General features: G+C 43.4%; 1 protein-coding gene and 1 pseudogene across 1 annotated transcript; both read left to right on the top strand.

Annotated features, from left to right (window-relative positions):
- The first annotated feature begins 7,306 nt into the window (after positions 1 to 7,306).
- On the top strand, positions 7,307 to 59,134 carry LOC133620485 (myosin heavy chain, fast skeletal muscle-like; annotated as a pseudogene).
- Positions 59,135 to 59,224: 90 nt separating this feature from the next.
- Positions 59,225 to 61,937, top strand: LOC140679805 (uncharacterized). Its single transcript, XM_072916022.1, has 11 exons — positions 59,225 to 59,405; positions 59,486 to 59,651; positions 59,859 to 59,983; positions 60,128 to 60,436; positions 60,499 to 60,702; positions 60,794 to 60,919; positions 60,989 to 61,159; positions 61,236 to 61,340; positions 61,430 to 61,525; positions 61,602 to 61,733; positions 61,839 to 61,937. Exons 1-11 carry the CDS (start codon positions 59,337 to 59,339, stop codon positions 61,854 to 61,856), a joined length of 1,521 nt encoding a protein of 506 aa, XP_072772123.1. The 5' UTR covers positions 59,225 to 59,336; the 3' UTR covers positions 61,857 to 61,937.
- Positions 61,938 to 66,934: the final 4,997 nt, after the last annotated feature.

Genomic DNA, 66,934 nt, shown 5'->3' with positions numbered 1-66,934 from the left:
TCCGATTTCGGGAGGTGGGGGATGGGGGCGTGGTCGGGGGTGGGATGGAGCGTGGTTGGGGGCGTGGTTAAGAGGGGAGGAGTATATTGACAGCTAGAATTCACCAAGTCAAGTATTTCATACATATATATATATATATATATATATATATATATATATATATATATATATATATATATATATATATATATATACATATATACATGTATATATACATCCTGAAAATATGCAAACAAAACTGTGTTTAGATAATTGATACTTCAAACTTGCATAAATAAATATTAAGGAATATAACATTGATTGGCTTCTGAGAGTTTCAAAATGTAATGAATAAAATGCTTAAGTTGTTGATAAACAAGCAGTTATTTTAATAATTAAATATGGTCATTTTAAATTAATTATTATGATAATTTAAAATCAATTATTTCAAAAATGTTTATTTTAATGTATAATTCTATGCCTGGATGTAATAAGGAGTCACAAAAAAATACACATAAAAATACAATTAATTTTGATGTTTTTAGCAAAATATAGTAAAAATGTATTTATTTATTTATTTATTTTAATTAATACATATATTTATTTGTAGGTAAGATAAACATAATAATACAATGTATCTCTAGTCTGGATGATTTAGTTCTTGTCACCCTGTTGTCACCCTGTCCTCACTCAGGTCTGCATGGAGCTGGAGGGGGCGTGGCTTCCAGCTCCGGCTGAAAATCGGGAAATTTTCGGGAGAATATTTGTCCCGGGAGGTTTTCGGGAGAGGCGCTGAATTTCGGGAGTCTCCCGGAAAATTCGGGAGGGTTGGCAAGTATGCTTATATTACATTTAATTAGTGCATTACAAACTAATGTGTGAATGTCTATCTGTGTTGGCCCTGCGATGAGGTGGCGAGTTGTCCAGGGTGTACCCCGCCTTCCGCCCGAGTGCAGCTAGGATAGGCTTCATTCAGCCCCCCGCGACCCCGAAAGGGACAAGCGGTGGAAAGTGAATGGATAATCTTTTAAACACAGAACTGTTCTAGTTAATCTATGGTACATTTTATCAGTGGGATAGAAAATGTTCCAAGTGTCACTTAAGCTGTCTGAAGGCAAAGATCACTTTGGGTCAGACTTAACATGTCATCCGATGGGGGCCCCTTAAAACCACCTGCTGCAATGGACTCTGGTGATGAAAAGCATAAAAAAAGATTTACCCTATCCTTGATTATGCCCTGCACACAAATTGACTATATTATGGAATATTGTGTTTATTGTTTTGCAATTTAAGTATGCCAAAAAAGAAACACAAACAAATGCATGTGAGGAAGGTCCACAAATAGACACAAGAGAGGAGGCACGCCCAGAGACTCACTTGCTCATATTTGACATCCTTTGGCTCCCAGAGTATCACTATCTGTATCCTCTAACCTTGCATTGCATATCAATCATCAGATCTTAATCCTACCTGTCAAAATCAAGACACATACATTAACAGGAATACAATTATTTTAAGACTATGTTGGTCAACAAACAGAAGTTAGAGTGTGGAGTCGCACAAGGCTCTATCCCATACTTGCCAACCCTCCCGAATTTTCCGGGAGACTCCCGAAATTCAGCACCTCTCCCGAAAACCTCCCGGGACAAATATTCTCCCGAAAATCTCCCGATTTTCAGCCGGAGCTGGAAGCCACGCCCCCTCCAGCTCCATGCGGACCTGAGTGAGGACAGCCTTTTTTTCATGACGGGAGGACAACAGGGTGACAAGAACTAAATCATCCAGACTAGAGATAAATTGTATTATTATGTTTATCTTACTTAAAAATAAATATATTTATTAATTTAAAAAAAAGAAAAAACTAAATACATTTTTACTATATTTTGCTAAAAACATCAAAATTAATTGTATTTTTATTTGCATTTTTTCGTGACTCCTTATTACATCCAGCCATAGAATTATACATTAAAATAAACATATTTGAAATAATTGATTTTAAATTATCATAATAATTCATTTAAAATGACCATATTTAATTATTAAAATAATTGCTTGTTTATCAACAACTTTAGCATTTTATTCATTACATTTTGAAACTCTCAGAAGCCAAGTTATGTTATATTCCCTAATATTTATTTATGCACGTTTGAAGTATCAATGATCTAAACACAGTTTTGTTTGCATATTTTCAGGATGTATATATATATATATATATATATATATATATATATATATATATATATATATATATATATATATATATATATATATATATATATATATAAATATATATATATATATATGTATATATATATGTATGTATGTATGTATGTATATATATATATATATGTATGTATATATATATGTATGTATATATATATATATATATGTATGTATATATATATATATGTATGTATAAATATATATATATATATATACATATATATATATATATGTATGTATATATATGTATGTATATATATATATATATATATATATGTATGTATATATATATATGTATGTATAAATATATATATATATATATACATATATATATATATGTATATATATATATATATATATATATATATATATATATATATATATATATATATATATATACATATATATATATATATATGTATATATATATATATATATATATATATATACAAATATATGTATATATATATTATATATATATATATATATATATATATATATGTATGAAATACTTGACTTGGTGAATTCTAGCTGTCAATATACTCCTCCCCTCTTAACCACGCCCCCAACCACGCCCCCACCCCCCACCTCCCGAAATCGGAGGTCTCAAGGTTGGCAAGTATGCTCTATCCAAGTTAATCAAGTTACATACAGTACGAACATCTGACCCTTGTTAAACTGAAATCCAATCTAAAAGATACAAACTTAAACTTTTTTACAACTAGACTAACTCCTAATTAAATACCTGCTGTTTCTAATAATGTAGTTGCTAACAGTTTGTTTTCTCTTCAACTACGTCATCAGCAAACATAAACTGTTCTAAATGTACAAATAAATTGCAGCTTTTCATCTCACTCTCCATTGTTGACTTAGTGTTAGTACATTCAAACACGGCAATGACAATAAAAGCGGATTCTTACTGACGAAGGGGTGTTGGTTTGACGTGTTAAGGCACGAGGAAAAGCTAGTCTGTCGCCAGATTGTTGGATTTACACATAGAGTATCTAATCCAATTTCTAAGCGCAGTCAAGGCGTTGAGGGGATCTGGTTTGGTGGCTGCAGGATTAGGTCTCTGCTTTTTGCAGATGATGTGGTCCTGATGGCTTCATCTGGCCAGGATCTTCAGCTCTCACTGGATCGGTTCGCAGCCGAGTGTGAAGCGACTGGGATGAGAATCAGCACCTCCAAGTCCGAGTCCATGGTTCTCGCCCGGATAAGGGTGGAGTGCCATCTCCGGGTTGGGGAGGAGATTTTGCCCCAAGTGGAGGAGTTCAAGTACCTCGGAGTCTTGTTCACGAGTGGGGGAAGAGTGGATCGTGAGATCGACAGGCGGATCGGTGCGGCGTCTTCAGTAATGCGGACACTGTATCGATCCGTTGTGGTTGAATTTACCGGTCGATGTACGTTCCCATCCTCACCTATGGTCATGAGCTTTGGGTTATGACCGAAAGGACAAGATCACGGGTACAAGCGGCCGAAATGAGTTTCCTCCGCCGGGTGGCGGGGCTCTCCCTTAGAGATAGGGTGAGAAGCTCTGCCATCCGGGAGGAGCTCAAAGTAAAGCCGCTGCTCCTCCACATCGAGAGGAGCCAGATGAGGTGGTTCGGGCATCTGGTCAGGATGCCACCCGAACGCCTCCCTAGGGAGGTGTTTAGGGCACGTCCGACCGGTAGGAGGCCGCGGGGAAGACCCAGGACACGTTGGGAAGACTATGTCTCCCGGCTGGCCTGGGAAAGCCTCGGGGTCCCACAGGAAGAGCTGGACGAAGTGGCTGGGGAGAGGGTAGTCTGGGCTTCCCTGCTTAGGCTGCTGCCCCCGCGACCCGACCTCGGATAAGCGGAAGAAGATGGATGGATGGATGGTATCTAATCCATGTTTGTTCTTTCTTGGACTAAAATGCTACACCACATTGCAGCAATATTAGGAAGATCTTGCTCCACATTTCAACATGCTGTATATGCAATTTATAATCCCTCTATCTCGTCCGTGAAGAGGGTGGAATCTACGCCCTATGCCAAAGCGTTTTGTAAGTCTGGGCCAAATGTACACCCTTAAACCACGGAACAGATGGCCTGTTGATACAGCATTTCATTCAAAGATGAAGCGTCTGTTATAGGTTTTTGAAACATTAATCTCTATTTATTAACACAATACATATCCAAGATATTGGAGACAGCTGGAAATCAAATTGAGAGCTAATCCCAGCAGAGTATCGAATCCAGGGTGGCATATTTTTACAAGGACAGTGACTTTCCACATCAACATCAACATCCTTAGAATCGAATGTATTCCAAGGATGAAGATCTCTGATATTTGAGTGGGACTTAATATAGGTCTAATCTATATCTGGTTGGCAAATGTTCCCAGAGTCCTTTTAAGGGGACGTCTTATAGTCCTTGAACTTCCTATCTCACATTTGATTTGTATTTCTTTAGAGAAATGTGAGATGGAAAAGTGCCCCACAATGATATAACAGGATCACTTGGGCGCTTCGTACAAATTCTTAACCATGTATGCAAGAGAGAAAGGGTTTCACAGGGTAACTCAAGTTGTTAACTACTCTCAGGAATCTTTCTCAAGTAAGTCTAAATTAGTTCCAGTATTTATTGGACCAAAGTAGTGGTTTAATGGCTGGCTGATGGATTTCAAACTATCTATTTTGAGAAATTCTTCAGACATAACCATCACACCTAACATTTTATGGGCTGAGCTCAGGCATTTCTGTACAAGGTCCAGATACAGCAATTACAAATACCACATACTAAATATCTTCTTAATCAAATTAAAGTGTGTTACAAAGTCACAGTAATTGTTTCTTCTCCATTTGGAGTTCCAAAGAAAACTGTTCCGAGACAATGTGTTGGACATATGAGAAACATGGTCAAGGACTGACATATTACACCCGTGACATTTGTGTGCATCTCAATAAGGACAAAGACTTTAGGTGCTCAAAAATCCTGTCAAGGGTAACCCTCTTAATCGTGCTTTTAAATTTGGATGTGTCATCACTATTTATCTATGCGCTCTGTGACAGCCTTTTTCGGTTTACGGTTTAATCTTCAGACACAAAAAGCTTAGCAAAGCTCTGGTGTCAACGGATGGGTCTGAAAATGTAAGAGATACTTGACCAAATCGAGACGTGGACATCTGCTGACATGGCATGTCCCAACCTCTATAAAAGCAACAGCTTCACATCCACTGACAACTGACAAGGCATCTTCCCCAGGTTAGTGCTGTGTGTGTCTTTAAGCCATTGAACCACTTATCCTAATGCTTTGATTCCTCATTGAATGCATACTCAGTTGTAGTCCTGTTTTGATAGTAGTGTTACTAAATGTTAGTGAATAGACTTAAAGTGATTTAAACAATACTCTCATTTGGTGAGATTCTGTCATTTGCAATACGGCTAGACTCTCTCACTCAAGTACAGTACATTTCAACCTGTAACTAAGGTAGCAAATGTTGGAGTCATTAACGCTGAACAAAGTATTAATTGTTGACATTTGTTTAAGTTATTACTTAAAGGGGAACATTATCACAATTTCAGAATGGTTAAAACCATTAAAAAATCAGTTCCCAGTGGCTTATTATATTTTTCAAAGTTTTTTTCAAAATTTTACCCATCACGCAATATCCCTAAAAAAAAGCTTCAAAGTGCCTGATTTTAACCATCGTTATAAACACCCGTCCATTTTCCTGTGACGTCACATAGTGAAGCCAACACAAACAAACATGGCGGAAAGAACAGCAAGCTATAGCGACATTAGCTCGGATTCAGACTCGGATTTCAGCGGTTTAAGCGATTCAACAGATTACGAATGTATTGAAACGGATGGTTGTAGTGTGGAGGCAGGTAGCGAAAATGAAATTGAAGAAGAAACTGAAGCTATTGAGCCATATCGGTTTGAACCGTATGCAAGCGAAACCGACGAAAACGACACGAGAGAAAGCGAGGACGAATTCGGCGATCGCCTTCTAACCAACGATTGGTATGTGTTTGTTTGGCATTAAAGGAAACTAACAACTATGAACTAGGTTTACAGCATATGAAATACATTTGGCAACAACATGCACTTTGAGAGTGCAGACAGCCCAATTTTCATCAATTAATATATTCTGTAGACATACCCTCATCCGCGCTCTTTTCCTGAAAGCTAATCTGTCCAGTTTTGGAGTTGATGTCAGCAGGCCAGGGAAGCTAGGGTCAATAGGGGGTTAAGCTCGCTCGTCTGCGGGAACAAACTGCCGCCATTGCTTCCCGTGCTAGCGAGGTCCTTTGTCCCTGAATTGCTCACACACTCCGGCAGATTCAATGGGGGTCTGGCGGCAGATTTCTTTGACTTTATCGTTGGAAATGCATCTGCTTTGAGTGTCGCAGGATATCCACACATTCTTGCCATCTCTGTCGTAGCGCAGCTTTCGTCGGTAAAGTGTGCGGAACAAACGTCCAATTTCTTGCCACTTTCGCATCTTTGGGCCACTGGTGCAACTTGAATCCGTCCCTGTTCGTGTTGTTACACCCTCCGAGGCATGATGTCTCCAAGGTACGGAAAACAGTCGAAAAAAACGGAAAATAACAGAGCTGATTTGACTCGGTGTTTGAGAAAACGGCGGATTGCTTCCCGATCGCTCCGAGAGCGAATATTAGAAAGGCGTTTAATTCGCCAAAATTCACCCATTTAGAGTTCGGAAATCGGTTAAAAAAATATATGGTCTTTTTTCTGCAACATCAAGGTATATATTGACGCTTACATAGGTCTGGTGATAATGTTCCCCTTTAATGCTCATTTTGATCTGCAGAAATCGATTTTTTACTTTAATCATTCTACTCATATATTGTTTTGCTTGTTAGTACAAGTACTAGAATGGAAACAATCTGTATTATTACTATGTATGAACAAAGAAATGATAATTTCTACAGTGTTTTTACTGCTATTTTTAGACCATCGAAGAGACTGTGCCTCCCATTCTTGATTAACTGAGGTATGATGTCACAATATCAAAAAGATCGATAACACCAATATTATTTGCAGTACATTATACAGAAATGAATATATTGGAAGTAAGGTATAGTCTTTGTTTCAGACCCAACTGAGGTGCCATCATGGGGGATAAAGACATGGCCAGTTTTGGGCCTGCGTCCATTTACCTCCGCAAACCGGAGAAGGAGAGGATCGAGGCTCAGAACACTCCATTTGATGCCAAAACGGCATTCTTTGTGACAGTTCCAGATGAAATGTACCTCAAGGGTAAACTCATCAAGAAAGAGAGTGGTAAAGCCACCGTCGAGATACTTGGCGCTGGTAGCAAGGTAAGCAAATTACTGACAATTAGAAAGTTTGGAACATTCTCTCCTGAGACGCAGCATAATCTGCAGTGGACATTTCTCATTTGTAAATTACACATTACGAGACAAACTATGCAGAACACAAATGTCCACTGCAAAGGGATGCTGGCTCTGGCGAACATATACATACTTAAAATACTCAGATGACACAGCCATTCTCGCACTCCTCTCCAACAGTCAATCCATCCTGGACTATCATAACACAGTCAAACATTTCACAGAGTCATGCACAGCCAGTTATCTGGAAATCAATGTCAATAAAACAAAAGAAATATGGTTCAACCCCCCCTCACCTCAGAACCCTATCATCATAAACATCCATCCATCCATCCATCCATCTTCTTCCGCTTATCCGAGGTCGGGTCGCGGGGGCAGCAGCTTAAGCAGGGAAGCCCAGACTTCCCTCTCCCCAGCCACTTCGTCCAGCTCCTCCCGGGGGATCCCGAGGCGTTCCCAGGCCAGCCGGGAGAGATAGTCTTCCCAGCGTGTCCTGGGTCTTCCCCGTGGCCTCCTACCGGTCGGACGTGCCCGAAACACCTTCCTAGGGAGGCGTTCGGGTGGCATCCTGACCAGATGCCCGAACCACCTCATCTGGCTCCTCTCGATGTGGAGGAGCAGCGGCTTTACTTTGAGCTCCCCCCGAATGACAGAGCTTCTCACCCTATCTCTAAGGGAGAGCCCCGCCACTCGGCGGAGGAAACTCATTTCGGCCGCTTGTACCCGTGATCTTGTCCTTTCGGTCATGACCCAAAGCTCATGACCATAGGTGAGGATGGGAACGTAGATCGACCGGTAAATCGAGAGCTTTGCCTTCCGGCTCAGCTCCTTCTTCACCACAACGGATCGATACAGCACCAATCCACCTGTCGATCTCACGATCCACTCTTCCCCCACTCGTGAACAAGACTCCGAGGTACTTGAACTCCTCCACTTGGGGCAAGATCTCCTCCCCAACCCGGAGATGGCACTCCACCCTTTTCCGGGAGAGAACCATGGACTCGGACTTGGAGGTGCTGATTCCCATCCCAGTCGCTTCACACTCGGCTGCGAACCGATCCAGTGAGAGCTGAAGATCTTGGCCAGAGGAAGCCATCAGGACCACATCATCTGCAAATAGCAGAGACCTAATCCTGCAGCCACCAAACCAGATCCCCTCAACGCCCTGACTGCGTCTAGAAATTCTGTCCATAAAGGTTATGAACAGAATCATAAACACACAAACAGTTAAAACAGTTGACACTTTTAAATACCTGGGCATAACCTTGGACAATAAACTCACCTTTGATCAACACACCACGGACATTCAAAAAAGAAGTCAACAAAGACCGTCAGCCATCCGGAAACTTAAAGGACTATACGTCGCACCTCATCTCCTGTTATTACTTTACCAAAGCATTGTTCAACCCATCCTTCTGTACTGTTCCACGTGTTTTTTCACCATGCTTTCTGTAACCAACCGGACCAAACTCACACGCATTACAAACATAGCAGCTAAAATCATCGGCCTACATTTCAGACTTAAACCACAGGTCCATCACCCGACTGGCAAAAACAATAGTCCAGGATATCACTCACCCACTACACCAATACATCATCCCACTACCATCAGGGCGCAGGTACAGAACTATCAAATTCCGGAGGGCCCGCCTCAGGAAAAGCCTGATCCCTGCAGCTATAGCCGCCCTTAACAGCAGGCCCGGCCGACCCGTCTGACAAGCCTGTAAATGTGTGTTAGTCATGTATGATGTCTTTTTGAGGAACAGTGTGGTTTTCGTCCTGGTCGTGGAACTGTGGACCAGCTCTATACTCTCGGCAGGGTCCTTGAGGGTGCATGGGAGTTTGCCCAACCAGTCTACATGTGTTTTGTGGACTTGGAGAAGGCATTCGACCGTGTCCCTCGGGAAGTCCTGTGGGGAGTGCTCAGAGAGTATGGGGTATCGGACTGTCTGATTGTGGCAGTCCGCTCCCTGTATGATCAGTGCCAGAGCTTGGTCCGCATTGCCGGTAGTAAGTTGGACACGTTTCCAGTGAGGGTTGGACTCCGCCAAGGCTGCCCTTTGTCACCCATTCTGTTCATAACTTTTATGGACAGAATTTCTAGGCGCAGTCAAGGCGTTGAGGGGATCTGGTTTGGTGGCTGCAGGATTAGGTCTCTGCTTTTTGCAGATGATGTGGTCCTGATGGCTTCATCTGGCCAGGACCTTCAGCTCTCACTGGATCGGTTCGCAGCTGAGTGTGAAGCGACTGGGATGAGAATCAGCACCTCCAAATCTGAGTCCATGGTTCTCGCCCGGAAAAGGGTGGAGTGCCATCTCCGGGTTGGGGAGGAGATCTTGCCCCAAGTGGAGGAGTTCAAGTACCTCGGAGTCTTGTTCACGAGTGAGGGAAGAGTGAATCGTGAGATCGACAGGCGGATCGGTGCGGCGTCTTCAGTAATGCGGACGCTGTATCGGTCCGTTGTGGTGAAGAAGGAGCTGAGCCGGAAGGCAAAGGTCTCAATTTACCGGTCGATCTACGTTCCCATCCTCACCTATGGTCATGAGCTTTGGGTTATGACCGAAAGGACAAGATCACGGGTACAAGCGGCCGAAATGAGTTTCCTCCGCCGGGTGGCGGGTCTCTCCCTTAGCGATAGGGTGAGAAGCTCTGCCATCCGGGAGGAGCTCAAAGTAAAGCCGCTGCTCCTCCACATCGAGAGGAGCCAGATGAGGTGGTTCGGGCATCTGGTCAGGATGCCACCCGAACGCCTCCCTAGGGAGGTGTTTAGGGCACGTCCGACCGGTAGGAGGCCGCGGGGAAGACCCAGGACACGTTGGGAAGACTATGTCTCCCGGCTGGCCTGGGAAAGCCTCGGGGTCCCACAGGAAGAGCTGGACGAAGTGGCTGGGGAGAGGGAAGTCTGGGCTTCCCTGCTTAGGCTGCTGCCCCCGCGACCCGACCTCGGATAAGCGGAAGATGGATGGATGGATGTCTTTTTGTTATTTTTTTTGTGTGATGTGTAATGTCTAGTGTTTAAATGTACGGCAGTGACAATGAATTTCCCCAAGGGGACCAATAAATCTAATCTAATCTAATTTAATATATCATAGAAAACTGAACTGAAGTTTACTTCATCATCTGTGCAGACTGTCACCGTCAAAGAAGATGAAATCCACGCCATGAACCCTCCCAAGTTTGATAAAATTGAGGACATGGCCATGATGACCCACCTCAACGAGCCTGCTGTGTTGTATAACCTCAAAGAGCGTTTTGCATCATGGATGATCTACGTAAGTATAGAAGCTGGGCAGTGTTCTGCTTTTCTAGTGTGTGGATTTGGATTTGTCATACACAGTGTACTTTATGGGAGCAATGGAATCTCTTTCCAGACCTACTCCGGCCTATTCTGCGTTGTTGTGAACCCCTACAAGTGGCTTCCTGTGTACGACGCTCAGGTTGTTAATGCTTATAGAGGCAAGAAGAGAATTGAGGCTCCACCCCACATCTTCTCCATCTCTGATAATGCCTATCAGTTCATGCTCACTGGTAATATATATTTATTTATACAATACCGACACTAAGACAATGTAGAAATGCCATAACATAAGTATTGAACATATCTGAGCATTTTCTTAAATATTTATTTTAGATCGTGAGAACCAATCTATCCTCATCACGTAAGTAATCAAAAATAAGTAAAAATAAACGATGAGATACGAAGCGGTATGAAAAAGTATCGTTCTATTCCCCAAGTGGAGAATCCGGTGCAGGAAAGACTGTCAACACCAAGCGTGTCATCCAGTACTTTGCAACAATTGCAGTGACTGGAGGAAAGAAAGCAGAGCAAACATCTGGCAAGATACAGGTAAAATTGGACTTCACTGAGAGAAACTAGGAGAAAAGTGCATTTAAAATGATTTTGCATTTGTATGCAGGGTTCCCTGGAAGATCAAATCATTGCAGCCAACCCTCTGCTGGAGGCCTATGGTAATGCCAAAACTGTGAGGAATGACAACTCCTCTCGTTTCGTAAGTTGTAAAACCAGAAAAATCAACTAAACTGAAAATGTTTTGAGTAACAAAAAAACTAATAATCTACCTACCGTCTGATTGTGCACCTAGGGTAAATTCATCAGAATTCACTTCGGAACAAGTGGCAAACTGTCCTCAGCTGATATTGAAACATGTGAGTTATTTCTTTTGTTTGCTTCCTTTGTTTATAATTTACCATCAACATGACACTCTAAATGTTACCTTGTGACTCAATTTAATTTGCTACTGTTAGATCTGCTGGAGAAATCCCGTGTCACCTTCCAGTTGTCTGCTGAGAGGAGCTACCACATCTTCTACCAGCTGATGACTGGACACAAGCCTGAGATCCTGGGTAAATTATTGACAAATCTTGTAAAAAAAATATATAAATTCCAATCATATAGCCCCCCAAAAAAGTCTGACTTGCAACTGACTGATCTCTTATAGTATTTATTACTTTTCACAGAGAATCTTCTGATCACCACCAACCCTTATGACTACCATATGATCAGTCAGGGTGAAATCACTGTCAAGAGCATCAATGATGTGGAAGAGTTCTTGGCAACAGATGTAAAGTGTTGATCAATGATCTTCGCAAAACATATTCTTTAACAAAATATTATGATTGAAATTATTTTGTGTTGTATTCAAGAGTGCCATTGACATCCTGGGCTTCACTGCAGAGGAGAAAGCTGGCATCTACAAGCTGACTGGAGCTGTGATGCATCATGGCAACATGAAATTCAAGCAGAAACAGCGTGAGGAGCAGGCTGAACCTGATGGCACAGAGGGTATGTCTTGAAATGGAACAGTAACATATACAGGTAAAAGCCAGTAAATTAGAATATTTTGAAAAACTTGATTTATTTCAGTAATTGCATTCAAAAGGTGTAACTTGTACATTATATTTATTCATTGCACACAGACTGATGCATTCAAATGTTTATTTCATTTAATTTTGATGATTTGAAGTGGCAACAAATGAATATTACTTAAGGCTAGAGTGGACCGACACCAGCAGATGACATGGCACCCCAAACCATCACTGATGGTGGAAACTTTACACTAGACTTCAGGCAACGTGGATCCTGTGCCTCTCCTGTCTTCCTCCAGACTCTGGGACCTCGATTTCCAAAGGAAATGCAAAATTTGCATGGTTGGGTGATGGTTTGGGGTGCCATGTCATCTGCTGGTGTCGGTCCACTCTGTTTCCTGAGATCCAGGGTCAACGCAGCCGTCTACCAGCAAGTTTTAGAGCACTTCATGCTTCCTGCTGCTGACCTGCTCTATGGAGATGGAGATTTCAAGTTCCAACAGGACTTGGCGCCTGCACACAGCGCAAAATCTACCCGTGCCTGGTTTACGGACCATGGTATTTCTGTTCTAAATTGGCCCGCCAACTCCCCTGACCTTAGCCCCATAGAAAATCTGTGGGGTATTGTGAAAAGGAAGATGCAGAATGCCAGAGCCAAAAACGCAGAAGAGTTGAAGGCCACTATCAGAGCAACCTGGGCTCTCATAACACCTGAGCAGTGCCAGAAACTCATCGACTCCATGCCACGCCGCATTAACGCAGTAATTGAGGCAAAAGGAGCTCCAACCAAGTATTGAGTATTGTACATGCTCATATTTTTCATTTTCATACTTTTCAGTTGGCCAACATTTCTAAAAATCCCTTTTTTGTATTAGCCTTAAGTAATATTCTAATTTTGTGACACACGGAATTTTGGATTTTCATTTGTTGCCACTTCAAATCATCAAAATTAAATGAAATAAACATTTGAATGCATCAGTCTGTGTGCAATGAATAAATATAATGTACAAGTTACACCTTTTGAATGCAATTACTGAAATAAATCAAGTTTTTCAAAATATTCTAATTTACTGGCTTTTACCTGTATAACAAATATATATAACTGTACCAAGAGTTGTAATGAATTGTATTTTATAGGTGTTCCAGTTCCAAATAACTGACAAATTATTGTTGTTTTTCCATTAGTGGCTGATAAAATCGCCTACCTTCTGGGCCTGAACTCTGCTGATATGTTGAAAGCTCTGTGCTACCCCAGAGTCAAAGTTGGAAATGAGATGGTGACCAAAGGTCAGACCGTTTCACAGGTCAGGAAAATATCATTTTCATTCAAACTCTAAGCATTTTTTTAATATAACCTGGAGAAATTTTAATACGAAATTCTGTTTTTAGGTTAACAATTCCGTCTCAGCTTTGTGCAAGTCCATCTATGAGAAAATGTTCTTGTGGATGGTCGTCCGTATCAATGAGATGTTGGACACAAAGCAGCCGAGACAGTTCTTCATTGGAGTGTTGGATATCGCTGGATTTGAGATCTTTGATGTGAGTTACAAGACAACATTTAAGGTTGGACTAATCACATGTATGAATAAATTAATGATGTATCTGTATGATGTAGTTCAACAGCTTGGAGCAACTGTGCATTAACTTCACCAATGAGAAACTGCAACAGTTCTTCAACCACCACATGTTTGTCCTGGAGCAAGAGGAATACAAGAAAGAAGGCATTGAGTGGGAATTCATTGACTTCGGTATGGACTTGGCTGCCTGCATTGAGCTTATTGAGAAGGTGAGACAAATCTCTCAGGCCTAAGATCAAGCTTAATTTTTGGGCAACCTAAAAATGACTGACTTTTTCCTTCAATCAGCCAATGGGCATCTTCTCCATCCTTGAAGAGGAATGCATGTTCCCCAAGGCCTCTGACACAACATTCAAGAACAAACTGCATGATCAGCATCTTGGAAAGACAAAGGCCTTTGAGAAGCCAAAGCCTGCAAAGGGCAAGGCTGAGGCCCACTTTTCTCTGGTCCACTATGCTGGCACCGTGGACTACAATATCTCTGGCTGGTTGGACAAGAATAAGGACCCCCTGAATGACTCAGTTGTCCAGCTCTACCAGAAGTCAGCAAACAAATTGCTAGCCATGTTGTATGTAACTCATGGTGCGAATGAAGGTATGAAACTCACGCCAGTTGCTAATGGTAATATGTTTATTCAATAATTTGACTTTGGAAAACAAAGGCTGTTGGTTATTTGAATGGAGTACAGAGCATACCTACTATGTTTTAATCTGCAGATTCTGGCGCAAAGAAGGGAGGAAAGAAGAAGGGTGGTTCTTTCCAGACTGTCTCCGCTCTTTTCAGGGTAATGTGGAATATTCTATCTGATGGTTCCATGATTTTCCGTGGATATTTGTTGAAATTATGCTATTTCCTATTCTACCTTCTATTATACTGCTCTTAACACTGAAGAAGCAGTAATATCTATGAATGCTGAACAGGCATTTGACCGAGTGGAGTGGAATGATCTACTTCGTGTCCTGGAGAGATTTAGCTTTGGTAACAGTGTTCTTCCATTGATTAAGCTCGAATATTCATCTCCTGAGGCCTTGGTCAAGACAAATAATATTAAATCTGAATATTTTCGCTTTTACGGTTCCACGCGGCAGGGTTTCCCACTGAGCCCATTGCTTTTTGCTCTTGCTAGTGAGCCTCTGACAATAGCGCTTAGCACCAATCCGCTTATTACAGGCATATGTAGACACAATATACAGGTGAAAGTCTCTCTCTGTGCAGATGACCTCCTTATATATGTCTCGGACATCTCCATCTCGGTCCTGGCTGCCTTAAGGATTCTCCAAGATTTTGAAACATGTATCTGGTTCCAAATTGAACTTTCCCTTTTAAATTGCATCACAGAGTGTCACATACGTTGGCGTCCAGGTCACACATACGTTTGCACTGTTCCACTGTTGTCCAGAATTCAGGGAGATTTCGATCGCCGGTCCTTGTATCTATAGTGCGCCGCGTCAACTCTGTTAAAATGAATGTACTTCCGCGATTTTCCAATTTGTTCCAGTGTATACCACTTTTTCTCCCTTGGTCCTCCTTTCGTAAAAACATTTTTTGACAAAGACTCACGGGGATATATTTACAGAGACCCAAATCATTGGGAGGCTTAGCACTACCAAACTTAATGTTTTACTACTGGGCCACCAACATTAGAATTCTTAAATATTGTCTGCATTAATGAATCATTTGATCCACCTTCTGTTATGGCTGCTTATGGAGACAAACTCAACTAAACCAGTATCTCTTAGGGCTTTAGTCCACTCTCCCACCCACTCTTTTACTTCCACTTTTACTTTCTTAGATATCTAAAGATCTGCAGTTTTGTTCGTAATAATTTTCACAGGTTTCCAAACTTACCGACTGACACAGTTTTAGATACTTTGACACCAGTTCCGACTTTAAAAGTATCAATTACACGTATTTACAATCAAACTTTTCATTTACGCCCTGAATCTCTGAATTCAATTAAGTCACTGCGTGAAGTGAATTAGGATTGACCCTACCTGAAGAGAGCTGGACAGAGATTTTAAGTAGAGTTTATAAGTCTTCTATTTGTGCTAGACACAGCTTTATTCAATGCAATCTAATACATCCTAGTTATTATACCAAGGTCCGACTGGCTAAGATGTATGACGGAATATCGGTATTATGGGATCGGTGTCAGTCTCCAGCCAATTTAATACATATGTTTTGGCTTTGTCCATCGCTCTGCAGTTATTGGACTGAAATGTTTTATAATTTGTCTTTGGCGAAAAGTTTGAACCAAATCCTCAAAGGGGACTATTGAGTGTGGCTCCTCCTCATCTTCTCGTAGCAAATCCAATAAGAACTTGGTAGCATGTACTACTTTGTTGGCTAGAGGACTCATTATGCTAAATTGGAAAGCTGCAGCACTTCCCTGCCAGCCACTAAATTAGAAATATTATTTATTTAATTAAATTGGAGAAAATTAGGCTGACATTGAACGGTTGTTCTGTGAAGTTTTGGAAAGTATGGGGTGGTTTTCAAAAATATGTAAGAGTCTCATTTCAAATTTAACCATGATTGAAAAGTAATTGAAAGGTAGATAATTGATTAGGCTTTTCTCTGCTTTTGTGTATTGCTGCACAGCGTTGGGGACATTCAGTGCTGTTGTCTGTGGCTTCATGTCCATATTTGCCTGTACTTATTTGACTGATGCATGTTTTTTTCAGTTAATTATTATTGTTTTTTCAGTTAATTATTATTGAGTATCTGCTATGAAAAACTGCTCAGAGAGTCTGGGGTAACGGACTGTCTTATTGTGGCAGTCCGCTCCCTGTATGATCAGTGCCAGAGCTTGGTCCGCATTGCCGGTAGTAAGTCGGACACGTTTCCAGTGAGGGTTGGACTCCGCCAAGGCTGCCCTTTGTCACCGATTCTGTTCATAACTTTTATGGACAGAATTTCTAGGCGCAGTCAAGGCGTTGAGGGGATCTGGTTTGGTGGCTGCAGGATTAGGTCTCTGCTTTTTGCAGATGATGTGGTCCTGATGGCTTCATCTGGCCACGATCTTCAGCTCTCACTGGATCGGTTCGCAGCTGAGTGTGAAGCGACTGGGATGAGAATCAGCACCTCCAAGTCCGAGTCCATGGTTCTCGCCCGGAAAAGGGTGGAGTGCCATCTCCGGGTTGGGGAGGAGATCTTGCCCCAAGTGGAGGAGTTCAAGTACCTCGGAGTCTTGTTCACGAGTGAGGGAAGAGTGAATCGTGAGATCGACAGGCGGATCGGTGCGGCGTCTTCAGTAATGCGGACGCTGTATCGGTCCGTTGTGGTGAAGAAGGAGCTGAGCCGGAAGGCAAAGCTCTCAATTTACCGGTCGATCTACGTTCCCATCCTCACCTATGGTCATGAGCTTTGGGTTATGACCGAAAGGACAAGATCACGGGTACAAGCGGCCGAAATGAGTTTTGGGGGGCTCTCCCTTAGAGATAGGGTGAGAAGCTCTGCCATCCGGGAGGAGCTCAAAGTAAAGCCGCTGCTCCTCCACATCGAGAGGAGCCAGATGAGGTGGTTCGGGCATCTGGTCAGGATGCCACCCGAACGCCTCCCTAGGGAGGTGTTTAGGGCACGTCCGACCGGTAGGAGGCCGCGAGGAAGACCCAGGACACGTTGGGAAGACTATGTCTCCCAGCTGGCCTAGGAACGCCTCGGGGTCCCACAGGAAGAGCTGGACGAAGTGGCTGGGGAGAGGGAAGTCTGGGCTTCCCTGCTTAAGCTGCTGCCCCCGCGACCCGACCTCGGATAAGCGGAAGAAGATGGATGGATGGATGGATTATTGTTATTTGTATTATTATTTTATAATTTTGGGGGTTATTTGTTTTTGGGGTGAAAAAGCACATTTGACATGTGTTTAATTGTATTTCTGGACTGTATATGTCAAAAATTCCATAAACAACTGTTTAAAAATATATATATATACTATTTCTTCTCACAGGAGAATTTGGGCAAGTTGATGACCAACTTAAGGAGCACTCATCCTCACTTTGTGCGTTGCTTGATCCCCAATGAATCGAAGACCCCAGGTTTGTCTTGATTGACTTTGTTTTTCTGAACTGTACGTGTTAAAAAAAAAAAAGACATAATCAAAACGGCTCTATTTACTTGTGTTCAGGTCTTATGGAGAATTTCTTGGTCATCCACCAGCTGAGATGTAACGGTGTGTTAGAGGGCATTAGAATCTGCAGAAAGGGCTTCCCTAGCAGAATCCTCTATGGTGATTTCAAGCAAAGGTACATTTCTGAATTTTAACAGACTATAATTGGGTGATGGGGTAAAGCATTGTAGATTAGAGAAACTTTTCCATTACTTATATTATAAAACATTTTATCTCACCAGATACAAAGTCTTGAATGCTAGTGTGATTCCCGATGGTCAGTTTATTGACAACAAGAAGGCTGCAGAGAAACTGCTGGGTTCCATCGATGTGGATCACTCTCAGTACAGATTTGGCCACACGAAGGTGCATTCCCATAAATTATGTGATTTATTTTGTGCATTCACTCTATGTGTGCGAAAATACTGACTTGCAAACACAGGTGTTCTTCAAAGCTGGTCTCCTTGGTACCTTGGAGGAGATGAGAGATGAGAAACTGGCTGAGCTGGTGACCATGACTCAGGCTCTTTCCAGAGGATATGTTATGAGGAAGGAGTTTGTAAAGATGATGGAGAGGAGGTATGACTACGTGTCATGAAAAATGGTAGTCTGTATTTACTTACAACCACATGCTAATGCTAAAATATTATTGTAATGTGCATCTGTCTTCCAGAGAATCCATTTTCAGTATTCAGTACAACCTCCGTTCCTTCATGAACGTAAAAAACTGGCCATGGCTGAAGCTGTACTTCAAGATCAAGCCTCTCCTGAAAAGCGCAGAGACTGAGAAAGAGCTGCAGCAGATGAAGGACAATTATGAAAAGATGCAGTCAGACCTGGCTAAAGCTTTGGCCAAAAAGAAGGAGCTGGAGGAAAAGATGGTCTCCCTGGTGCAAGAGAAGAATGACCTGGAACTGCAAATAGCATCGGTACGGCATATGCCACATCTATATTACCATTGCTTATAGTTTGTATGTACTAACTATGAAAGCAAAAGCTATTTTAAATGGCACAGATATCTTTGTGCTCTGCAAAATACTCAACTGTAAATGCAATCTCTAATCAAATGGATGATTTCTTGAATATATAGGAAGGTGAGCACCTCTCAGATGCTGAGGAAAGGTGTGAGGGGCTCATCAAGAGCAAGATCCAACTTGAGGCCAAACTCAAAGAGACAGCCGAGAGACTGGAAGATGAAGAAGAAATCAATGCTGAGCTGACCGCCAAAAAAAGGAAGCTGGAAGACGAAAGCTCTGAGTTGAAAAAAGATATTGATGACTTGGAACTCACCTTGGCTAAAGTAGAAAAGGAGAAACATGCCACTGAAAACAAGGTTCTACTTTTTCTATTATCTTTCCATCGCAATTATACATTTAACATATATGAACTAAATACACAGCGCTAAAACTAATACTATTTCAGGTAAAAAACCTGACAGAGGAGCTGGCAACTCAAGATGAGTCCATTGCCAAGTTGACAAAGGAGAAGAAAGCCTTCCAAGAGGCCCACCAGCAGACACTGGATGATCTCCAGGCAGAGGAAGACAAAGTCAACACTCTGACCAAGGCCAAGACAAAGCTGGAACAGCAAGTGGATGATGTAGGAAAACATTTTACTTAAATCTAAGTATTTTGACAGATTGTTACCTTCTACAATAATAAATCATAATTTTACAATAGCTCGAGGGCTCACTGGAGCAAGAGAAGAAGCTCCGCATGGACCTTGAGAGAGTTAAGAGGAAGCTTGAGGGAGATCTGAAGCTCTCCCAGGAATCTGTAATGGATCTGGAGAATGACAAACAGCAATCAGATGAAAAACTCAAAAAGTACGTAAGATACAAAATCATGTACCTTCCTAGCTTCGTTTTTCTCATTTAAAAATGAAACTTAGCATGTATTTTTCTCTTGTATTCAAAGAAAAGACTTTGAGACCAGTCAGCTTCTCAGCAAGATTGAGGATGAACAGTCTCTTGGTGCTCAACTCCAGAAGAAGATTAAGGAACTCCAGGTAAATTGATTCATTTATTTGATTTAAGATAAACGGGGTAATCATTGTGTTTCGGATTGTTCACTTTCTGGTTCACTCTATCATTAAACCCAGGCTCGTATTGAGGAGCTGGAAGAGGAGATTGAGGCTGAGAGGGCCGCCAGAGCCAAGGTGGAGAAGCAGAGGTCTGACCTCTCCAGAGAGCTGGAGGAGATCAGTGAGAGGCTTGAAGAAGCTGGTGGAGCAACTTCTGCTCAGATTGAGATGAACAAGAAGCGCGAGGCTGAGTTCCAGAAGCTGCGTCGTGATCTAGAAGAGTCCACTTTGCAGCATGAGGCTACAGCAGCTGCTCTCCGCAAAAAGCAGGCAGACACTGTTGCAGAGCTGGGAGAGCAGATAGACAACCTCCAGCGTGTCAAGCAGAAGCTGGAGAAGGAGAAGAGCGAGTACAAGATGGAGATTGATGATCTCTCCAGCAACATGGAGGCTGTTGCTAAATCTAAGGCAAGTATATTTTACTGGGGATGACTTAACATTTTACTTAAATGATCAAATACTAAATATTACTAATACATTTATATTTTTTGGTGACAGGGCAACTTGGAAAAAATGTGCAGAAGTCTTGAAGACCAGTTTGGAGAGCTCAAATCCAAAAATGATGAGCATGTTCGTCAGCTGAATGATATCAATGTACAAAGGGCAAGACTCCAAACTGAGAATGGTATGCCAGCAAAGATATCCACAAATATAGTGTATTGTGTTTAGGTTTTTATCAACCTATGGTCACTTTCGTTTATAGGTGAGTATTCACGTCAGCTTGAGGAGAAAGAAGCTCTGGTTTCCCAACTGACCAGGGGAAAGCAGGCCTTTACTCAGCAAATTGAAGAACTCAAGAGAATTGTTGAGGAAGAAGTGAAGGTAGCTTTTATCTTAAATACATGGCACATGAAACAAACGGCAAAGAAGATATTGTTTTTGCTCTTGTTAAATTCATTTTTCACATTTCTGTCTTTGTACACTAGGCCAAGAATGCCCTGGCCCATGCAGTTCAGTCTTCCCGCCATGACTGTGATCTGCTCAGAGAGCAGTTTGAGGAAGAGCAGGAGGCTAAAGCTGAGCTGCAGCGAGGAATGTCCAAGGCTAACAGTGAGGTGGCACAGTGGAGGACCAAATACGAGACTGATGCCATCCAACGCACTGAAGAGCTGGAAGAGGCCAAGTATGTAAAGTCTCACAACATACCATAGTATACTAGTGCAGGCCATATACATTTTCTTTGTAACTACCAACCAGTACTTGTATACATATATAACCGGCAAAATACCTTATTTCCCCCTTACAGGAAGAAACTCGCCCAGCGTCTCCAGGATGCTGAGGAGTCCATTGAAGCTGTGAACTCAAAGTGTGCCTCTTTGGAGAAGACCAAGCAGAGGCTGCAGGCTGAGGTGGAGGACCTTATGATTGATGTGGAGAGAGCTAACGCCCTGGCTGCCAACCTTGACAAAAAGCAGAGGAACTTTGACAAGGTAAAGTAACAATTACAATCTAAATGATCCAAGTAAAATGCATTGATACATTGCAATTTGCTAATATTCTTAACATTTTCCAGGTCCTAGCAGAATGGAAGCAGAAGTATGAAGAGGGCCAGGCAGAGCTGGAAGGAGCTCAAAAGGAGGCTCGTTCTATGAGTACTGAACTGTTCAAGATGAAGAACTCTTATGAGGAGGCTCTTGATCAGCTGGAGACCATGAAGAGGGAGAACAAGAACCTGCAACGTGAGTCATTCATGAGTGATAAAGTCATGAATGGATGAACCTCATAGGGAATACTACCCCTTTTATTGCTTTATTGGTACCATACCATACCATACCAACTTTATTTATAAAGCCCTTTAAAGACAAGCACAGTTGAAAAACAAAGGGCTGTACACCACAAAGAAATGGAGGCAAAGGACAGACTAAAAAATAACATTTAAAACAGAAATAAAAATACACATTTAAAAAGCAAATATAAATTACCCTAAGAATAGTTTGTTAGATAAAAACAGTTTAAAAGTTATAAACAGTTCAAAAAGTTAAAAGCTAAAAACAGTTCAAAGTCTCATGCTGGGTTAAAAGCCAGTGAATAAAAATGGGTTTTAAGAAGGGTCTTAAAAATAGCCAAAGAAGGGGCCTGTCTCACATGGAGAGGGAGATCGTTCCAGAGTTTGGGACCCGCAACAGAGAAAGCTCTGTCACCTCTGAGCTTGCGCTTTGTTTTGGGTACCTCCAGGATCAGCTGATCAGTTGACCTGTGGGACCGGGTGGGGGCATAGAGGTGGAGCAGCTCAGAGAGGTACGGTGGGGCAAGACCCCGTAAGGATTTAAAAACGAGTAAGATCATTTTAAAATGGACTCTAAAAGACACAGGCAGCCAGTGGAGGGAGGCTAAAACAGGAGTAATGTGCTCTCTTTTTCTTGTGTTAGTTAAAAGTCGGGCAGCTGCATTTTGGACCATCTGCAGACGTGAGAGGGAGGATTGATTTATTCCAAAATACAAAGAGTTACAGTAATCCAGCCGAGATGTGATAAAGGCATGGATTACTGTCTCTAACTGTTGCCTAGAAAGAAGGTTTTTAACCTTGGCCAGCTGACGTAAATAAAAAAAGCTGGCTTTCACCACTGTGCCAATCTGACGGTCCAATTTAAAATCACAGTCAATACGAAAGCCCAGGTTGGTGACCATGGGCTTAACGTGCAAAGCCAAAGGGCCAAAGTCAACAAAAATACTACAATATAGACAAACAAGCCTTTTGACTTTGACTTCACCATAGGTTCACTTTAAAGACCATTATTATAGAATAATTAAAGAGTTTGCATTTTGAAAATGTATTATGTTTACAATTATATAGAGGAAATCTCAGACCTGACGGAACAGATTGGTGAGAGTGGAAAATGCATCCATGAGCTGGAAAAGGCAAAGAAGACTGTGGAGACCGAGAAGGCTGAACTTCAGGCAGCACTGGAAGAGGCAGAGGTAAATATATAGTTTCTGTATTTGTTAAATTTCTTAATTTGATGCCAATGGAATATCAAATCTCTTGATTTAACTAAATAACAGTAAACTTGGATGACCAAAATGTACAATATTAACTTTTCCTTTAAGGGCACACTGGAGCACGAGGAAGCCAAAATTCTCCGCGTTCAGCTTGAGCTCAACCAGGTCAAGGGAGAAGTTGACAGGAAGCTGGCCGAGAAGGACGAGGAGATGGAGCAGATCAAGAGGAACAGCCAGAGAGTTATTGACTCCATGCAGAGCACTCTTGATGCTGAGATCAGAAGCAGGAATGATGCCCTGAGAGTCAAGAAGAAGATGGAGGGAGACCTCAACGAGATGGAGATTCAGCTGAGCCATTCCAATAGACAGGCTGCTGAGGCCCAGAAACAACTGAGGAATGTCCAGGGACAACTCAAGGTGACCTTAAGATGACTGCATTAACAATGCTGATGGATAGGATATTAACATAATAAATACTGTATATATCTTTTTTGTTTGTTTATGTCAGGATGCCCAACTGCACCTTGATGAGGCTGTCAGAGGACAGGAGGAAATGAAGGAACAGGTTGCTATGGTGGAGCGTAGAAACATCCTGATGCTGGCTGAAATTGAGGAGCTAAGAGCTGCTCTTGAACAAACTGACAGATCACGCAAAGTGGCTGAGCAGGAGTTGGTTGATGCCAGTGAGCGTGTCGGACTTCTTCACTCTCAGGTTAATGTTCAGTAATTCAAACCAAAATGTGCTTATTAAGCATACAAACATACACACATGTATACATCATCCTGGGAAGCAGTGTCCTTAGCAGTGTGCGTTTGTGTTTTGCATAACAACTACATATTTTTAACTATGGCAAAAGTAAGAGACAAAAACAAATGTCTCCTGCAGAGGGCACTGATTCTTATGATATAATACAAAATGAATCTAACATTACTTTTCATATTCAGAACACCAGCCTTATCAACACTAAGAAGAAGCTGGAAGCTGACCTAGTCCAGGTTCAAGGTGAAGTGGAGGATTCCGTTCAAGAAGCAAGAAATGCCGAGGAGAAAGCCAAAAAGGCTATCACTGACGTGAGTTACCATCATTGCTTTAGTTTTACAGGTCCTTAATATTCATCTTAAAATTTACAGTAATTATTTATTTTACTTTCTGTCAGAGGGAATACTAAAATCAATAAAATATGTGATTGGGCAAAGACAATTCAGTTATAACTAATAATGTTGTAGATCAAGTTAATTACATGCACTCGGTTCGGAAGAGTTTTCTTTGAGTTAAACATATTGCATGTTTTATAGGCTGCAATGATGGCTGAGGAGCTGAAGAAGGAGCAAGACACCAGTGCTCACCTGGAGAGGATGAAGAAGAACATGGAGATCACTGTCAAGGACCTGCAGCACCGTCTGGATGAGGCTGAGAACCTGGCCTTGAAGGGTGGAAAGAAGCAGCTCCAGAAACTGGAGTTGAGGGTAGGGACTCCCAACTTTGGCATGACACATTCACATCTCATCCACGGGGGTGGATGAGATCCGCCCGGAGTTCCTTAAGGCTCTGGATGCTGTGGGCCTGTCTTGGTTGACAAGACTCTGCAGCATCGCGTGGACATCGGGGGAAATACCTCTGGATTGGCAGACCGGGGTGGTGGTTCCTCTCTTTAAGAAGGGGAACCGGAGGGTGTGTTCTAACTATCGTGGGATCACACTCCTCAGCCTTCCCGGTAAGGTCTATTCAGGTGTACTGGAGAGGAGGCTACGCCGGATAGTCGAACCTCGGATTCAGGAGGAACAGTGTGGTTTTCGTCCTGGTCGTGGAACTGTGGACCAGCTCTATACTCTCGGCAGGGTCCTAGAGGGTGCATGGGAGTTTGCCCAACCAGTCTACATGTGCTTTGTGGACTTGGAGAAGGCATTTGACCGTGTCGCTCGGGAAGTCCTGTGGGGAGTGCTCAGAGAGTATGGGGTTTCGGACTGTCTGATTGTGGCGGTCCGCTCCCTGTATGATCAGTGTCAGAGCTTGGTTCGCATTGCCGGCAGTAAGTCGGACACGTTTCCGGTGAGGGTTGGACTCCGCCAAGGCTGCCCTTTGTCACCGATTCTGTTCATAACTTTTATGGACAGAATTTCTAGGCGCAGTCAGGGCGTTGAGGGGATCTGGTTTGGTGGCTGCAGGATTAGGTCTCTGCTTTTTGCAGATGATGTGGTCCTGATGGCTTCATCTGGCCAGGATCTTCAGCTCTCACTGGATCGGTTCGCAGCTGAGTGTGAAGCGACTGGGATGAGAATCAGCACCTCCAAGTCCGAGTCCATGGTTCTCGCCCGGAAAAGGGTGGAGTGCCATCTTCGGGTTGGGGAGGAGATCTTGCCCCAAGTGGAGGAGTTCAAGTACCTCGGAGTCTTGTTCACGAGTGAGGGAAGAGTGGATCGTGAGATCGACAGGCGGATCGGTGCGGCGTCTTCAGTAATGCGGACGCTGTATCGATCCGTTGTGGTGAAGAAGGAGCTGAGCCGGAAGGCAAAGCTCTCAATTTACCGGTCGATCTACGTTCCCATCCTCAACTATGGTCATGAGCTTTGGGTTATGACCGAAAGGACAAGATCACGGGTACAAGCGGCTGAAATGAGTTTCCTCCGCCGGGTGGCGGGGCTCTCCCTTAGAGATAGGGTGAGAAGCTCTGTCATCCGGGGGGAGCTCAAAGTAAAGCCGCTGCTCCTCCACATCGAGAGGAGCCAGATGAGGTGGTTTGGGCATCTGGTCAGGATGCCACCCGAGCGCTTCCCTAGGGAGGTGTTTAGGGCACGTCCGACCGGTAGGAGGCCACGGGGAAGACCCAGGACACGTTGGGAAGACTATGTCTCCCGGCTGGCCTTGGAACGCCTCGGGATCCCCCGGGAGGAGCTGGACGAAGTGGCTGGGGAGAGGGAAGTCTGGGCTTCCCTGCTTAGGCTGCTGCCCCCGCGACCTGACCTCGGATAAGCGGAAGAAGATGGATGGATGGATGGATTAAGTGGGAGAAAATAATGATGCTACTTTCTGTACACAACGCATATAAATGACAAATTACAGATACAGTATACTATGTCCCCTATAGGTGCGTGAGCTTGAATCAGAAGTTGATGCAGAGCAGAGACGTGGAGCCGACGCTATTAAAGGCGTCCGCAAATATGAGAGGAGAGTTAAGGAGCTGACCTACCAGGTAACTACTGTACCAACTCTATGAAACTAACCTAACTCATAAATGTCTATTTTTCATTGCTGACAATGTATTTCTTTACCTGTGCAGACTGAGGAGGACAAGAAGAACACAACCAGACTTCAGGATCTGGTGGATAAACTGCAGTTGAAAGTCAAATCTTACAAGAGACAGGCTGAGGAAGCTGTAAGTTCAATTACGTTGATACAGTTTCATTATCAACTGTATTGCAGTAACTGTATATACATTGTGTTTACTTAACCACAGGAGGAGCAGGCCAACACTCACATGTCCAGGTACAGGAAGGTCCAGCATGAGATGGAGGAGGCTCAGGAGCGTGCTGACATTGCCGAGTCCCAGGTCAACAAGCTGAGGGCCAAAAGCCGCGATGTCGGAAAGGTACATTTGGTGTGCATTGTTGTTACTGTAAATCAAATTCAAACCATGTTGGTTAATCTTTGGTGATGAAGTAACACCTTCTCTATTTTAGGTTGACGCCGAGTAGGAGTTACCATGCAGAGGCTTTTATATGGAGTTCATAAAATATGGACCAAATGACAAAGGGCTTTCCAACTTTTCAATAAAAACTACACTATATCAAAATACTGAATCTTTGTATCCTTTTTTTAAAGCAACTTTGGTAATATTAAAAATCGAGTACCAGCATCAACTTTTGAAATGAATAAAGTTAAAGTTAAGTTAAAGTACCAATGATTGTCACACACACACTAGGTGTGGCGAAATTATTCTCTGCATTTGACCCATCACCCTTGATCACCCCCTGGGAGGTGAGGGGAGCAGTGGGCAGCAGCGGTGGCTGCGCCCGGGAATCATTTTGGTGATTTAACCCCCAATTCCAACCCTTGATGCTGAGTGCCAAGCAGGGAGGTAATGGGTCCCATTTTTATAGTCTTTGGTATGACTCGGCCGGGATTTGAACTCCCAACCTACCGATCTCAGGACGGACACTCTAACCACTAGGCCACTGAGTAGGTGTAAAGCAGCATAGCGTACTGTAAAATCTTCAAGACTTTAACCATTGGATTAGGTATAATTTAACCTCCATCCATCCATCCATTTTCTACCGCTTATTCCCTTTTGGGGTCGCGGGGGGCGCTGGAGCCTATCTCAGCTACAATCGGGCGGAAGGCGGGGTACACCCTGGACAAGTCGCCACCTCATCGCAGGGCCAACACAGATAGACAGACAACATTCACACTCACATTCACACACTAGGGCCAATTTAGTGTTGCCAGTCAACCTATCCCCAGGTGCATGTCTTTGGAAGTGGGAGGAAGCCGGAGTACCCGGAGGGAGCCCACGCAGTCACGGGGAGAACATGCAAACTCCACACAGAAAGATCCCGAGCCCGGGATTGAACCCAAGACTACTCAGGACCTTCGTATTGTGAGGCAGATGCACTAACCGCTCTGCCACCGTGACCTAACCTAATGGATCTAAAATGAAAACCACAATTAATCATCGTAATGACGACATATTCCACTTATAGGTAGGTCTGTATTACTACCATACTATATTGCAGTGAAGTCTCTCATGTGGAATCCCGGTTCTATCTTTACACCAAAGAATAGAATAGAATAAAATAGAATATTGTCATTGCACTCAAAAAGTACATGTTTTTTCAGAAACCATCCAAGAACAGACATACAGTATACAGGGATAAACAGAACAGGCTAGACTACTGCAACGCACTTCTTGTCGGGATCCCCAGCAAGAACATCCAGAATCTGCAATACATACAGAATAGTGCTGCTAGGATCCTGATGAGAGTGTGGAAATACGACCATATCACACCAACTCTCAAATCCCTTCACTGGCTTCCTGTTCCACTCAGGATTGAATTCAAAGTCTCCCTACAAACCCACCAGTGCCTCCATGGAAATGCCCCCCCTCTACCTCAAAGAACTGCTCACCCCCAAATCCTCCACACGACACCTCCGCTCCGGACAGGCTAACCTCCTCCAACCTCCGAGGACAAAGCTACGAACAATGGGAGACCGGGCTTTCTGCTCCGCCGCTCCCAGTCTGTGGAACGCTCTCCCTGACCACCTGAGGGCACCACAGACTGTGGATGCTTTTAAAAAAGGCTTAAAAACCCTTCTTTTAAAAAAAAAAAAGCTTTTTTTTAGATATATGCATATTAGTTTTAGCTATTTGGCTGTTCTAGTTTTTTTATTTTTTTTATTATCTTTTTATTTTTATTTTTTTAATACACCGTAGCACTTTGAGGTTGTTTACTCAATGTAAAGTGCTTTTTACAAATAAAATCTATTATTATTATTATTATTATTAGGAAGACTAATGGGTCGCCACCTAGCGGCGTCCTGTAAAGTGGTAGAAAGGAAAGGTAAACATGAGCTTTGAGCAACTAAAGCACATTGAGCACATGTTCACACTTCTAAAAAGGCAAATTCTTTTAATCGGGGCTGATGAAATACATTGAAAACAAGGGGATTTTAGATAATTTGGGTATTTGGTTTGAATCATAGAATAGTTCTAACTATCGTGGGATCACACTCCTCAGCCTTCCCGGTAAGGTCTATTCAGGTGTACTGGAGAGGAGGCTACGCCGGATAGTCGAACCTCGGATTCAGGAGGAACAGTGTGGTTTTCGTCCTGGTCGTGGAACTGTGGACCAGCTCTATACTCTCGGCAGGGTCTTTGAGGGTGCATGGGAGTTTGCCCAACCAGTCTACATGTGCTTTGTGGACTTGGAGAAGGCATTCGACCGTGTCCCTCGGGAAGTCCTGTGGGGAGTGCTCAGAGAGTATGGGGTTTCGGACTGTCTGATTGTGGCGGTTCGCTCCCTGTATGATCAGTGTCAGAGCTTGGTTCGCATTGCCGGCAGTAAGTCGGACACGTTTCCGGTGAGGGTTGGACTCCGCCAAGGCTGCCCTTTGTCACCGATTCTGTTCATAACTTTTATGGACAGAATTTCTAGGTGCAGTCAAGGCGTTGAGGGGATCCGGTTTGGTGGCTGCAGGATTAGGTCTCTGCTTTTTGCAGATGATGTGGTCCTGATGGCTTCATCTGGCCAGGATCTTCAGCTCTCACTGGATCGGTTCGCAGCTGAGTGTGAAGCGACTGGGATGAGAATCAGCACCTCCAAGTCCGAGTCCATGGTTCTCGCCCGGAAAAGGGTGGAGTGCCATCTTCGGGTTGGGGAGGAGATCTTGCCCCAAGTGGAGGAGTTCAAGTACCTCGGAGTCTTGTTCACGAGTGAGGGAAGAGTGGATCGTGAGATCGACAGGCGAATCGGTGCGGCGTCTTCAGTAATGCGGACGCTGTATCGATCCGTTGTGGTGAAGAAGGAGCTGAGCCGGAAGGCAAAGCTCTCAATTTACCGGTCGATCTACGTTCCCATCCTCACCTATGGTCATGAGCTTTGGGTCATGACCGAAAGGACAAGATCACGGGTACAAGCGGCCGAAATGAGTTTCCTCCGCCGGGTGGCGGGGCTCTCCCTTAGAGATAGGGTGAGAAGCTCTGTCATTCGGGGGGAGCTCAAAGTAAAGCCGCTGCTCCTCCACATTGAGAGGAGCCAGATGAGGTGGTTCGGGCATCTGGTCAGGATGCCACCCGAACGCCTCCCTAGGAAGGTGTTTCGGGCACGTCCGACCGGTAGGAGGCCACGGGGAAGACCCAGGACACGCTGGGAAGACTATGTCTCCCGGCTGGCCTGGGAACGCCTCGGGATCCCCCGGGAGGAGCTGGACGAAGTGGCTGGGGAGAGGGAAGTCTGGGCTTCCCTGCTTAGGCTGCTGCCCCCGCGACCCGACCTCGGATAAGCGGAAGAAGATGGATGGATGGATGGATGGATGGATGGATATCTTTTTCTTTTTCTTTTTTTAATACACTGTAGCACTTTGAGGTTGTTTACTCAATGTAAAGTGCTTTTTACAAATAAAATCTATTATTATTATTATTTTTAGGAAGACTGATGGGTCGCCACCTAGCGGCGTCCTGTAAAGTGGTAGAAAGGAAAGGTAAACATGAGCTTTGAGCAACTAAAGCACATTGAGCACATATTCACACTTCTAATAAGGCAAATTCTTTAAATCGGGGCTGATGAAATACATTGAAAACAAGGGGATTTGAGATAATTTGGGTATTTGGTTTGAATCATAGAATAGAACGTTCCCAAAAATGAGTCAAAAACACACTGCTGGATGCCTTTAAGATCTGTGGGGAATCAAATCACATCATGCAACTTTAACAGACGTCAGCTCCGTGCAGTATCATATGTAGCGAGTGGATTAAATTCATTTGACTTGTGTGGAACTTATTTTGGGCTTGATCTCAAATGAGTTGCCAAGTGTTTACTTATCCATTTAGGGTCACACATAGCTGGCCGCAGAACAAGTACGGGGAGAACCGCATCTTTAATTTTATTCCAGGAATACGAGATGCACAAGACGTGCCCATCCAGGTAACTGAAGACCACAGATGTCTGGGTGTGTTTTCCAAAATGAATCGCGATGCAAAGAGGTATGGAATGTGATGTAAATGTACGTGACTTATGATCAGGAGGTACATATTTACTGATTTAAATTTATATTCAGGAGAGCCCCTTGAGATGCAGCATCTCGTTTTCAAAAGGGTCGTAAATGATGTAGTTTCTAGAAAGATGTACTTCAAAAAACATACTTTACTGGGGCAAAACCATTTTAGTTAAGTATAGCTTTACAATTTGGCCATCATTTATTGTTAAGTATTGCATATACGTTTCATCCTGGAAGTAGAAAATAGATTTTATGAAATCAGGGAGGGACGGGGTGGCTTTCTTTCATGCCAGAGATCTTAAACAGGCAAGTGTCCTGCAACTGAACACCAGTGGAATTCGGACGAGTCTTCGAGCCGTCTGCAAATCTATCCTGATTTAATGGTTGATGCTAATGATATGTAATGTGCTTTTAATTCAAGAACTACATTTATTGGAAGTGTAGACAAACAATATCCTGTCCTATTTAATGAATGATATTATTGGATGTAAGCCGTGATATCGCTGTCATGCCTGCAGTTGGAGGCTCCAGTGAGCAAACATCCGGAGCTGCGGCACATGAATTGTCTCACTAACCCTAGGGCAGGGGTCTGCAACCCGCGGCTCCGGATCTTTGATCACTCTGATGCGGCTCAGCTGCATACTTGCCGACCCCCTCCGATTTTACCGGGAGGTTTCCGGATTCCAGTGCCTCTCCCGGAAATCTCCCGGGGCTAACATTCTCCTATTTTTACCCGGACAACAATATTGAGGGCGTGCCGTGATGGCACTGCCTTTAACGTCCTCTACAACATGTCGTCAAGTCTGCTTTTACACCATGCTATCTGCATTTCGGGAGAACATCCGCACCGTAACCCAACATAAACACAACAGAACAAATACCCAGAATCCCATGCATCCCTAACTCTTCCGGGATACATTATACACCCCCGCTACCACCAAACCCTGCCCACCTCAATCGACGTACGGAGGGGGGGGGGGGGGATTGGTTGGTGGTAGCGGGGGTGTATAATGTAGCCCGGAAGAGTTAGGGATGCATGGGATTCTGGGTATTTGTTCTGTTGTGTGTATGTTGTGTTACGGTGCAGATGTTCTCCCGAAATGTGTTTGTCATTCTTGTTTGGTGTGGGTTCACAGTGCGGTGCATATTAGTAAGAGTGTTGAAGTTGTTTAAACGGCCACCCTCAGTGTGACCTGTATGGCTGTTGAACAGGTATGCCTTGCAGTCACTTATGTGTGTCTGCAGAAGCCGCATACAACATGTGACTGGGCTGGCAAGCTGTCGGTATCAATCAATCAATCAATCAATCTTTATTTATATAGCCCTAAATCACAAGTGTCTCAAAGGGCTGCACAAGCCACAACGACATCCTCGGTACAAAGCCCACATACAGGTACAGGTTGCAGAGGGCGCTAAAGGCAGTGCCATCATAGCACGCCCTTATTATTGTTGTTTGGGTGAAAATCAGCAGACACTCGAGAGAATAGTTGCTCTGAAATTCAGGAGTCTCCCGGAAAAATTGGGAGGGTTGCCTCTACAACATGTCGTCACGTCTGCTTTTACACCATGCTATCTGCATTTCGGGAGAACATACACACCGCAACACAACATAAACACAACAGAACAAATACCCAGAATCCCATGCATCCCTAACTCTTCCGGGCTACATTATACACCCCCGCTACCACCAAACCCTGCCCCCTCCAACCCCGCCCACCTCAATCGACGTACGGAAGGGGGGGGGGTTTGGTGGTAGCGGGGGTGTATAATGTAGCCCGGAAGAGTTAGGGATGCATGGGATTCTGGGTATTTGTTCTGTTGTGTTTATGTTGTGATACGGTGCGGATGTTCTCCCGAAATGTGTTTGTCATTCTTGTTTGGTGTGGTGTTCACAGTGCGGTGCATAATAGTAAGAGTGTTAAAGTGTGTGACCTGTATGGCTGTTGAACAGGTATGCCTTGCAGTCACTTATGTGTGTCTGCAGAAGCCGCATACAACATGTGACTGGGCTGGCAAGCTGTCTGTACAGGTTGTAGAGGGCGCTAAAGGCAGTGCCACCATAGCACGCCCTTATTATTGTTGTTTGGGTGAAAATCAGCAGACACTCGAGAGAATAGTTGCTCTGAAATTCAGGAGTCTCCCGGAAAAATTGGGAGGGTTGCCTCTACAACATGTCGTCACGTCTGCTTTTACACCATGCTATCTGCATTTCGGGAGAACATCCGCACCGTAACACAACATAAACACAACAGAACAAATACCCAGAATCCCATGCATCCCTAACTCTTCAGGGCTACATTATACACCCCCGCTACCACCAAACCCTGCCCCCCCCAACCCCGCCCACCTCAATCGACGTACGGAGGGGGGGGTTTGGTGGTAGCGGGGGTGTATAATGTAGCCCGGAAGAGTTAGGGATGCATGGGATTCTGGGTATTTGTTCTGTTGTGTTTATGTTGTGTTACGGTGCGGATGTTCTCCCGAAATGTCTTTGTCATTCTTGTTTGGTGTGGGTTCACAGTGCGGTGCATATTAGTAAGAGTGTTAAAGTTGTTTAAACGGCCACCCTCAGTGTGACCTGTATGGCTATTGAACAAGTATGCCTTGCAGTCACTTATGTGTGTCTGCAGAAGCCGCATACAACATGTGACTGGGCTGGCAAGCTTTCTGTACAGGTTGTAGAGGGCGCTAAAGGCAGTGCCATCATAGCACGCCCTTATTATTGTTGTTTGGGTGAAAATCAGCAGACACTCGAGAGAATAGTTGCTCTGAAATTCAGGAGTCTCCCGGAAAAATTGGGAGGGTTGCCTCTCCAACATGTCGTCACGTCTGCTTTTACACCATGCTATCTGCATTTCGGGAGAACATCCGCACCGTAACACAACATAAACACAACAGAACAAATACCCAGAATCCCATGCATCCCTAACTCTTCCGGGCTACATTATACACCCCCGCTACCACCAAACCCTGCCCCCCCCCAACCCCGCCCACCTCAATCGACGTACGGATGGGGGGGGTTTGGTGGTAGCGGGGGTGTATAATGTATCCCGGAAGAGTTAGGGATGCATGGGATTCTGGGTATTTGTTCTGTTGTGTTTATGTTGTGTTACGGTGCGGATGTTCTCCCGAAATGTGTTTGTCATTCTTGTTTGGTGTGGGTTCACAGTGTGGTGCATATTAGTAAGAGTGTTAAAGTTGTTTAAACGGGCACCCTCAGTGTGACCTGTATGGCTGTTGAACAGGTATGCCTTGCAGTCACTTATGTGTGTCTGCAGAAGCCGCATACAACATGTGACTGGGCTGGCAAGCTGTCTGTACAGGTTGTAGAGGGCGCTAAAGGCAGTGCCATCATAGCACGCCCTTATTATTGTTGTTTGGGTGAAAATCAGCAGACACTCGAGAGAATAGTTGCTCTGAAATTCAGGAGTCTCCCGGAAAAATTGGGAGGGTTGCCTCTACAACATGTCGTCACGTCTGCTTTTACACCATGCTATCTGCATTTCGGGAGAACATCCGCACCGTAACACAACATAAACACAACAGAACAAATACCCAGAATCCCATGCATCCCTAACTCTTCAGGGCTACATTATACACCCCCGCTACCACCAAACCCTGCCCCCCCCAACCCCGCCCACCTCAATCGACGTACGGAGGGGGGGGGGGGGGGTTGGTGGTAGCGGGGGTGTATAATGTAGCCCGGAAGAGTTAGGGATGCATGGGATTCTGGGTATTTGTTCTGTTGTGTTTATGTTGTGTTACGGTGCGGATGTTCTCCCGAAATGTCTTTGTCATTCTTGTTTGGTGTGGGTTCACAGTGCGGTGCATATTAGTAAGAGTGTTAAAGTTGTTTAAACGGGCACCCTCAGTGTGACCTGTATGGCTGTTGAACAGGTATGCCTTGCAGTCACTTATGTGTGTCTGCAGAAGTCGCATACAACATGTGACTGGGCTGGCAAGCTGTCTGTACAGGTTGCAGAGGGCGCTAAAGGCAGTGCCATCATAGCACGCCCTTATTATTGTTGTTTGGGTGAAAATCAGCAGACACTCGAGAGAATAGTTGCTCTGAAATTCAGGAGTCTCCCGGAAAAATTGGGAGGGTTGCTGCTGTCAAGCGGCATTCATATAAAACTCGCGGGCCGCACTAACATTAAATTTTCATATTAAGGTGCGGGCCGCGTGTCTGAGACCCCTGGTTTATACGTAGCACAAAGCAAAATAAAAACTTTGCATGCAGTGCTATTTCATTTTAAGTTTCAAAAGAGTTTTGTGGCTCCCATTGTTTTCTTTATTTTGTTAAACGGTTCAAAATGACTCTTTGAGTGGTAAAGGTTGCGGACCCCTGCACTAGGGGGAGTAAATTTGTGTCCGTTTGTCTTTTGAATATTACATTATATTTATGCATACCTGTACCGTACATACAAAGTGTATTTCTTCTTGCTCTGTATTTGACATGTTATATAACAGGGGTGCTCATTACGTCGATCGCGAGCTACCGGTCGATCTCGGAGGGTGTGTCAGTCGATCACCAGCCAGGCATTTAAAAAAATAGTCCTAAAAATGAGCGATCATAAATCTTCACTATGACATCACTTTCGTCACTTGATTGACATTCACGGCACTCGAAGGTCTTCTGAGAAAACGCTGGCTGCTGCCAGCTCATTAAAATTACCGACTGGAAGGCGAGAAACACTTTATTTCAACAGACTCTGGCGCCGTACCTGTCGTCAAAACTCCAAAGACCGACTGCACAGTTGCACAGTTGCGCTAACAAAATAGGAGTCTCAGAAAGCTGGCGTGCACAAGCTAGCAAGCTACGGAGTTTGCCGACAATGTATTTCTTGTAAAGTGCATACAAAGGAGTACGGAAGCTGGACAAATAACATGCCAAAAACCAACCACTTTCATGTGGTATTGGACAGAAAGGAGGACTTTTTTTCTCCTCCATTCGAAAATGCGGACCTTATCAGCACCACTGTCTGATTCCAATCAATGCAAGTCATCAGAATCAGGTAATACACCAACTTACATTCTTGTCTTCATGAAAGAAAGGAATCTATATGTGTTAAACATGCTTGTATTATCTTTAAACACTTTTAACTTATTAACAATATTAACTATATGTGTTAAACATGCTTGTATTATCTTTAAACACCTTTAAGGTATTAACAATATTAACTATATGTGTTAAACATGCTTGTATTATCTTTAAACACCTTTAACTTATTAATAATATTAACTATATGTGTTAAACATGCTTGTATTATCTTTAAACACCTTTAACTTATTAACAATATTAACTATATGTGTTAAACATGCTTGTATTATCTTTAAACACCTTTAACTTATTAACAATATTAACTATATGTATTAAACATTCTTGTATTATCATTAAACACCTTTATTTTTTTAACAATATAATTAACTATGTGTTAAACATGCTTGTATTATCATTAAACACCTTTAACTTGTTAACAATATTAACTATATGTGTTAAACATGCTTGCATTATCTTTAAACACCTTTAACTTGTTAACAATATTAACTATATGTATTAAACATGCTTGTATTATCATTAAACACCTTTAATTTTTTAACAATATTAACTATATGTGTTAAACATGCTTGCATTACCATTAAACACCTTTAACTTGTTAACAAAAACATATATTTCATAAATAAGTAAATGTAAATTATATATATGAATGAGGTAGATCCCCACGACTTGATCAATTGAAAAGTAGCTCGCCTGCAGAAAAAGTGTGAGCACCCCTGTTATATAGTGTACACTTTTCATCACTTCTTTCATGTTTTATATGCAACTGGCTGTATGAATAAACTTACCCTATTTACCTCATGTCTATAATGTATTCATTTGTTATACCCAATATGGCTCATAGTTCTATCAATTCAATTTTAAGAATTTATGTGAGTATTTTAAATGATACATATTTTACACACTATTTTGTGAAATACTTGGAATATATCAAATTAAATATGCATATTGTTTTTATTTGAATAAAATGTATTGTTGTAGGGTAAGTTTGTCACATTTGGACTCAGTACCATTAAAGCAGATGGTGTAACATCATACTACAGTTCCGAAATTCTAATTACAAATGCGTGAGTCACTAAATAGGCAACGGGCAAATCAGAGGACATGACCAAGTTAAGTGCAAGACGAGTGCTGACCAGGCACCCCGATCCTCTATAAATGAGGCAGCCCTAGACCTCTGCATGACCTGGTAGGCTTACAACACAGGTGAGTGTATTGATATCAGAATTCCTCTTGTTTTGTAAACACCTTTACGTGTATATCCTGAGATCCGGCGTCCTTTGTATTTGTGGTTTATTTATTTTGAGTTACAAATTTAAAAATAAATTTTTTTTTTTTATATACTCTATACTCTCGGCAGGGTCCTAGAGGGTGCATGGGAGTTTGCCCAACCAGTCTACATGTGTTTTGTGGACTTGGAGAAGGCATTCGACCGTGTCCCTCGGGAAGTCCTGTGGGGAGTGCTCAGAGAGTATGGGGTAACGGACTGTCTGATTGTGGCGGTCCGCTCCCTGTATGCTCGGTGCCAGAGCTTGGTCCGCATTGCCGGCAGTAAGTCGGACACTTTTCCAGTGAGGGTTGGACTCCGCCAAGGCTGCCCTTTGTCACCGATTCTGTTCATAACTTTTATGGACAGAATTTCTAGGCGCAGTCAAGGCGTTGAGGGGATCTGGTTTGGTGGCTGCAGGATTAGGTCTCTGCTTTTTGCAGATGATGTGGTCCTGATGGCTTCATCTGGCCAGGATCTTCAGCTCTCACTGGATCGGTTCGCAGCCGAGTGTGAAGCGACTGGGATGAGAATCAGCACCTCCAAGTCCGAGTCCATGGTATCTCGCCCGGAAAAGGGTGGAGTGCCATCTCCGGGTTGGGGAGGAGATCTTGCCCCAAGTGGAGGAGTTCAAGTACCTCGGAGTCTTGTTCACAAGTGAGGGAAGAGTGGATCGTGAGATCGACAGGCGGATCGGTGCGGCGTCTTCAGTAATGCGGACGCTGTATCGATCCGTTGTGGTGAAGAAGGAGCTGAGCCGGAAGGCAAAGCTCTCAATTTACCGGTCGATCTACATTCCCATCCTCACCTATGGTCATGAGCTTTGGGTTATGACCGAAAGGACAAGATCACGGGTACAAGCGGCCGAAATGAGTTTCCTCCGCCGGGTGGCGGGGCTCTCCCTTAGAGATAGGGTGAGAAGCTCTGCCATCCGGGAGGAGCTCAAAGTAAAGCCGCTGCTCCTCCACATCGAGAGGAGCCAGATGAGGTGGTTCGGGCATCTGGTCAGGATGCCACCCGAACGCCTCCCTAGGGAGGTGTTTAGGGCACGTCCGACCGGTAGGAGGCCGCGGGGAAGACCCAGGACACGTTGGGAAGACTATGTCTCCCGGCTGGCCTGGGAACGCCTCGGGGTTCCACAGGAAAAGCTGGACGAAGTGGCTGGGGAGAGGGAAGTCTGGGCTTCCCTGCTTAGGTTGCTGCCCCCGCGACCCGACCTCGGATAAGCGGAAGAAGATGGATGGATGGATGGAATAATTTTTTTTAATATATTTTCACAAATGTCCACTGCAGAGGACACTGACTCACAGGAGGATACAGTAATATGACACAATTTAATGTGGTAGATTCAGCTGACTGTAGTAAATATTCAAAAGTTAAATGTGCACAGCCTTCACATACTTTTTCTTGAAGCTGTTTACTAAGATTCTGGGACCTAACTACTCAATTTTATCTCTTTATTTTCAAAGTGTCACAAGACTCCTTTGGACACATTTTTTTTTTAAGGACAGAGGTAAATTAATTAACATATAGTATGTGTTAGGAGGCAAAACCAATATGCTGATATTCTCATGCTTTTGGTAGTCTTCATTAAAGTGCCATAATGAGCACCGACGCGGAGATGGCGCAGTATGGCGCCGCCGCCATTTACCTGCGGAAACCAGAGAGGGAACGGATTGAGGCACAGGCTGCTCCATTTGATGCAAAAACCGCCTTCTTTGTGGTTGATCCCGCTGAGATGTACCTTAAGGGTAAACTCACGAAGAGGGAAGGCGGCAAAGCCACTATTGAAACAGACGGCGCAAAGGTAAGGAATTTGCACTACGGCTGGACGAATACTGTTTTCTAACAACTTTCTAGTTCAATTAAATGTCAGATGCATACCTGCCAACTTTTGAAATCAGAAAAACCTAGTAGCCAGGGTCCAGGGGCCACAGGCCCCGGTAGGTCCAGGACAAAATCCTGGTGGGGGGATGCAAAATGATTATTAGCATTCAGACAGGTTAAAATGTTGCTAAAACCATCACTTTTCTATCAGTCACAGTGACTTTTCAAAACAAAAATATTACAGCAAAAATCATATGGGTTGATTGACATGTTGATTCTGTAAGCTAACTTCAATAGTTTGAAATGATTTTGATAGTTAATGTCAGTTATCCTGTCAACCTTTCACAAGACTTCAATTTGTTAATTGAAAGTATAAACACTTTTTACAGTAAACAAATGGTAAAACAGTACTAAACAATTCCATTAAAAAAAAAAAATTGGTGTCATTATTAACTTTCTGTCCAAGCTTGTATAATCTACTGCCTTGTTCAATTGTAAAAAATATTCTGTGCCTAAAATTCACATTTCTATCACAATTATCATACTGTAAACATGGTAAGCTAACTTCATTAAAATTAATAGTCCTGTCAATAGCATGGAATTACAATTCAAATGTAGTTTTTTTGTAAGCCTTTCAAAAGAATTCAAAATATGAAAAATTAATGAAAATTAATTGAAGCCATCAGACACTTGAAAAGTGGCACATCACATCTCTAATGTAATCATTTGAACTTTTCAACAGAAATAGCACTGCAAAAATATTAAGGACATACTTCTGTATTTTGGTAGTTATGCTGTCAACATTTAACAAGATTTCTTCAACTTGGACTTGAAAGCATAAATAGTATAAACACTTTTAACAGTACAACAGTACTAAACAATTCCAATAGATAACATTGGTGTCATTACCTTTTTGTGGCTAAAATCCAAATTTAGCAACGGCATTAGACTTGTGTTTTTTTGTCCCAACGTGGTCTTTTACATCGCTAATTCCTCCGTGTCCAATCGAAAAATCTTGTCTGCGCAAGGTGCAATTTGCGTAGTTTTCACCCTTTTTGGAACGGATAATTATTCCCGGATAGGCTTTTGAATATTCTTCACGGAATGACTGCAGTTTTCTTTTCGGTTTAAGACTCGTTTGCGATTTTTCTCCGGCTGATTCCATGATCGTTCGCTCGTTTGGAAACAATGGGCAACTGGTGCCTCGTGCTTGGCAGCGGTGCTATAAATAGCCTCGCGCATGGCATTCGGAATGGCTCGATAGGAAGTTACGGGAAGCAGTGTCGATTGTCATTGTTGTTACGCAATTTCGTGAATAAAACTTAAAAAAATTTTTTTTTTTTTAATGAATGAAAAACTGCTCAGAGAGTATGGGGTAACGGACGGTCTTATTGTGGCAGTTCGCTCCCTGTATAATCAGTGTCAGAGCTTGGTCCGCATTGCCGGCAGTAAGTCGGACACGTTTCCAGTGAGGGTTGGACTCCGCCAAGGCTGCCCTTTGTCACCGATTCTGTTCATAACCTTTATGGACATAATTTCTAGGCGCAGTCAGGGCGTTGAGGGGATCTGGTTTGGTGGCTGCAGGATTAGGTCTCTGCTATTTGCAGATGATGTGGTCCTGATGGCTTCCTCCGGCCAAGATCTTCAGCTCTCACTGGATCGGTTCGCAGTCGAGTGTGAAGCGACTGGGATGAGAATCAGCACCTCCAAGTCCGAGTCCATGGTTCTCTCCCGGAAAAGGGTGGAGTGCCATCTCCGGGTTGGGGAGGAGATCTTGCCCCAAGTGGAGGAGTTCAAGTACCTCGGAGTCTTGTTCACGAGTGGGGGAAGAGTGGATCGTGAGATCGACAGGCGGATCGGTGCGGCATCTTCAGTAATGCGGACGCTGTATCGATCCGTTGTGGTGAAGAAGGAGCTGAGCCAGAAGGCAAAGCTCTCAATTTACCGGTCGATCTACGTTCCCATCCTCACCTATGGTCATGAGCTTTGGGTTATGACCAAAAGGACAAGATCACAGGTACAGGCGGCCGAAATGAGTTTCCTCCGCCGGGTGGCGGGGCTCTCCCTTAGAGATAGGGTGAGAAGCTCTGTCATCCGGGAGGAGCTCAAAGTAAAGCCGCTGCTCCTCCACATCGAGAGGAGCCAGATGAGGTGGTTCGGGCATCTGGTCAGGATGCCACCCGAACGCCTCCCTAGGAAGGTGTTTCGGGCACGACCGACCGGTAGGAGGCCACGGGGAAGACCCAGGACACGCTGGGAAGACTATCTCTCCCGGCTGGCCTGGGAACGCCTCGGGATCCCCCGGGAGGAGCTGGACGAAGTGGCTGGGGAGAGGAAAGTCTGGGCTACCCTGCTTAAGCTGCTGCCCCCGCGACCCGACCTCGGATAAGCGGAAGAAGATGGATGGATGGATGGATGAATGAAAAACCGTATTTTTTATCACTGCAACCGTAACCCGGAGTAGGTTGATGAAAACCGTACTAATTACGGGAAAACCGGGAGTAGTTGGCAGGTATGCAGATGTCAAATGTTGATATCATACGATGATGCTCAAGTTTCTTTCATTTTGTGGAAAATGTATTTAGTGCATATTCATCGGTAAACACAATTAGATTAAAAAAAACAAATATCTATTTTCAGACTGTCACTGTCAAAGACACTGACATCCTCCCCAGAAATCCTCCCAAGTTCGACAAAATTGAGGACATGGCCATGATGACCCACCTCAACGAGCCTTGTGTTTTGTATAACCTCAAAGAGCGTTATTCATCATGGATGATCTATGTGAGTTTTCATTTTGAACAACCCTTAGTTTACATATTTATTATATGCAATGCTAATTTCTCGTCTGCTGTTACAGACCTACTCTGGGTTGTTCTGCGTTGTCGTGAATCCCTATAAGTGGCTTCCTGTGTACGACACAATATGCGTAGAAGCATACAGAGGAAAAAAGAGGATTGAGGCACCACCCCACATCTTCTCCATCTCTGACAATGCCTATCAGGCAATGCTCACTGGTAAGCATAGGAAACACAAGATTGTCAATAACGTTAGAATAATTGTTTCTAAATTATCACAAAAACTTTGTGTTACATTGAGGGTCTGGTGAGAAGACAAAAGCTGTCTTTGAAACCTACCAAGAAGAAGGCTCGTAAACTCCACTGTAACCCTTCATGTGGGAAAGCCACATCAATCAATCAATCAATCAATGTTTATTTATATAGCCCTAAATCACAAGTGTCTCAAAGGGCTGCACAAGCCACAACGACATCCTCGGTACAGAGCCCACATAAGGGCAAGGAAAAACTCTCCCCAGTGGGACGTCGATGTGAATGACTATGAGAAACCTTGGAGAGGACCGCATATGTGGGTAACCCCACCCCCTCTAGGGAGACCGAATGCAATGGATGTCGAGTGGGTCTAACATAATATTGTAAGAGTACAGTCCATAGTGGATCCAACATAACAGTAAGAGTCCAGTCCACAATGGGGTCAGCAGGAAACCATCCCGAGCGGAGACGGGTCAGCAGCGCAGAGATGTTCCCAACCGAGGAACATCCACTCCGGGTCCCGACCCCGGACAGCCAGCACCCCATTCATGGCCACCGGACCTGAGTGTCTCCCCCTCCACAAGGGAGGCTATTCAAAGGCTAGAGTATACAAATTAGTTTTAAGATGGGACTTAAATGTTTCTACTGAGGTAGCATCTCTAATTGTTACCGGGAGGGCATTCCATAGTGCTGGAGCCTGAATAGAAAACGCTCTATAGCTCGCAGACTTTTTTTGGGCTCTGGGAATCACTAATAAGCCGGAGTTCTTTGAACGCAGATTTCTTGCCGGGACATATGGTACAATACAATCAGCAAAATAGGACGGAGCTAGACCGTGTAGTATTTTATACGTAAGTAGTAAAACCTTAAAGTCGCATCTTAAGTGCACAGGAAGCCAGTGCAGGTGAGCCAGTATAGGCGAAATATGATCAAACTTTCTTGTTCTTGTCAAAAGTCTAGCAGCCGCATTTTGTACCAACTGTAATCTTTTAATGCTAGACATAGGGAGACCCGAAAATAATACGTTACAGTAATCGAGACGAGACGTAACGAACGCATGAATAATGATCTCAGCGTCGCTAGTGGACAAAATGGAACAAATTTTAGCGATATTACGGAGATGAAAGAAGGCCGTTTTAGTAACACTCTTAATGTGTGACTCAAACGAGAGAGTTGGGTCGAAGATAATACCCAGATTCTTTGCCGAGTCGCTTATTATTAAATAAATGTCGGTGTTTAGCAGGACCGATAATCAGCATTTCCGTTTTCTTAGTGTTGAGTTGCAAGGAGTTAGCGGACATCCATTGTTTAATTTCATGAAGACACGCCTCCAGCTGACTACAATCCAGCGTGTTGGTCAGCTTTAGGGAGATGTAGAGTTGAGTGTCATCAGCATAACAATGAAAGCTAACACCGTATTTGCGTATGATGTCGCCTAGCGGCAGCATGTAAATACTAAAGAGTGCAGGGCCAAGAACCGAACCCTGAGGAACTCCGCATGTTACCTTAACATAGTCCGAGGTCACATTATTATGGGAGACGCACTGCATCCTGTCAGTAAGATAAGAGTTAAACCACGAAAAGGCTAAGTCTGACATACCAATACGTGTTTTGATACGCTCTAATAAAATGTTATGATCGACATGAAGGGTTTTCTGTTTTGTATGGTAATCAACAGAAATATATTGTTCTAACCCAAGGGCTTCACGGTGGCAGAGGGGTTAGTGCATCTGCCTCACAATACGAAGGTCCTGAGTAGTCTTGGGTTCAATCCCGGGCTCGGGATCTTTCTGTGTGGAGTTTGCATGTCCTCCCCGTGACTGCGTGGGTTCCCTCCGGGTACTCCGGCTTCCTCCCACTTCCAAAGACATGCACCTGGGGATAAGTTGATTGGCAACACTAAATTGGCCGTAGTGTGTGGATGTGAGTGTGAATGTTGTCTGTCTATCTGTGTTGGCCCTGCGATGAGGTGGCGACTTGTCCAGGGTGTACCCCGCCTTCCGCCCGATTGTAGCTGAGATAGGCTCCAGCGTCCCCCGCGACCCCAAAGGGAATAAGCGGTAGAAAATGGATGGATGGATGGATAACCCAAGGATTTCAAAGCGGAGAGATGGCAGGATCTGCCCAATTTCCAGACGACCTCTTTTTGAAGTATTTTACGAACTATTTTTGAACTATTTTTACGAACCTTTGTCTTTTGGAAGCAGTGGTGGCCACGTGGTCAGGGAGGGTCCAAAATAAAAGAAGGAGGTGTGCAATCTTTTGGCAGAACGTTATGACACTGTACAAGGGTACAAATGTGCACGTTTCTCCTCACTGAACCACATTGAATTCTGTCTCTGTTTGATTCTTTGCTTCTTGTCTTGTTTAATAGATGTCATCAGTGTTTGAACCTGACAAACGTATTACAGGAATGCTAAAAACTGAATGCGTGTCTATTGTGTTCATATTACAGATCGTGAGAACCAGTCTGTCCTCATTACGTGAGTATAGTACATAATATTAGGTTAAATTATTTAGTAAAGTATGGCATTTTGTTTCATCTAACTCAGTGGAGAATCCGGCGCAGGAAAGACTGTCAACACTAAGCGTGTCATCCAGTACTTTGCAACAATTGCAGCTATTGGATCCAAGAAGGCTGATGCATCACCAGGCAAAATGCAGGTAAATTCAGTTGCCAGGAAAAACGTGAAGGAAGTTAGTAATGTATTTTAAATGTCCTTTTTCAGGGCTCCCTTGAGGACCAAATTGTTGCAGCCAACCCTCTCCTGGAGGCCTATGGTAATGCCAAGACTGTGAGAAATGACAACTCATCCCGTTTTGTAAGTATATACATTAATTTAAAGATTTCCTCATTTGTATATGTTAAAAATAAACACTTTTTAAAATCTGTCAATATGTTGAGAAGTAAAACTATACAATGGAGGGCTAGGCCAACAGGCTGAACTGAATTATGCTTAATATCAATTGTATCTCTTTATAAAAGCAGAAGTTTAACTTAATGATTAAGTCAATGCAATCATTAAGAAGTGGAAAATAAGCTTAGCAAAATATATAATTTGTTTGTTTAATGTTGAACAGTTTTTTTACAACAATGAAGAAAATGTGCATGTGCAGAAATGCTGTTTTTTAGTTAGACTTCTAAAAAACTAGTACATGTTGGGCTTGATCAAGTTCATCAAAGTTAGACAGAACATGCGAATCACTGTTTTTACCTAAGCTGGCCTTAGCTGCTGCTTTCCTGGTTGTATGGCATCTAGGGCTGCAGCTAACGATTATTTTTCTATCGATTAATCTATAGATTATTTTTTCCGATTAATCGGTTAATCTATAGATTATTTTTTCGATTAATCTATAGATTATTTTTCCTTTTACCGATTATTTTTTTTTATTTAAAATGAAGAGGAAAAAATAAATGTAGGCCAGTTTTTTCAAAAGGCATGGCTTTTATTTACAAAAACAAAAGTATGGCCACTCAGTCAACATTGACAACAACATGACAAAATATTCTATAACAATGTAAACATTTAAAACTTTTAACATTTAACAAAATTAAAAGTAGCTTATTTGCTTTTTAATGTGCAAATATAAAAGTAAACATCCAGTGCAAATCTTAATATTCTGGAATAGTATAAGCATTTAAAAAGTAAAAGTATTGCTTATTTTGCTTTAAAATGTGCAAAAATAAAGATAAACATCCAATACAAAAAAGTGCAAAACGGAAATATTCTGTAACAAGTGTAAACATTTCAACAAAAGTAAAAGTATTGCTTATTTGCTAAAATGTGCAAAAATAAAGCTAAACATCCAATACAAAAAAATGTACAGTGTAAACATTTCAACAAAAGTAAAAGTATTGCTTATTTTGCTTAATAACACAACAATGATAGTATGATTAAAGTGAAAGTTAATTGTTGGTTTGTACATAGTATATGTAACTGTTAATGTTGTAAAAGGTATTTGCACAACTAATTAACGTTAGCGTTTGTGACACGTCTTGTGCCGTGGGGTTCTTTCAGGACCGACAGACTGAACGCCAGACGGCTTTGCCAGGTTTACAATCTTTTAATTTTACACAAAGTCTTTTCTCTTCCAACTCTTTTCTCTTTCTTTCCTCGCTTTTCAGCTCCTCTTCCTCGCTCGCTCGTCGTCCCGTCTCTTGCGGCGTCGCTCCCGGCGCGCCCCGCCTCGCCGCTCGCTCGCCGCCGCCGCCTCTCCACAGCGTTAAAGAGGAGCGCGTCTTTGTAAACACTGAACAGGCACGCCAAACGCGCCTCTCAGAGCAAACGGTGCTTTAGTTTATGAATTTACAACGCAGATACAAATGACACATTCATGTTTTTGTGTAATAATGACAACTTATACGCACGCGGACGATTGACTTGTTGATGGTGATGGCAAGAACGCTGTCGGGGGTTTTCTTTTCAAATGTTCGTTCATAGCCGTTGTGCTGCTATGATAGGCCATTTCCGCTCGACACAGTGTGCATACAACAACATTATTAGGCCGTTTATTGAAATACTCCGACACTTTTGACGACTTTTGGCGTGCTTTTTTCCCCTCGCTCGCATCGTCTGCTTTGCGCTCCGCCATGACAGTAGTGTGACGTAAATATGCGACGCGCCGACGCACAAAAACGGCGTCGACGTATTTACGTAACCGATGACGTCGACTACGTCGACGCGTCGTTTCAGCCTTAATGGCATCACTTTAAAAAGTCTTGGTTTTTTTTAACAGTTGAACCAGCAAAGCTTCAGATTTTTAGTTCTCTGTGTGTTTGGTCTCCTAATGTACTCTAAAACAATCAGTACCCAACAAAATAAACACATAGCTACACCTCTGACCTCCGTAATGAAATACTTATCATCTCATCATTTGTTTAAAACTCATCATTTTACACAGGCCAGTCAGGATCAGGTAAAGGGTGAGATTGTGGCCCCCAGGTCGTACTTTGCCCAAAATTTCTGTTGTTTTCTGACCCTTTTCAGGGTAAATTCATTAGAATCCACTTTGGCTCTACTGGAAAGCTGTCCTCTGCTGATATTGAAACATGTGAGTACTTTAAACTGTCAAATGCTGATGTTTCGTATGACGATAACAATAGAAAATAGAAGAATAACACAGTCTGACATTTAATTTGCTACTGTAGATCTGCTGGAAAAGTCCCGTGTCACCTTCCAGTTGTCTGCTGAAAGGAGTTACCATATCTTCTACCAGCTGATGACTGGACACAAGCCTGACCTGCTGGGTAAATTATACAAGATATAAAACTAAATTCCAAAACATAGCAAGATAATGGCCCCCTTGCAAGAATTGAGAATTAAATGTATGGTTTCTTCTTCCGGTCAGAGTCTCTTTTGATCACCACCAATCCCTATGACTATCCGATGATCAGTCAGGGTGAAATCACTGTCAAGAGCATCAATGATGTGGAAGAGTTCATTGCAACAGATGTGAGTAAATAACTAATGTAGGAGACACAATTACGTTTTTTAGGAGCAATGCGTGTTTGGGGCCGGGGGGTGTCTGCTGGTACGAGGGGGTCACTGGTCACATGAAAATGGGTGCTGCTGTGAGCTTTACTTGACCGGAAGTATTTAATGACATGCATTCAAATGTGTCAATTGAGAAAATGGGAAACAGGAGAAACGCCAGGTTGGGATTCCGTGTTTTTTGTTTTCTGCTTTTTATACGCTTTAATTTGTGCCATTCGTGTCATCTTTTTTTCTGTGACATGATAAATTCACTTCAAATATTTAAGCCAGAGTCAAGCATGAAATTTAAACTCATCTCAGCGACCACCAGAAAATGTGGGTCCAACATTTAAAATACAATGCAATTAGGTTTACAATAATCCTGACTAGTTCAAGTACCTCAGAGTCTTGTTCACGAGTGAGGGAAGAGTGGATCGTGAGATCGACAGGCGGATCGGTGCGGCGTCTTCAGTAATGCGGACGCTGTATCGATCCGTTGTTGTGAAGAAGGAGCTGAGCCGGAAGGCAAAGCTCTCGATTTACCGGTCGATCTACGTTCCCATCCTCACCTATGGTCATGAGCTTTGGGTCATGACCGAAAGGACAAGATCACGGGTACAAGCGGCCGAAATGAGTTTCCTCCGCCGAGTGGCGGGGCTCTCCCTTAGAGATAGGGTGAGAAGCTCTGTCATTCGGGGGGAGCTCAAAGTAAAGCCTCTGCTCCTCCACATCGAGAGGAGCCAGATGAGGTGGTTCGGGCATCTGGTCAGGATGCCACCCGAACGCCTCCCTAGGAAGGTGTTTCGGGCACGTACGACCGGTAGGAGGCCACGGGGAAGGCCCAGGACACGCTGGGAAGACTATCTCTCCCGGCTGGCCTGGGAACGCCTCGGGATCCCCCGGGAGGAGCTGGACAAAGTGGCTGGGGAGAGGGAAGTCTGGGCTTCCCTGCTTAAGCTGCTGCCCCCGCGACCCGACCTCGGATAAGCGGAAGAAGATGGATGGATGGATGGATGGATGGATAATCCTGACTAATGTACATTTCAGACTGCTATTGACATCCTGGGCTTCAGTGCAGAGGAGAAAGCTGGCATCTACAAGCTGACTGGAGCTGTGATGCATCATGGCAACATGAAATTCAAGCAGAAACAGCGTGAGGAGCAGGCTGAACCTGATGGCACAGAGGGTATGCCTTGCAATTAATAATTAGTAAATAATGGTCCTCAACAGTATGACACTTTGTAACTGGTAATTCATTGTTCCTTAGTGGCTGACAAGATTGCCTACCTTCTGGGCCTGAACTCTGCTGATATGTTGAAAGCTCTGTGCTACCCCAGAGTCAAAGTTGGAAATGAGATGGTGACCAAAGGTCAGACCGTTCCACAGGTCAGGAAAATATACGTTTCATTCAAAATGTAACCATTTTGATATAACCTGGAGAAATTTGAATACGAAATTCTGTTTTAGGTTAACAATGCCGTCTCAGCTCTGTGCAAGTCCATCTATGAGAAAATGTTCTTGTGGATGGTCATCCGTATCAATGAGATGTTGGACACAAAGCAGCCGAGACAGTTCTTCATTGGAGTGTTGGATATCGCTGGATTTGAGATCTTTGATGTGAGTTACAAGACAACATTTAAGGTTGGACTAATCACATGTATGAATAAATTAATTAATGATGTATCTGTATGCTGTAGTTCAACAGTTTGGAGCAACTGTGCATTAACTTCACCAATGAGAAACTGCAACAGTTCTTCAACCAACACATGTTTGTCCTGGAGCAAGAGGAATACAAGAAAGAAGGCATTGAGTGGGAATTCATTGACTTCGGTATGGACTTGGCTGCCTGCATTGAGCTTATTGAGAAGGTGAGAAGAATAATTTTATTGCAAATCTTGATTTATAAGTGGCTGACAAAAACCTCCTGTTTTTTACTCCTACATTAGCCGATGGGCATCTTCTCCATTCTTGAAGAGGAGTGCATGTTCCCTAAGGCGTCAGACACAACGTTCAAAAACAAGCTATATGATCAGCATCTTGGCAAGACCAAGGCTTTTGAGAAGCCAAAGCCTGCAAAAGGCAAGGCCGAAGCCCACTTCTCTCTGGTTCACTATGCTGGTACTGTGGACTACAATATCTCTGGCTGGTTGGATAAGAACAAGGACCCCCTGAATAACAGCGTTATCCAGCTCTACCAGAAGGCAGCAAACAAACTGCTAGCCATGTTGTATGCAGCTCATGCTTCAGTTGAAGGTAATATCTGAAATACCAAATGTGTACACTGCCTAGTAGAGATGCGCGGTTTGCGGACACAACCGCGGAGTCCGCGGATAAACCGTGGGTCGGGCGGGTAAAAATAGATTTTAAATAGATGCGGGCGGTTGGCAGTTGAACCAATTCGGAAATATATATACATAGTTAAATGTTGTTACCCACATACGAAAAACGAGCAGCACTCTTTGAAACAGTCAATTATTCTAGGCACCGCGTCCCAGCAACAAGTGGCGCAAGTGAGCGCTCCTTCAGCGCAGCAGGGCTCATTTTAGAGGCCATATTTGAGCATTGTAACGTTAACAAGTTAATATTCATTGAAATAAATTCAGAACATTTTTTTTTACCTAACGAAAATATAGGCCTAGTCTTTCTAAAACATTTTTTTAACTTCTTAAAAGCCTCGTTCTGCTTTCTGCAACTGCGCACACAAAGTGTGAGGAACGCACTCCTGATCTGAGGGCATTGGCAACAATAGTCAACACTTTCTTAATGGAAATGACAATAATATTATAATAATGATAAATAATATTATCACGCCTTAATATCTCTTATGGCCAAGATATATTAATGCGTGGCACGCATTCAATGTCTCTGCTGCATTGGATCAGTCTTCTTTCTTTAACAGGAAAAAGCTTTATAACCTCACTAATGCCTTGCATCGTCTATATTAGATATATAACAACGGGCGGGTGCGGGCGGGTGCAGGCGGGTGTGGTTTTGATAAAATGTTGGTTCGGGTGGATGGCGGATGGTTGACGACTTTTGTGATGCGGTTGCGGATGAAATAACTGCCTATCCGCGCATCTCTACTGCCTAGGACCCTGTCAAACTCGTTTAATACACAACAATACCCATCAAGTCAGAAAACCATATTTTTTGCACAACACCATTGACAAAGTTCATTGTATGAATTATATAGCGGGGTTGTTACTTTGCCTTATACTTACTATGTTTTGACACACAGAGGCTGGTGCAAAGAGGGGAGGTGGAAAGAAGAAAGGGAGTTCCTTCCAGACTGTGTCTGCTCTTTTCAGAGTATGTTTTGCCTTAGCTAAACTTTGATCGTCAAGAAAGGTTGCAGACCGTTTATCTTTTTAATGACCCACAGGAGAACTTAGCTAAACTGATGACCAACTTGAGGAGCACTCACCCTCACTTTGTGCGCTGCCTGATTCCCAATGAATCAAAGACCCCAGGTTAAATTACTTTACCTTTTTTTTTAGTATATATGCGTTGCAGCAATGTCAACAATGTTATTACAAGCAATATGTACTGATGATTGCAGGTCTGATGGAAAACTTCTTGGTCATCCACCAGCTGAGGTGCAATGGTGTGCTGGAGGGCATTAGAATCTGCAGAAAGGGCTTTCCCAGCAGAATCCTCTACGCTGATTTCAAGCAAAGGTAAACATGAATTTCAGTTTGTTAAAATGCCTTCCACTTATCAAATTGTACAACACCAGGTCAAACTTTAATATTATTCATGAAACAAAACAATCTAACTTTATCTTACAGATACAAAGTTTTGAATGCCAGTGTCATACCTGACGGCCAGTTCATTGACAACAAGAAGGCCTCAGAGAAACTGCTGGGATCCATTGATGTGGATCACACTCAGTACAAGTTTGGACACACAAAGGTGCATTCCCAGAGATAAAACTAAATATTATGTACACATTAGAGATGCGCGGTTTGCGGACACAACCGCGGAGTCCACGGATTATCCCCGGATCGGGCGGTTGAAATAAAAAAAAATTAGATTTTATCCGCGGGTCGGGTCGGGCGGTTGAAATTAAAAAAAATTAAATTTTAAATACATTCAGGCGGGTGGCAGTTAAACCAATTCGAAAATATATATACATAGTTAAATGTTGTTACCCACATACGAAAAACGAGCAGGCACCTGCAGCATATGCCACAACAGAAGAAGAAAAAAAAAAGAGATGGACACTTTTACAAAGCGGAGAAGAGACGCCTCGCCGGGGTCCGGGACCGAGGCCCCTTCCCCCGAGAGGGCTCCACCGGGAGCCGTAGCTGAGGTGATCCGCGAGAAGGGCCCGACGCACGTCCAGGGTCACGACCGCGCCCACCGCACCGACACCCCGCCTCGTCCGCCTTGGCCGCGGCCGGCGTCACGCGCAGCAGGTAAGCAGCTTACCTGCCCGCCACCCCCGTGGCCGGGGGCTCGTAACAGGGGTCACTCCGCGCGCTCCGCCCGCGCAGCTTACCTGCCCGCCACCCCTGTTGCCGGGGGCGCGTAACAGGGGTCACTCCGCGCGCAGTGCGCTCACGAAAGGGGTGGGGCTCACCCTGGTTGATATAGACAGCAGGACGGTGGCCATGGAAGTCGGAACCCGCTAAGGAGTGTGTAACAACCCACCTGCCGAATCAACTAGCCCTGAAAATGGATGGCGCTGGAGCGTCGGGCCCATACCCGGCCGTCGCCGGCAGCGAGAGCCTCGAGGGCTAGGCCGCGACCAGTAGGATGGCCGCCGCGATGCGCGCTGAAGCCTCGGGCGCGAGGGACATCGCACCTCCACGCGCTTGGAGGTGCGCTCAGCGCGGCTCCCATATGATTGCGCACTGGTGTGCGTCTGGGCCGTGACAGCGTGGCACACGAATGTCTCTGCTGCATTGGATCAGTCTCCTTTCTTTAACAGGCAAAAGCTTTATAACCTCACTAATGCCTTGCATCGTCTATATTAGATATATAACAACGGGCGGGTGCGGGCGGGTGCGGGTTTGATTAAATGTTAGATCGGGTGGATGGCGGATGGTTGACGACTTTCTGATGCGGTTGCGGATGAAATAATTGCCTATCCGCGCATCTCTATTACACATGTCCTGTTGTATCAATATTTGTTCATGACTAATTTCCTTTATTTGATGACATAGGTATTCTTCAAAGCTGGTTTACTCGGTACACTGGAAGAGATGAGGGATGAGAAACTGGCTACGCTGGTGACCATGACTCAGGCTCTCTTTAGAGGATATGTTATGAGGAAAGAGTTTGTAAAGATGATGGAGAGGAGGTATTTATTTACCCTTTACAATCGTGATCTCTACCTTAATGTCACACCCACAATATTTACCTACTTATAACTATCTCCCAGAGAATCTATCTTCAGTATTCAGTACAACATCCGTTCATTCATGAATGTGAAAAACTGGCCATGGCTGAAGCTGTACTTCAAGATCAAGCCTCTCTTGAAGAGCGCCGAGACTGAAAAAGAACTGCAGCAGATGAAGGAGAATTACGATAAGATGCAATCAGACCTGGCTACATCTATGGCCAAAAAGAAAGAGATGGAGGAGAAAATGGTTTCCTTGCTGCAGGAGAAGAATGACCTGCTACTGCAAGTAGCAGCAGTAAGTGAGAAGAACAACTTTACAAAACCTATGCTAAATAAACGTGAAGGTTATACTGATACAATTCAAGTTTTTCTGTTTTTATCGTAGGAAACCGATAACCTCTTAGATGCTGAGGAAAGGTGTGAGGGGCTCATTAAGAGCAAGATCCAGCTTGAGGCCAAATTCAAAGAAACAACCGAGAGACTGGAAGATGAAGAAGAAATCAATGCTGAGCTGACTGCCAAGAAAAGGAAGCTGGAAGATGAATGCTCAGAGTTGAAGAAAGATATTGATGACATGGAACTCACCTTGGCTAAAGTAGAAAAGGAGAAACATGCTACTGAAAACAAGGTTCCAGTTTCAAATGATTCCCAATAAAATAAATATTTAGAAATAAAAACTGTTCCAAAGTATATCAAATCAATCCCAATATTTCAGGTGAAAAACCTGACAGAGGAGATGGCAACTCAAGAGGAGTCGATTGCCAAGTTGACAAAGGAAAAGAAATCCCTTCAAGAGACCCACCAGCAGACACTGGATGATCTCCAAGCAGAGGAAGACAAAGTCAACACTCTGACCAAGGCCAAGACTAAGCTGGAACAGCAAGTGGATGACGTAAGAAGGCCATTATGTTGACCTTAAGGATTTGCTTAATTAATGCCATCATTAATTTACATGAGTGTTATGCAATAGCTTGAGGGTTCACTGGAGCAAGAGAAGAAGATTCGTATGGACCTTGAGAGAGCCAAAAGGAAGCTTGAGGGAGATTTGAAACTTGTCCAGGAATCCATAATGGATCTGGAGAATGACAAACAGCAATCAGATGAAAAACTCAAAAAGTACGTAAGCATGTATCCATGAGATTCCTACTTTCTGTCATGTCTGTGTAATCATGTTTTGTTTTAAGTCATGTTTTGTTTAGTTTCTGGCTTTTCACTCCCTTGTCTTGTTTGCATGATTACCCATTAGTTTCACCTGTTCCACGTTTGGACTCATTGTGCACTCTTGATTGTCACCATAGCAACCCATTAGTTTTCACCTGTCACGTCACGCACCTGTTTCACGTCTTGAGTCACGCACCTGTTTTCGTTAATCATGTCTGTAGTATTTAAGTTCAGTGTTTTTCAGTTTGTCTTTCTGACGACCTCCCCACATTTATGCTCGACACATTTCTAACTCCTTTTCATGTCCATCGTTCACGCTGCTCCTTTTTTGTCCATGCCAAGTAAGTTTTCTTTATTCAAGCCATAGTTTGCAAGTTTTGTTTAATTGTTCATAGTTTCTGCCCTTGTGCAAGTTTTGTGTTTATAGTCAAGTTTTGTACTTCCGCCCTTGTGCGCGCTTTTCGTTTATTCCTTTTTTTGATAGTTTAAATAAATCATGTACCTTCATTCCCGTCTCGCCCGTGCCAACTTTCCGTTGCATCCCGGAAAAGCAAACACCCAAGATCAAGTCATGACACTTTCTCATTTAGAAATCAAATGGCATGTATTTTCTTTCCCCTTTTACTCAAAGGAAAGAGTTTGAGACCAGTCAGCTTCTCAGCAAGATTGAGGATGAACAGTCTCTTGGTGGTCAACTCCAGAAGAAGATTAAGGAACTCCAGGTACTTTGATTAATTGTTTTGATTTAAGCTACACAAGGTAATCATTGTGTTTCAGGTTGTTCACTTTCTGGCTCACTCTATCATCAAACCCAGGCTCGTATTGAGGAGCTGGAAGAGGAAATTGAGTCTGAGCGGGCTGCTAGGGCCAAGGTGGAGAAGCAGAGGTCTGACCTCTCCAGAGAGCTGGAGGAGATCAGTGAGAGGCTTGAAGAAGCTGGTGGGGCGACGGCCGCTCAGATTGAGATGAACAAAAAGCGCGAGGCTGAGTTCCAGAAGCTGCGTCGTGACCTTGAAGAGTCCACCCTGCAGCATGAGGCTACGGCAGCTGCTCTCCGCAAGAAGCAGGCAGACAGCGTTGCAGAGCTGGGAGAGCAGATCGACAACCTCCAGCGAGTCAAGCAAAAGTTGGAGAAGGAGAAGAGCGAGTACAAGATGGAGATTGATGATCTCTCCAGCAACATGGAGGCTGTTGCCAAATCTAAGGCAAGTATATTCCATGGGGGTGACTTAATTTCACTTAAATGATCAAATACTAAATATTACCAAAACATTGGATTTTTGGTGATAGGGCAACTTGGAAAAAATGTGCAGAAGTCTTGAAGATCAGTTTGGAGAACTCAAAGCAAAAAATGATGAGCATGTTCGTCAGCTAAACGATATCAATGTTCAAAGAGCAAGACTCCAAACTGAGAATGGTGAGACAGGTCTTATAAAAAAAAGTGATGATATCTGCAATATTAAATTCCCCCAAATTATTTTCAATTTAGGTGAGTTTTCACGCCAGATTGAAGAGAAGGAATCCCTTGTTTCCCAGCTGACCAGGGGAAAGCAGGCGTTCACTCAGCAAATTGAGGACCTCAAGAGGCAGATTGAAGAGGAAGTGAAGGTATTAAAAAAGTTTGAATAGTTAATTTAGCAAACACTTTTGAGAATCAGCACCTCCAAGTCCGAGTCCATGGTTCTCGCCCGGAAAAGGGTGGAGTGCCATCTCCGGGTTGGGGAGGAGATCTTGCCCCAAGTGGAGGAGTTCAAGTACCTCGGAGTCTTGTTCACGAGTGAGGGAAGAGTGGATCGTGAGATCGACAGGCGGATCGGTGCGGCGTCTTCAGTAATGCGGACGCTGTATCGATCCGTTGTGGTGAAGAAGGAGCTGAGCCGGAAGGCAAAGCTCTCAATTTACCGGTCGATCTACGTTCCCATCCTCACCTATGGTCATGAGCTTTGGGTTATGACCGAAAGGACAAGATCACGGGTACAAGCGGCTGAAATAAGTTTCCTCCGCCAGGTGGCGGGGCTCTCCCTTAGAGATAGGGTGAGAAGCTCTGCCATCCGGGGGGAGCTCAAAGTAAAGCCGCTGCTCCTCCACATGGAGAGGAGCCAGATGAGGTGGATCGGGCATCTGGTCAGGATGCCACCCGAGCGCCTCCCTAGGGAGGTGGTTAGGGCACGTCCGACCGGTAGGAGGCCACGGGGAAGACCCAGGACACGTTGGGAAGACTATGTCTCCCGGCTGGCCTGGGAACGCCTCGGGATCCCCCGGGAGGAGCTGGACGAAGTGGCTGGGGAGAGGGAAGTCTGGGCTTCCCTGCTTAGGCTGCTGCCCCCGCGACCCGACCTCGGATAAGCGGAAGAAGATGGATGGATGGATGGATGGACTTTTGACACATTATACCAAATGATTTGTGTTTATACACTATATTGCCAAAAGTATTTGGCCACCTGCCTTGACTCACATATGGAGTTGAAGTGCCATCCCATTCCTAACCCATAGGGTTCAATATGATGTGGGTCCACCTTTTGCAGCTATTACAGCTTCAACTCTTCTGGGAAGGCTGTCCACAAGGTTGCGGAGTGTGTTTATAGGAATTTTCCACCATTCTTTCGAAAGCGCATTGGTGAAGTCACACACTGATGTTGGTCGAAGCCTGGCTCTCAGTCTCCGTTCTAATTCATCCCAAAGAAGTTCTATCGGGTTCAGGTCAGGACTCTGTGCAGGCCAGTCAAGTTCATCCACACCAGACTCTGTCATCCATGTCTTTATGGACCTTGCTTTGTGCACTGGTGCACAGTCATGTTGGAAGAGGAAGGGGCCCGGTCCAAACTGTTCCCACAAGGTTGGGTGCATGGAATTGTTCAAAATGTTTTGGTATCCTGGAGTATTCGAAGTTCCTTTCACTGGAACTAAGGGGCCAAACCCAACTCCTGAAAAACAACCCCACACCATAATTCCTCCTACACCAAATTTCACACTCGGCACATTGCAGTCCGAAATGTACTGTTTTCCTGGCAACCTCCAAACCCAGACTGGTCCATCAGATTGCCAGATGGAAAAGCGTGATTCATCACTCCAGAGAAGGCATCTCCACCGCTCTAGAGTCCAGTTGCGACGTGCTTTACACCACTGCATCCCACGCTTTGCATTGGACTTGGTGATGTATGGCTTAGATACAGCTGCTCGGCCATGGAAACCCATTCCATGAAGCTCTCTGCGTACTGTACGTGGGTTAATTGGAAGGTCACATGAAGTTTGGAGCTCTGTAGCAACTGACTTTGCAGAAAGTCGGCGACCTCTGTGCACTATGCGCTTCAGCATGCGCTGACCCCTCTTAGTCAGCTTACGTGGCCTACCACTTCGTGGCTGAGTTGCTGTTGTTCCCAAACTCCTCCATTTTCTTATAATAAAGCCCACAGTTCACTTTGGCGAGGAAATTTCACGACTGGATTTGTTGCACAGGTGGCATCCTATGACAGTTCCACGCTGGAAATCACTGAAAGCGGCCCATTCTTTCACAAACGTTTGTAGAAACAGTCTCCATGCCTAAGTGCTTGATTTTATACACCTGTGGCCGGGCCAAGTGATTAGGACACCTGATTCTGATCATTTGGATGGGTGGCCAAATACTTTTGGCAATACTGTGTATGTGACTTTCTATAAATCTACTATATAGATATATGGCAGGGGTCGGCAACCTTTACCACTCAAAGAGCCATTATGACCAGTTTCGCAAATTATAGAAAACAATGGGAGCCGCAAATTTTTTTTGAAATTTTAAATGAATTAACACTGTATACAAAGTTTTTTTTTCGCTTTGTTCTATGTATAAACTAGTAGTCTCAGACACGCTGCCCACACCTTTATATGGAATTTGAAAGCTGGTGCGGCACGCGGGTTTGAAATGAACGGCGCTTGTCAGCGCCATGCGTGCCGTGATGGTAAAGCATATAGCACACACCCCAACCAGGGTTGGGGTGGGGGGGGGGGTTTGGTGGTAGCAGGGGTGTATAATGTAGCCCGGAAGAGTCAGGGCTGCATGGGATTCTGGGTGTTTGTTCTGTTGTTTATGTTGTGTTAAAGTGCAGATGTTCTCCCGAAATGTGTTTGTCATTCTTGTTTGGTTTTGGTTCAAAGTGTGGCGCATTATTAGTAAGAGTGTTAAAGTTGTTTTATATGGTCACCGTCAGTGTAACCTGTGTGGCTGTTGACCAAGTATGCCTTGCTGTCACCTACGTGTGCAAGCAGAAGATGCATATTGTATAACAAGTGTCGAGTTGGAACGCTGTTAATACAGATTGTAGAGAGCGCCAAATGTTGTACCATCATGGCACGCCCTTATTATAGCTGTAAGGGTGAAAATCGGTGAATAATAATTCCGGGAGTTTTCTGCGAGAGGCACTGAAATCCGGAAGTCTCAAGGGAAAATTGGGGGGTTCAGCAAGTAAGCTGCTGAGCCGCATCAGAGTGATCAAAGAGCCGCATGCGGCTCCGGAGCCGCGGGTTGCCGACCCCTGATATATGGGAACAATCACAAACATATTTTAATGATAGTAAAGAGAAGGTTTGAGGGAGAAATTCAAACACTGATAAAATAATTACCTACTCAGTGGCCTAGTGGTTAGAGTGTCCGCCCTGAGATCGGTAGGTTGTGAGTTCAAACCCCGGCTGAGTCATACCAAAGACTACAAAAAATGGGACCCATTACCTCCCTGCTTGGCACTCAGCATCAAGGGTTGGAATTGGGGGTTAAATCACCAAAAATGATTCCCGAACTGCTCCTCTCACCTCCCAGGGGGTGATCAAGGGGATGGGTCAAATGCAGAGGACAAATTTCACCACACCTAGTGTGTGTGTGACAATCATTGAGACTTTAACTTTAATATTTCTACAGAACAAGCGAGTGATCATTGTAATTTGACTATGCATTAGGCCAAGAATGCCCTGGCCCATGCTGTTCAGTCTTCCCGCCATGACTGTGATCTGCTCAGAGAGCAGTTTGAGGAGGAGCAGGAGGCTAAAGCTGAGCTGCAGCGAGGAATGTCCAAGGCCAACAGTGAGGTGGCACAGTGGAGGACAAAATACGAGACTGATGCCATCCAACGCACTGAAGAGCTGGAAGAGGCCAAGTATGTAAAGTCTCACAACTATACCATAGTATACTAGTGCAGGCCATATACATTTTCTTTGTAACTACCAACCAGTACTTGTATACATATATAACCGGCAAAATACCTTATTTCCCCCTTACAGGAAGAAGCTTGCCCAGCGTCTCCAAGATGCTGAGGAGTCCATTGAAGCTGTGAGCTCTAAGTGTTCCTCTTTGGAGAAGACCAAGCAGAGGCTGCAGGGTGAGGTTGAGGACCTTATGATCGATGTGGAGAGAGCAAACGCTGTGGCTGCCAACCTTGACAAGAAGCAGAGGAACTTTGACAAGGTGGGATAGCAATTAAAATCAAAATGAACAAATGTTCAAAAACACGGTGCTTTAGTGCTAATCCTCTAAAATATGTTCAGGTCCTGGCTGAATGGAAACAGAAGTATGAGGAATGTCAGGCAGAGCTGGAAGGAGCTCAAAAGGAGGCTCGTTCTCTCAGTACTGAACTGTTCAAGATAAAGAACTCTTATGAGGAGGCTCTTGATCATCTGGAGACCACGAAGAGGGAGAACAAGAACCTGCAACGTGAGTCATTCATGCCAAACATAATTGACGTATACATACTTTATGTAAGTCGTTTAAGTTATGTAACTTTGATTTGGATATGACTATGCTTTTGCATCTTCATAAAGAAAAAATAATGCAAAATATTTCATTACAAGATACTTAAATACATAGTTGTATACATTGTATACAAGGAGCGATTCAGTTGAGTGTGTTTATTCTTTATAGAGGAGGTCTCAGACCTGACTGAACAGATTGGAGAAACCGGAAAGACCATCCATGAGCTGGAAAAGGCCAAGAAAACTGTGGAAACTGAAAAGTCTGAAATTCAGATAGCACTGGAGGAGGCAGAGGTAAATACAGTCCAATCTTTATCTATGTTACAAATATGTATGTAAAATATATGTATTTGAAGCCATAGGAATATCAAATGCATGTTCAACAAGATTGCATGCAACTTGGGTAGCCAGAAGTACAGCATAATTTTTTCCCTGCAGAGCACACTAGAGCACGAAGAGGCAAAGATTCTCCGTGTTCAGCTTGAGCTCAACCAGATCAAGGGCGAGGTTGACAGGAAGCTGGCTGAGAAGGACGAGGAGATGGAGCAGATCAAGAGGAACAGCCAGAGAGTTATTGACTCCATGCAGAGCACTCTTGATGCTGAGATCAGAAGCAGAAATGATGCCCTGAGAGTCAAGAAGAAGATGGAGGGAGACCTCAACGAGATGGAGATTCAGTTGAGCCATGCCAATAGACAGGCTGCTGAGTCCCAGAAACAACTGAGGAATGTCCAGGGACAACTCAAGGTAAGTTCATAATTGCTGCATTAAAATGAAGAGTCAAAGAAATTAAAGGTCTGCTTTGCCAGGATGCCCAACTGCACCTTGATGATGCTGTCAGAGGACAGGAGGAAATGAGGGAGCAGGTTGTCATGGTGGAGCGTCGAAACACCCTGATGCTGGCTGAAATTGAGGAGCTAAGAGCTGCTCTTGAACAGACAGACAGATCACGCAAAGTGGCTGAGCAGGAGTTGGTTGATGCCAGTGAGCGTGTCGGACTTCTTCACTCTCAGGTTAATGTTCAATAACTGTACATTTATTTTCCTACACCAAAGCTTCTTGGTAATGCGTACCATATAAATCTGTCCGCTTTATGAAATTAAGAACACCAGCCTGCTGAACACCAAGAAGAAGCTGGAGTCCGACCTTGTCCAGATTCAGAGTGAAGTGGACGATGCTGTGCAGGAATCAAGAAACGCTGAGGAGAAAGCCAAAAAGGCTATCACTGATGTGAGTAGTAGCATTCTCCACGTACCGGTATCAAGTATTTATATTGAGACTACACTACCCACGATTTAGGCTGCTATGATGGCCGAGGAGCTGAAGAAAGAGCAGGACACCAGCGCTCACCTGGAGAGGATGAAGAAGAACCTGGAGGTCACTGTCAAGGACCTGCAGCACCGTCTGGATGAGGCGGAGGATATCGCCATGAAGGGTGGCAAGAAGCAGCTCCAGAAACTGGAGTCTAGGGTATGTAACGTTAAGTGTGACACAATTAACAGTTGAAATCAACATTTAATAACATTAAATATGTCTTTGACTTCAGGTGCGTGAGCTTGAATCTGAAGTTGATGCAGAGCAGAGACGTGGAGCAGACGCTATTAAAGGAGTCCGCAAATATGAGAGGAGAGTGAAGGAGCTGACCTACCAGGTGTCTCCTTTTACAAGAATCATCAATGGACACCTTTAACGCGAAAACATACAGATTATAATACCGTGTATGCATTATTATTCATATAGACTGAGGAGGACAAGAAGAACGTGAACAGACTTCAGGATCTGGTGGACAAACTTCAGCTTAAAGTCAAGGGGTACAAGAGACAGTCTGAGGAGTCTGTAAGTCATTTTATCATAAATATTGCTTATCGAAGAGTACTTTAATATTCTACTTTTAACTCCATATCTTCCACAGGAGGAACAGGCCAACACTCACATGTCCAGACTCAGGAAGGTCCAGCATGAGCTGGAAGAGGCTCAGGAGCGTGCTGACATCGCCGAGTCCCAGGTCAACAAGCTGAGAGCCAAGAGCCGTGATGTTGGAAAGGTAACAAAATGACCAATATTACCATCTTTGAACCATATCTTACCATAGAGTGTTTTCCAAGACTGGGATAAAATACTTATTTTTGTTCTCGTTTTCCCCCCACAGTCTGACGTCGCTGAATAAAGAATTTGCTTTTGATGCCATTCAACAGAGTTCATAAAATATGAACCAACTGTTAAAATGTCATCTTGCAATGCTTTGTACTCAATAAACCTTTCCAAGGTTATATTAAATTGTACCATCATTCTCAAATCCTCATATCATACAGAACGTAGGTCATCATCTGGCTTGACGAAGATTTCCATAGGGTCCACCAAACATCATCCCATTCAGTCTCACAAGAAAATTACTCATTCTTGTAATACCTCCTCCACTCTGCGGGAGCAACAGCGAGTGAAGAAGGTACGCATCACAATAAAAAAATAGACCCTGAAAAATAGGGGTGTCCCAATACAATGTTTCCCTCTGATACAACACCAGTATTGGAGCTTTGAGTATAGGCCGATACCGATATTAACCTTAAACGAGATCAGCACAAATCTTAGTGATATTGTTATTGTTTTGTAGTATGGAATGTTAGAAAAAGGCTTGATCAAGTGAAATTACATTGGTAGCTACAAAAACACTGACCTTGTGAAAGATTTAAGCTTTTGAAGTGGAGTGAGAATTTGTTTTTTTCTGACACATAGTGGTCACAGGAACTTTAAGTTTCAAGTGTATTCACAATACCATATAACAATTACAATAGTAGTGAATATCATCATTTAAAGATGTTGGTACTCATTAAATTAAGTTCATGGTGCAGAAAGTTGAATGATACAGACTTGTTTGTGATTATGATTATATGATACTTGCAGTGACGTGCGGTGAGGTTGATGGCTGGTGAGGCACTGACTTCATCACAGTCAGATTTACAAACCTATGAACCCTAAAGAGTATCTTATTCACCATTTGATTGGCAGCAGTTAACGGGTTATGTTTAAAAGCTCATACCAGCATTCTTCCCTGCTTGGCACTCAGCATCAAGGGTTGGAATTGGGGGTTATTAAATCACCAAAAATTATTCCCAGGCGCGGTGCCGCTGCTGCCCACTGCTCCCCTCACCTCCCAGGGGGTGATCAAGGGTATGGGTCAAATGCAGAGGACAAATTTCATTACACCTAGTGTGTGTGTGACAATCATTGGTACTTTAACTTAACTTTAAGCACATTTAATTAAAAAAAAAACGTTATTATGGTCTTACCTTTACTTATAAAATAAGTCCATGAGCCGCTGTTGTGCTGGATTAATGCACCCCCTGACGAGAGTGTTATATCAACTAAAGCCCTCACTTAAACTTTCCACGTGCAAGATTGAATCTATTTAAAAAAGTGTAACCGAGGGTTTATAAATGTCGCCTGTACTGTATGAAACTACAAAATAACAAACACGGAGGCTCCAGTTTGCACGAGGACCACTTTATTTACCTTCTTTCAAAAACCTCCGCTCCACTCCAACATGTCATCACTTCCGCTCTTAGCGCCTTTAAAATAAGAGCTCAAGGCATATACTGTATAACAGCGCATAACAGGAACTTAACATCACAAAGAGGAAAGCCCATGAAAATAGGTTACAAAAGTTATTTAATAAGAAGCCAAAAAGTGCAAAAACAATAATGTTCGTGTTGGAGGAGTTGTGAATTAGGTACACCTGCAGTGTGCAAGTGTACCTAATGTTGTGGCCCTGCAGTCATTCACAACTCCTCCAACACGAACATTATTGTTTTTGCACTTTTTGGCTTCTTATGAAATAACTTTTATAAATAGATTAAATCTTGCACGTGGAAAGTTTAAGTGTGGGCTTTAGTTGATATAACACTCCCGTCAGGGGTTGCCGTGCATTCTACGGCGGGGGTGCAGGAGGCGGGACTACTGGAGCCTCAGCCAGTGCGTCTTTTGCAGCCGTTTTATGATCGCTCAGCACAAGAAATACGTTACACACATACAGTTGTTGACAAAATACACTGTACATTATATACCTCAGCTAACTAAACTATGGAAATGTATAATATAATTCATATAGCAATACAGTCTCACTGCACAGCAGGCCAGCAGTTAGCCGAGTCCGCAATCCATGGTGAGGCACAACGCAGTGACGTGCCTCAACTGGCTGCTGTTCACCGCACCGTCTCTTCTCAGTATTTGAACGGCAAATGTGAAAATTCAGCGATTTTAAATAAAAATAATCTAAAACGGGTGAAGTCAAATGGAAAATAACTTTATAGTATAATCACTAGATACATATAACAATTTAATTAAAAAAATATATTTTTAAATTTTTTTTCTTTCCATGATGGCAGGTGAGGCCCTGCCTCACCTGCCTCTAGTGACTGCACGTCACTGGATACTTGTTTATATTGATAAATGTCACATTTTAGACTGCAATATTGTTCAATTAATGACAACTATAACATATGTCTTTTGCTAACGTTTATGTATGGTTTATAGGGGTGTAACGGTACACAAAAATTTCGGTTCGGTACGTACCTCGGTTTAGAGGTCACGGTTCGGTTCATTTTCGGTACAGTAAGAAAACAACAAAATATACATTTTTTGGTTATTTATTTACCAAATTTGCAAAATCTCCCACCAAAAATATTTTTCTAAGTGGAATATTTGATGTGAAGTTATGAGAACCTTGGATAGGTCAATAATTCATAATAACATTGATTTAAATGATAATAAATGATAAATGGGTTATACTTGTATAGCGCTTTTCTACCTTCAAGGTACTCAAAGCGCTTTGACAGTATCACCACATTCACACACACATTCACACACTGATGGCGGGAGCTGCCATGCAAGGCGCTAACCAGCAGCCATCAGGAGCAAGGGGTGAAGTGTCTTGCCCAAGGACACAACGGACGTGACTAGGATGGTAGAAGGTGGGGATTGAACCCCAGTAACCAGCAACCCTCCGATTGCTGGCACGGCTACTCTACCAACTTCGCCACGCCGTCGATTCAATATTATGTTTTGAGCAATGACAGTTTGAAAGAAAAAAAAACAGCTTTGTTTTATTAGTCAACATTGCAACTTTTTCTAAATTACATTTAACCTTTAAGCTTTTTTATTTCACTTTTGTTATGTTTTTGTTTATTTTAATAGTATTTTTAGAATGTGCCGTGGGCCTTTAAAACATTAGCTGTGGGCCGCAAATGGCCTCCGGGGCACACTTTTGACACCCCTGCTATAGATAATAAAAAATGAAATGTGATAAATCTATGGATAAAAAGCAGAGCCTGGCGACGCATGCGCGTTTATCATAACTCTCTCTCTCTCTCTGTCTCTGCCCCTCCCTCACCAATGCCGCTGCGCGCACAATTTGTTTTGTTTTTAACCCCTTCTTAACCCTGAACGTACATTGAAAATACACGCAACCCTAACTCAAAATGCCGGACATTTGAGGCATTTAAAGGGGAACATTATCACAATTTCAGAATGGTTAACACCATTAAAAATCAGTTCCCAGTGGCTTATTATATTTTTCGAAGTTTTTTTCAAAATTTTACCCATCACGCAATATCCCTAAAAAAAGCTTCAAAGTGCCTGATTTTAACCATCGTTATATACACCCGTCCATTTTCCTGTGACGTCACATAGTGAAGCCAACACAAACAAACATGGCGGAAAGAACAGCAAGCTATAGCGACATTAGCTCGGATTCAGACTCGGGTTTCAGCGGCTTAAGCGATCCAACAGATTACGCATGTATTGAAACGGATGGTTGTAGTGTGGAGGCAGGTAGCGAAAACGAAATTGAAGAAGAAACTGAAGCTATTGAGCCATATCGGTTTGAACCGTATGCAAGCGAAACCTGCCAACTTTTGAAATCAGAAAAACCTAGTAGCCAGGGTCCAGGGGCCGCAGGCCCCGGTAGGTCCAGGACAAAGTCCTGGTGGGGAATTCAGGCTTCGCCCCCCGACGCAAAATGATTATTAGCATTCAGACAGGTTAAAATGTTGCTAAAACCATCACTTTTCTATCAGTCACAGTGACTTTTCAAAACAAAAATATTACAGCAAAAATCATATGGGTTGATTGACATGTTTATTCTGTAAGCTAACTTCAATAGTTTGAAATTATTTTGACAGTTAATGCCAGTTATCCTGTCAACCTTTCACAAGACTTCAATTTGTTAATTGAAAGTATAAACAGTATAAACACTTTTTACAGTAAACAAATGGTAAAACAGTACTAAACAATTCCATTAAAAAAAAAATGGGTGTCATTATTAACTTTCTGTCCAAGCTTGTATAATCTACTGCCTTGTTCAATTGTAAAAAATATTCTGTGCCTAAAATTCACATTTCTATCACAATTATCATACTGTAAACATGGTAAGCTAACTTCATTACAATTAATAGTCCTGTCAATAGCATGGAATTACAATTCAAATGTAGTTTTTTTGTAAGCCTTTCAAAAGAATTCAAAATATGAAAAATTCATGAAAATTAATTGAAGCCATCAGACACTTGAAAAGTGGCACATCACATCTTTAATGTAATCATTTTAACTTTTCAACAGAAATAGCACTGCAAAAATATTAAGGACATACTTCTGTATTTTGGTAGTTATGCTGTCAACATTTAACAAGATTTCTTCAACTTGGACTTGAAAGCATAAATAGTACAAACACTTTTAACAGTATAACAGTACTAAACAATTCCAATAGATAACATTGGTGTCATTACCTTTTTGTGGCTAAAATCCGAAAAACGTTGAAAGTTTTCCACTTGTATCGCTAGCAACGGCATTAGACTTGTGTTTCTTTGTCCCAACGTGGTCTTTTACATCGCTAATTCCTCCGTGTCCGATCGAAAAATCTTGTCTGCACAAGGTGCAATTCGCGTAGTTTTCACCCTTTTTGGAACGGATAATTATTCCCGGATAGGCTTTTGAATATTCTTCACGGAATGACTGCAGTTTTCTTTTCGGTTTAAGACTCGTATGCGATTTTTCTCCGGCTGATTCCATGATCGTTCGCTCGTTTGGAAACAATGACAACAGGGGCCTCGTGCTTGGCAGCGGTGCTATAAATAGCCTCGCGGAATGGCTCGATAGGAAGTTACGGGAAGCAGGTCGATTGTCATTGTTGTTACACGATTTCGTGAATAAAACTTTTAAAAAAATATTTTTTTTTAATGAATGCCATCCATCCAT

Source organism: Nerophis lumbriciformis, linkage group LG24 (genome assembly GCF_033978685.3).
Source record: "Nerophis lumbriciformis linkage group LG24, RoL_Nlum_v2.1, whole genome shotgun sequence".
Classification (NCBI taxonomy): domain Eukaryota; kingdom Metazoa; phylum Chordata; class Actinopteri; order Syngnathiformes; family Syngnathidae; genus Nerophis; species Nerophis lumbriciformis.
This window is presented reverse-complemented; position numbering and strand designations above follow the sequence as displayed.

Bases quoted from the DNA above. Each gene is read 5' to 3' on its own strand.
- LOC140679805 (XM_072916022.1), top strand. From the start codon at position 59,337: ATGATCGATGTGGAGAGAGCAAACGCTGTGGCTGCCAACCTTGACAAG. The intron at 59,406-59,485 runs GTGGGATAGCAA...AAATATGTTCAG, and splicing joins AGCAGAGGAACTTTGACAAG to GTCCTGGCTGAATGGAAACA. The intron at 61,341-61,429 runs GTGTCTCCTTTT...TTATTCATATAG, and splicing joins TGAAGGAGCTGACCTACCAG to ACTGAGGAGGACAAGAAGAA.